Genomic DNA, 72089 nt, shown 5'->3' with positions numbered 1-72089 from the left:
GGACATAACCTGGCCTGAGAGGCTGTTCATGGAAGAAAAAGTGAAGGCAACGGTGTGGGCTTGCAACGGTAATAGAAGTGCAGGACCGGACGATTATTCGTTAGAGTTTTTTAAGAAATGTTGGATGTTTATAAAGAAGGGTGTGATAAGGTTTGTGGAGGATTTTCATAAAGATGCAAAGTTAATCAAAGCGTGTACTTCTTTTTATTAACTCTAATTCCGAAGATCAAAAACCCGCAACAGCTAAGTAAGCACATGCCAATCTGTCTCGTAGGAAGCTTGTACAAGATCTTATCTAAGTTGATGTCCTACAGACTAAATTGAGTGCTGGGAAAACTAGTTTCAAGCTGTCAAAAAGCCTTTGTTCTTGGCAGAAGTATTTAAGATGGGGTGTTGTTGGTAAATGAGGTATTGGATTTGGCCAATAGGGAGAAAAGGAGTTGTATGGCTTTGAAGGTGGACTTCGAAAAAGCTTACGACTGTGTCAGTTGAGATTTTTTTAGGACGATGTTACATTGTTTCGAATTCAGGGACCGATGGATAAGATGGATGGATAGTTGTATTTTAATAGTCATTTTTCCATTCTCATCAATGGAAGTACTACAAAGGATTTTAAGGCGGAAAGAGTTCTTCGACAAGGAGATCCAATTTTTCCTTTCTTATTTGTCTTGGTGGCGGAAGCATTTTCGGGGCTAATGAAGAGGGTAGTAGATACAGGAGAATACATAGGGTTTAAGATTAATGAAGAAGTAGAAGTTAACCTTGTGCAAATTGCGGATGATACTATTGTGGTGGTGGAGGGAAGTGATGACAATCTTTGGTTGATGAAATATATTCTAAGCGGGTTTGAGTTGATGTCAGGATTAAGGATTAACTTTCATGAGAGCAGAATTTATGGTTTCCATGTAAGTGATTGGTTGTTGGAAGCGGCATCCAATTTTTTATCGTGTGACATTGATCATTTAACTTTTAAATACCTTGGAGTTAAAGTAGGGGAGAGTCCTAGAAAGGTGACTATGTGGAAAGATCTTATCAATCAACTGAAATCAACACTGACAGTTTGGAAAGGCAGGTATCTTATTATGGCAGGTCGTGTAGTTTTGATTAATGCGGTGCTAAACGCTATTCCCATTTATATGATATCTTTTTATAAAGCTCCTTCTAACGTGATCAAAGAGATTCGACATATTCAAAGAAACTTCCTATGGCAAGGTCGAGAGGATAGTCATTCTATTCATTGGGTCAGTTGAAATACCGTTTGTTTTCCGAAGGAGTAGGGAGGATTAGGAGTCAAAGACGTAAAGATCTTGAACTTGGCATTTCTTAATAAGTGGAAGTGGAAGATTGTTAATGAGAAAGAGGTGGTTTGGAGCAGCATTCTTAGACTTAGATATGATAATCCGGTATTAAAAGTTTTGGTTGGAGATAATAGTGTGTTGAGTAACAAGGACTCTATATGGTGGCGTGATTTGATTCTGTCTGACAAATCTGTAGGTTCAAATGATCGTTTTGCAGGTGCTATTTTGAGTAAGGTGGCTAACTGTTGGGGAACCTCGTTTTGGCCTTCTAAATGGTTGGGTCATCAATCATTGAAGGATGCTTATCCGGAGGTTTTTTCCGAAGCGTTAAACAAGGGCTGTAGTGTTGAAGATGCATGCCAATGGTAGGGTACTGAATGGCATTGGAACATTACAGGAGTAGTGGAGAATGAAGATCCAGCTGTTCAGAATTTCTGTGAGGAAATAGAAGACTTGTTGGCTTATGCTGTTCTGGATAGGGAAGCCGAAGACATTCATGTTTGGATGAAGCATGAAGAAGGCTTTTTTATAGTTAAATCCTGCAACTCTTTATTCTGTTCGGATTCTGCAGCACCTGTTGTTTCTAATGGTGTCCGCAGTGCCTTGAATTAGTTGTGGAATTATGAAGCGCCGAAAAAATGAAATATTTCGAGTGGAGAATCCTTCTCAACAAGATACCTTCTAAAGATCAACTCTTCAAGCGCGGTATTCTTATGGATACTAATCAACTCAGGTGTGTGTTTTGTTTGGAGGACGAGGCTGTTTTGCATTTGTTTGGATCGTGTTCTTTTGCGGATAATATTTGGAGAAATGTCTTTGGTTGGATCAGATCTCTCGGGGAGTTGAATTTGGAGGAGTTCATGTCATTTTTTTTAACTGTGACAAAGTAAAAGATAAGTTGATGAGGAGAATCGTGTCAGTTATCTGGTTAGTATCTGTTTGGAGTCTGTGGCTATTAAGGAATATCGTTATTTTTAACGACGTCAATCTGAGCTTTGATGAATGTATGTCAGCCATAGTGTATAGATCTTGGATTTGGCTTTCCTCTTTTTGTAAACTTGCTGATTGTAGTAATTTCTTTACTTGGAATACTCTTCCTCTCCGTTGTTTCGAGAGGTAAGAGTTATTTCCGCGTTTGTATGTCCGGTGGAGTAACCCTTTTGCTCCTCTTAATAGATTTCTTGCCTATTAAAAAAAACATGCTGCATCTCTCAAATATTTTTATGTTATGATTCTATTACTTTTCTTAATTCTTAATACAATATTAGTCGGTGGTGGTGAGCTATTTTTTCATCTTTTCATATTATCTCAACTATACTTATTGTTTGTACACAATAATTTATCATTTCATATTTACATTCTTTTTATATTTATTTTATCATAGGAATTGATGAATGTAAAGATGATTGGGATTATCCAGAACCTTGGCTGAAGTTATATAAAAGTAAGTGCATTGATCATGAATAGGCGGAAAATTGGATTTAGAGATGGAGTTTTTATGATAGCTTATTTATTGTACAAATATATTATTAGAAATTGTAAAAGATTTTTGTGAGATATTTTCAAAATTCTTTCAACATTTGCATTAAATACCTTACCCTAAATGGCTTGATGAATTTGAATAGAACCTGTAATATGAGATATATTTACATATTGTTCTTCGATTTTTATACTATCATTTCAATTTGCTAGATATCTAATAGCATGAGGTTTTTCTTCGACTTTTGAGTAAACCTTGAGAGAGAGTTGGTTAGTCAATAGTCATATTCTCATTTACAAATAACTTAAATGTCTCAAATGAGACAAACAAATTGATGGCATCTTCTCTTTACTTTTTCTGTGTTGGCTAAAATATGAGTTAAAATAAATAAAAAACTCATGAAGAACAATTTTAAAATGTTCTTTAGCGGAAAAACTCATTAAAATTTGAGCCACTCCTTATCAATATCTAATTCTTAATCATATATATATATATATATATATATATATATATATATATATATATATATATATATATATATACACACACACACACACTAACCACCTCTCTCTCAACCAGATTTTTAAAAATCTGAACACTTAGAAAAAAAAGAAGCAAATTAGGGACAAATTTGTGAGGTAAGTAAATCCTTCACTAATTGTGATGGATTTAGTGAGGAAAAGTTATATGGATGGTAGATCATAAACGAATAAATATTAGTGATCGGTCACTGTCATACTCTAAATTTGTCCCACCCTTTATCAACTTATTTGTCGTATGCATCTCACTCTCCTCGTATGCATTACCTTTACATTAGGTCATTGTTACACAACATGCATCATTAATTAATAACTTGGCATGGGATCAAGGATCATGGGGAGATTAGAGTTTTTCTCTATGGATTGAGGTTGCTCCTTCACTCAAGTTGATTCAACTGGTTCTTTCATCACTCTTGGTAAGGAACTAGGGTTTTGAATCACAAACATCCTCAATATATTTTTCATCAAGTTTCTTCAAGATCAAGTGCATTAGGGCTGTAACTTGTTGTGCTTAAGGTTCCATCATGATTTTTAACTAATAAGGCATTGGATTATGGTCTATGTCCCTGAGAATTTGAGTCAAGAAGTTCTTCAATTGGTGTGTGCCTCAAGACACGTTGTGATGATCAATCTCAAGGTTTCTCTCCATCAAGGTTTGTACTTTTACATTTGGTGCTCATAGTGAATTAACTTGGACTACAAATCATCATGAAGATCAGGGTTGAGGCATATAGATCTTCACCATGCAAAATAGGGGGATAGTATTCATAACTTCGGATACAAGGTTCACTCAAAGGATCCAATCCATGGAATTAGGGTTTCCATGTGATTTTGTTAAGCAAGAGGCTTATGGTTACTTGAACTTCAAGTCACATGGTCATGGTCCTCATACAAGAGGAGATTCACATGGACTTTATTCACAAATTAGGGTTTGTGGATATCTTGAGACAAACTTTTCCATCTGAATCACTAGGGTTGCTTGCTCATACTCATTGTGGTAAAAGAAAGTTACTGAAGGTTTTAAGTTACGGGGCATTTGGATTAAGTGTTGACTTTTGGTTAGAGTCAACCATGGAAGGTTGGCTTTTTTACCAAATCACTTTCTGACTTTTTTCTACTTAATCCACATCTTCAGGGGATCCTTTTAGTTGGAAGTACATGATTCAAAAGAAGGATCTAAATTCACAATTGAGTTGAAAAATAGAAATTTCATTTACTTGAGAAATAAGTCACATAGTCAAGACTCATGTAATTTCAATCATATTCCTTTTGTGCAAATGTTAAAGTGTTTTTAGCCTAATTTGAAATAATGTTAACAAAAATATTATAACCAATAAAATCACGAATATTTTGATTCCATAATATTTTGGTCTTACTTTTGAATTGAACTATTGCAGCATTGAAGACACTTAAAATAATTGTTATTTAGTCTTTTATTTATGTAAACTTAGTTAAGTATTCGAAGCTTTTCAATAAATTTTCTATAAATTTGATTTGTTGGAGAAAAATAATAAGAATTTTATATAAAAACTAGTACAAGACCCATGCGTCCGTACGAGTAAGTTCATTTATATCTTATACGATTGATAAATATTAGTTGTTATTGATATATAATTGTTATTATAAAATCACTAATAACAGAAAATATTTAAAATTAAATATGTAGCAAATCACCAACCCGGTAAATCTAATATGTCTAATAACTACAAATATTTATAAATCTCACTAATAACTATAAATATTTACCAGGTTTTTGTTTATATATTAAAAAAAAAATTGCGGTGATAGTGACATGTAAAAATAATGAGTTTCAGTGATAAAATTTACCGGAGTTGATAAAATTTGCATAAATCACTCTCATTATTTTCTTAAATTATAATAATAAATTGATAGTTATAATGATAAAATTCACATAAATTACATCTTTCTACTGTTTTTGCATAGATATATGTTATCCAAATAATATTATTGTTTCACCAACATATCCGACTTATCTTATTCTAGGCGTTGTACGCTTCTCTGCAATTGGGTGACTTCTCAAATCTCACCACCAAACTCCAAATGATGTCGTGAGATCGGTTGTGGAATTTGATTAACAGAAAATAGACATACTCCTAATTTAATCCAGGAAAACATAAAAATAAATCATATATATTTTAAATCCATACAAACTGAAATGGTAATTGTTGTTCGCAACAAGCAAATTTATTATTCTTTAATTTGTGTTTATGATAATAAAAATATATCAATCTGAAGTCTGTCAATTGATCATGTTTTCTCATGAATTGATCATTAATGTTAATTCACATTATATATACTAGCGGTCAAACGGGCACTCCCGTGCCCGTTTGTCTGCTTTTCTTAATACACACAGCGGAGAAAAATAAATGTGTGTATATTTTTTATGAGGTTTTTATTGTACGTCGCCGTAAGAATAATATTTTTTAGACACAATTAGCATAATTAAAATCAAGATGATAAATGTATGTTTTAAAAGTATTTTAGTGAATATTTTATATAAAGTAATTATATTATTCTTTGATATTAAACTAATAAAATTCTATTGAGAGAGCACATCTTTTATGATGTTTTTCATATAAGTCTTCTTAAGAAGAATATTATTTGAACACAATATTTAAAAACAAAGTAAGATGCTAAAATATTTACTTTAAATATGTTTTCATAACTTAATACCGAAACCAGAGTAATCAATACTAAGAAAATTGTTCTTGAGACCAATTTAACAAATCTTAAAAATTAAATATTAAATAAAGTCTTCCTCCGCTCTCTCTCCCTCACACTCCCTCCTTCTTCTGCCCCTCTCTCCTTCTCCTCTCTCTCTCTCTCTCTCTCTCTCTCTCTCTCTCTCTCTCTCTCTCTCTCTCTCTCTCTCTCCCTCTCTCTCCATGTCCCTCCCCCCCCCCCTCTATCTCTCTCTCCCCCTCCCTATCCCTCTTGTTCTTTCTCCCTCCCCTCTCCCTCTCCCTCACCATCTCTATCTCTCTCCCTCCCCTCTCTCCCTCTCTTTCTCTCTCTCTCTCCACCCCCTCTCTCTCCCCTTCTCATATCCCTCCCATCTCCCTCTCCCTCTACCTCTCCTTCTCCCTTTCCTCTTCCTATCTCTCCCTCTCCTTCTACCTGTTTATATGTTTTGTAGAAATGTTTGCCACATAATTTTTTAATGGAAACATGACGTCATTGATTAAAACTAAAGGGATGTAGACGAAAACCAAATTCTCAATAAAACATTGTTTATTTTACGATCTCTTACCTACAAAACATACGTATACCAAGGAAAGTAACGTATACAAAGGAAAGTTGAATGATTTAGACTTGATTGAGTGCTTGACACTATTGGTGATTGAGAGAGAAAGTGTGTGTATTTTATTTAATTTCTTGTAGGTGCGGGCTAAAAGAACGGACTAAGGAATATTCAGAAAAATACTTGTTTATATTTTGACATGTGCGCGCAATAAAAAAGCGGACAAACAAACCCTCCGTGGAAATACTTGTTTATATTTCTACTTGAGATGAATCAAATTGTCATCCTTGCCCTCCCCTTCTCTGTTTCTCTCTCAAAATAAAAAATAAAATATAAAATTTATGATAGGTGATAATTTTGATTACAACATAATAATTAATATTTTTACTAATAAAACTATTTTAAATTTAATTAAATAAAACATACTCGTGATGAAAAAATATTTAAATTGAATTAAATAAAAAAAAGGAAAGATATTGATCGTAAGACTATACATAGTAGAAAAATATATCTCAGAATAATTGTCATATTAAATTAGAATTAGAAATATCAATAATTATGAATTTTTGATAAATATATAAATAAATGTAATAATTAAGTATGAATTTTCAATAATTCAATAAATAAATGAATGTAATAATTAATAATGACACGGAGGAAATGAAAGTATCGTGGTAACCCATTAACTTATCAATTTTAACTCATACATAGGAGTACAAAACGTTTCTCTCTTTTTTACTAAATTTAACAAAAGAAAAAAAAATCAATTTCTCGTAAACGTGAATTTGAAAGGAATACTTAAAGTATAGGCAAACAAAGGTTATACTTATGTTGAGAGTGAATTAGAAAAAGTAAAAGAGATGATACGGATAGTTTAGCATTTTTTTTTCTCGATTTTAAATTATGGTAACCAAATGTTTTCCATACTCTAAATCATGTCCATGTTCTAATTTTTGTTTTCTAATTTTCTAAAAACCATTTTACTACATTCTATTTCACTATTGCAATTACACAATTTTTTATTTATTTTTAAATAGTGACATATTTGGAGGTAAAATAATAACCTCCTATATTCCTTGTCCTATATTCCATGCTACAAAAATAATAATAAAGAAACTGTAAAAAATTCATAAGATGTGTTCTTGTATGGCAGTTTTTATTTTAAAACTATATTATTAATTTTTAATTTTAAAACTAAGAAGGGTAGATTTAAAATAAATATAGGTTACACTAAAACAATGTTTTTCGTTTATACATAGTTATAGATCATAAATATAGATTATAGATAAGACAAAGATAGAATTAGTTTATTATTATGGAAGTTGTCTATAAATAATGGTCTTATAAATAAATGAAGAAATTAGTTCTTTAGCAAAGTAAACATAATTGGGTACTGATAAAGAAAACAATTGACAATCAAATTTCATATATATCAACCAAAAATAACCATTCTATTGGCATAACTGAAATTATATTTGAAAATAGAAAAAATAAGGACAGTTTCTTTTGTTGGTTCCATTGTATTTTTTAATCTGTGAAAGAGTATGACATATAATAATAGGCGAGATAGATGTATACGTTGTCACAGGAAGTTTCTTATGATGAATATTGTGATGGTTTTTTTGGCTTTGCAAGTGATTTGCATGAATGTTTATCATAGTAGTTCTGCAGTAAAAGATATCAAAGCAAACCAGATCCAATAAAAATAAATATTCAATTACATACTTACAAAGGAAAACAAAACTCAAAAAAAAAAAAAAAAAAAACTCCTACGATTTCAATATATATACAGGTACCACTTCATGGAGAAAAAAATGGCAGTTTGGAATAGAAAAATTAAAAGTATAAAACTTAACCAAATTCAAAATAATCCAAATAAAAATGACCAACTTTCAAAACAAATAAAAGCAAACTGAATGCAGAAGAAGCATTGGAGACTTTGAGTGTGTTTTTAATTTGAATATATCTGAAAGTAAAAGAGAAAATAAAAAAGATGTTAGACAGCCATGAAAATGAGAGGAAGGGAAAAGGAAGAAATAAATAGGCAATGTTTACCCAGTGCAATGCTTGATAGATGACAATGGCAAAGGCGAAGAGAAATATTTGTTTAATTTCATTGTCTATTCTTGTTAGTGTGTTGATAAGAAGGTACGGGCTTAATGTGTCAATTGGATTAAAACTGCTTTATGTACACGTTTGAGAGAATAACAGTTAATGTTTAAAGGGTAAATAAGAGAAAAAAATAGGTCAGACCAAAAGTTTGTATCCCCTTTATAAGGAAGAGGAGAGTTCTAAACACCTCTTTGATTCGTGCCCCATCACAAGAAACATTTGGAGTAGAGTTGGAGGGTGGTTAGGTAATTCTTGCAATCTATCTATAGAGGAGTTGCCTTCTTTCTTTACTGTTTCTGAGAAAATTAAGGGTGTAGAGGAAAGATTAACTTTAGGAGTGATTTGGTTAGCGGTGTGGAACATTTGGAAGATGAGGAATGCAATTATCTTTAATGGTTGTAGTTTCAATTTCGATGACTGCTATAGCGCTATTGTTTTAGCTTCTTGGAAATGGTTCCGTCTAGTTAACTCTTCTTCTACATCCTGTAATTTTCATTTTTGGAACATTTTACCTCTATTCTGTATAAAGAGGTAATTTGTATGTGTGTTTTCTCCTTTTGTGATTAATACCATTACTTATTGAAAAAAATAATATATATATATATATATATATATATATATATATATATATATATATATATATATATATATAATCCTTAACAGAAATAGTAGCAAGATAGGGAGGGACAGTTTTGCTGTATTATTTCCAGCACTTTTTGAGGAAATTTTGTCTAAAGATGCTACGGTTAACAGTATGGGTTTTTGGAGCGATCAAGGGTGGAAGTGGAATTGTATTTTATGCGAAGAAGTACTGAGTTTGGAGGCCACGATTGAACTCGAGGAGCTACTAGTTCTACTGCAAGGAACTGCCCCAGATGCAAATCAATCTGATTGTGTGGTTTGGCCTTATGACAACAGTAAACGGCTTATGGTGAAGTCCTGTTACGAGGTTATTATGCAAGGTCAGGTTGGGGATGCTCTGAATGATCAGTTGAAGCAAGTACTTAGTATTATATGGGGATCTCGAGTTCCTTCAAAACTGAAGATTTTCGGTTGGAGGCTTGCTCTTAACAGGTTGCCTACAAGGAAGCAGCGACTAAGAAGAGGATTTATCTCTCAAGTTCCGGATGCAAAGTGTGTTTTCTGTCATATGCAGGAGGAGAACCTTAACCATTTGTTGTTGTCTTGTCCGAAGTTACAATTGCTATGGTTGAAAGTTCAAAAGTGGTTGGTTATTGACTTGCTTTTAGTGGTGGAGTGCTGCACCCATCTCTTAAAGTGCATTGAAGTTTTACATGGAAGGATGGCTAGTAACAAGGTTAGTGCAATTTAGATGACAGTTTGTTGGTGCACATGGAAGCATAGAAATGACGTAGTTTTCAATAGAGTCGACTGGGATATCGATGATCTTTATTTCCAGATTTTGTGGTACTCATGGTGGTGATTAGCTATAGATTCTAAGGATAGAATTCGCTGTAATTTTTATGAATGGTTTAAAAACCCATTACTTTGCTCTTGATATCTTTGCTAGATCCAGGTTTTTCTTGTGTTATTTTCTTGTAAGGGTTGGTGTACCGCTTGTACCCACACTTTCTTAATTCAAGAGTTGCTTATAAAAAAAAAAAAAAAATAGTAGCAAGATAATTAACAGTGGATATACGACATGGTATCATTTTTATGATCATGATATAGCATTGGAGTATCATTAAGAGAATAGTATTTAAATAAATAAATAACTTCCCTACTTGTATTGCGGGGAAAGTTATGTTTGGAGAGTTGCAGTGGTCTACTTCTAATATTCCGGATGAAACCGCCAGCTACCTTGATAGAAATTCACCCCGTATGGTATTTTGATTTAGTAACTAATTATTACTTATTGTTACCATTAGGTTAAAAAATAACGCTAGTTACAAGCATATACTAATACCTATGAACAAATAGGCTCAATATTACAGTGCACACCACATGTGGTACTGAAAGTTATGCGATTTGGAACAGGCATTCTACTATACATTATAATAATTTTAATTAATCGGCAATTTAAGCTTTAAGATGAATAAACCATGGAAAGCATAACTTACCTCCGAAACCAATGTAGTCGCTTATCATAGAATGACCCATTGAAACTAATGTAATTAACCGAAAATGACTCATTTGCAACTCTTCAAGAATCAAGACCAATTCTATAAGCATGTCTCTTAGCCGGAGTATTGGTTGAATCGGTATCTAGACTCTAGTTTTGTTGGTTTGACAAAGCTTGGATGGGCAAAGAATGACTGCTCTGCTGATAGGCTATGCTATTTGGAATAAAAGTCAGTTGGAGATTAAGAACTCAACTTAAACATGGGAAATGAGTAAAATCTAAAATCTATCTACATGAGAAATTATTACTTTGATAAGGCTATCATTCCTTGTTAGATTTTTATGCCAATGCAATTGTTAGATTGTCATAGTTTACATGAGATATGATGTTAGATTGTCATAGTTTGAGGAGTGCTAGCAACACTCTCTTTTAAACATTCTCTCAAACACTCACTTTCTTATTAGTTGAAACATGTGTGGGTCCTACTACTTTATGTGGGACCTATTTTTAAAATGAGGGGCCCACACATGTTTCAACCAATGAGTGCTTGAGAGAGTGTTTAAAAGAGAGTGTTGCTAGCACTCCTCATTGTCATGATAGGTAAAAGGCATGTATGATGAATAATGGGAAACTTAAACAGGATAGTAACAGAAAACTTAGAAATTCTTAGATATAGCTTTTATAGTTGGAAGAATGTTGGCTTTTATATTACTATAAGCCAAAAGGTAACAATTAAGGCATCGCTTAGAAAACATTTGGCACAACAATCTATTGGTGATGATCCAGTTGGTTACGAAGACTCTGGCGAGCGCAGGTTGCCTATTCATACGGTATTTGTTACGCTGTCTTTCGATTCCATGTTGTATCTTCTATAGCTATATAGAAATGTGAGTACTAATATCCAATTATGATGTGTAGGTTGAAAGCATAGTTATAAGTATAATATCAATTCTTTCAATCCCTAATATCAGGTCTCCTACTTCAAATTGTTATAGATTTACATTTACTCATATGATTTTTAAAACTTTATTAATACCAAGAAATCATATGAGTAAATGTAAATCTACCTTTCGGTTCTTGAAATTGTAAAGTCAATAATCTACATATATGAACCAAAGATGTAGACCTTTCTTTAAAGTAATATTTTATTAAAGTAGCAGATGAATTTATTAATGAGTTGACCCCTTGTCTACATTGACCACAATGCACACTGTAGCCAGGCTGAAATAAAGTAAAAACTGCACAGCAGAAAAGCACAGATAACATGATAATATGCATAAAAGCACATAAACACAAAAACCGTACCAGGGCTGTTGTGATATAACAAACAAATTTTAAACCTATTCTATGTATTTTATATTGTGGCCTTGTACAACATACTAACTTATATTGTGAGTTCTCAGTATTTTAACTCAAGGATTTAGGGAACATACTTTTCACTTTACATACTTTGTGTCATGTAAATCAACATATGATATGCTTGAGATAGCCGAATAAAAGGACAAATAATTGGACCCCTGAGGTCAAATTACAAAGAATTTGAAAGGATCGTGGAGGAACATAACCATGTAATTTTAGAAACAATACAATGTCACTATGCACGCTAAAATATGATGAATCATAAATGCTAGAAATAAAACTAACAATCTGGCATGAAACATGACCCACACGTGTTGGGAAAATACAATCATGTCGCCCTTCTTCTTTTATAGCATCTTTCTTAGACTATTTACAATAATTTACATATTTAACATTTTTTTCACTTTTTACATTTCACATCACCATCTCTCTCTTCCACCTAATAATTCAATATTCATTCAACTTTTATTCACTATAATGATTTTTGTTTAATAAAATTCAACACCCTATTCCACCATTTTAATTCATATTTTTATTTTCTTTTATGTTTTTGTGATTATATATTAATAGTAATTGTCGATTGAAATTAAATTAAAATATTTAAGACTTAAATATTTTATTTTAATTTTTTAATTTAATAATTTTTTTTAATTTTATATTTTTAATTATTTTTTATTTGCAAGTAATAAAGACGAGATATAGATAATCATTATTAAAACAAATAAAATAAAATAAAAACTTAAAATACAACACAATACACTAAACACACAACACACCTAAAATGAAACATAACTTAATTAGTACAATAGACTCAACTCGCAGACAAGAATTTATTGGAGACTAAATAGAAAAATTAGAGAGAAAAATGGATTTTTTTTCTTTGTCCAAATCAAACGAACCAAAGCTCTATTTATAGACAAAAAATGATGAATTTTGGTGAAAATAAAAATAAATAAAAAATTGATTTTCTATAAAATAATTGACTCCAAATAATTAAAGTGGGATAAAAATATAAACAATCACACCAACCAATAAAATTTTGTAAAGTATTATAAGTGGCTTCCACTCATTTCTCATTCAATATGTTGAATGTTTTAAACACAAATTAATTCAGGTCACTTTCAACACTTCATTCAATCATCTATTGCAAACATTCAACTATTGAAAAATATTTTCAACACCCCATTACAAACTGTCTTAAAGCTTCTTAACGAATCTTACAGCTTTTCCGCTTTCATAATGCTTGTGTTAAAGGTTTTTAATGCATCTACCTCAACATCATTTCTATATTATGTAAACTTAACTATATAAGGGACTCGAATCCATCATCAAACGCACCATATTTTCAAGAATTTTGGCAACAAACATTCATAGTTTCTTAGTTTAGAATTTTAGTTTTTTAAACTTTTTTCTCTATTTTATAATTTTCCGCTGCACTTTTATCTTATACAATCTAGGTTTTGCTAATCATTTATTTACTTATTTTTTTTCTATTACTCACATTTCTTTAACCGTTACTGTATTAGAGCAATCTCCTATCTTGAAATAATGGACACTCTTTAGATAAGCCATATATAAACTATTTTTGTTTCACTATGTTATTGGAAAAATAGCTTAAGATAATTTTATCATTGTAAGTTTGTAATAGAATCATAACAAAAATTGATTTTAAATACTCTCTTGTTTTCTAAGTCATTTTAAATGAAAATATTTAATTATTTAAGTCTATTTTATAATATGCTTGCATGCAAGGTCAAAAACACTTATTTTAAATAAATGTTTACCTTTCATGAACTTAAGTGAATATTAGATCAAGAAAGGTGTGATAATTTGGAGAGGTGTGCTAAAAAAATTATTGTTGTATGTGTTGAGGCTTAAAATAAGGTGTGATATTGACTAAATTGTATGTGAGGATACAAAATCATCAAAATAGTGATAACAAACATCATTTAACACACTTTTTGAACATCTGTATTGGAGAATGTGTTGATATAGAATTACTCAAATCATAATTGTAATCTACTTTAATATATAAAAGTTAATTACTACCAAAATTCCCTAATTACCCTAATCAAAATTAATTTAAGATAGTTTTATATACCCTTGAGAGTAATTACACAACTAAACTTAATTAATTCCAACAACCTAATTAATTAGAATCTTTTATTGGAATATGCAATTTTCTTTTACTTTTTTGCCTTGGAAACTATCACGTGATCTCTAAAATCTATTCTACTTCCAACATATCTTCTAAAATGCAAAGAATAAATTATTGGAAAACCAAAAACAAATCTTTTAAGTTTCTCTTCAATCATCCATATTTTCCCATTTATTTAAGCAAATTGAAGTTATGAGTTATCTCATTCTTCATCTTTTGGTTCCATCTTCCACCATCTGCAACAACAATTTTAAATAAATAGTAACAGCCACAAAATCTTTTCATTCCAAAACAACATAGTGTATTGCAGAGAATTTATAATCTGACAAGGTATGTAGTCACACAATCATTCATCCTTTATCGCTATCATCCTTTTTCTGTGTTGAATCACCTGTAAATAGCAAATGCATTTTCAATATCTTTCTCCATAGAACCAACACTTCCATCAACCTACAACATCAACACACGCGCAACAATGGCGGAATCGAAACACCGACGCTTACGACATTGAACAAATCCAAATCAAACAGAAACAACGTAAAACGCATCAAACAACACCTGCAAATCCAAATCACAAGTGATATGCACAAAAATTGTCATCTCACACTCAACTACAACTCACAACAGGCCCTAAAAGCAGAGGAAGCATAAAAGATCTTACTCAAAAGCAAACATCAGTGGAGCTTTAATCAATTAGAGGCTTCGTCGTTAGATTTTTGCCTTTATTTTCCTTATTGTATATTCCGTTTGTGGTTGTAGTTTGTAAATAGTTTCAAATTGGTGAAATCCGGGTATTGGGATATGGTCGGGAAAAAGGTTCTGATTTGTTTGCTTTTGCTAATCCCTTTATTTATTTATTTTTAACAAAGCAAAAAGATATTAAATTAATAAACCAAGTCAAGGCATAAGGAATGCCAAGACCAAAACTGATACAGAGTTAATTTAAATCCAAAATACCAAGAGCCAAAGCAACTAGAACATGATAGACACCTACAACAGCATCACATACAAACTCCTAAACGCGCACTGTTACACCTATATAATACCAAACTCCAAATGCCAATATATCACAGCAAGCACAACCAGAGGAACCAAATAGACTGGAATTATGCAGGGACCAAATGCACAGCAGTATGCAGGGACCAAATGCACAGCAGTAACATACACCCTATCCAGTATCGAACCGAAATAGCCCACAGAAAAAATTCAAAAACAGTCCCGCTAGATTACATAGAGAAACCGTTCTGCCGCATACGCGGTAACAAGAGTCTGCACGATCAAATAGACTAAACTACCCCTGCACAATAGTCATACACCAATCTTGATCCATCTTGAAATAATTCGTATGACTAACCAGGCCAACCGGGCCAAACAGCCCCGCACTATGCGGCTCCACACTGAGTTCCAGCAACATTGAAAACGCCAAAAAACAACCAAGCTACCTGATAGAAATAGGTCTGTCCGCATCAATTTGACGTCGGTGCTAATGGAAAAAACATGAACGAACATATGCAACACGTCTACGCCGTTACTTCCACCTTAAGCTTCACAAGATACCTTCCCCCACTAACTTTATTATTGTCAGCTCACAACTATTAAGTGTTGGCATCTGTCTTCCGGCTAAGATAGACTGTACGATTGCAGTGCACAGCAACCCAAACGCAATAGCTTCCAGTATGCACCACATACTAGGGCTGCAACTTCACCCGCCGAACCCCAAACATTGCCTTGGACTGATCAGCCATTGGCTGAGAGGGTAGCAGAATCCCGCCGCTTTACTTCTCAACCAATTCCAAGACAAGATTTTGATTTCTTCGACCCAATGCTCAATCGGTCTAACCTTTTCTCGGAATACTTTTTCATTACGCCCTTTCCACATTACCCAAATGCTAGCAAACCAAACTATGCTGATTTTTTCAATTTTATTTCTGCCCGTTCCGCATAATCCTCTGAACTGATGAAAGTTTGACAGAACACAATTGTGCATTGCAGTATATATATTTAACCAACGGAGAATCTCGTACCACACCTGCGTATTTAGTTTACACTAAAAAAATATGAGAAACACTTTCTATCAACCCACATCCAAAGGAACAAACCAATTGATTTTCATTCAGCACCCCTCTTTTGTGTAAATTATCCTTTGTTGGTACTCTATTTTGAAGTAGACGCCACACAAACATTGCTGTCTTCAAAGGAACAAGTTTATTCCAAGCCTCTGCGAATTTCAGCATTTCAATATCAATCGGCTTTTCCATAATTGTATTATAGGCTTCTTTGACAGAATAAGCTCCTAAGCCCCAACTCCAGCTATCCTCCCTCCCTGGATACAGAGACATCATTTGTACCTTTTCTTTCAATTCACTCTCTAGTGCAACCTCTTCATGAGATAGGTCCCTACGCCAATTCACATTCCACTGCCCTGCATCTACTAACAGATCCTTTATTTTTAAGTTTTTATCTTCACAAATTCTGAAAAGGTTTGGAAATCTATCTTTTAGTGGTAAATCCTCACACCAAGGGTCTAGCCAAAAAAACGTGTTCTCCCCATTTCCTATCAATCTTTTGAGCTTTCTAGACATCCATAACGTATCAAATCCCCATGTTCCATTTTCAATACTTTGAATGTCCTTCCACCACAGTGAACAATTTCTCCCTCCCCTGACAATCATATTGTTATCCTCACCATACTTGCTTGCTAGAACCTTATACCATATACTGTTTTGGTCTAAAAGAAGACGCCATTTCCATTTGCCTAATAATGCTAAATTAAATTCTTTTAGGTTTTTAATGCCTAAACCCCCCTTTCCCCTCTCTCGACACACCCTATCCCATTGAACCCAATTAATTTTCCTAGCTTCCTCACTCCCACCCCATAGAAACTTTTTAAATAAAGATTCAAGTTTCGAAACAATACATGACAGTGCTTTAAAGAACGAAAGGAAGTAAACTGGAATTGCGTACAGGACCGATTTTAGGAGGACAACGCGACCACCGATTGATAGGTGTTTGTTATTCCATTTGAACAACCTCCGCCTCACCACATCTAAAACTGGTTTCCACATTCCTACTCTCCTGGGGTTACTACTGATAGGAAGTCCCAGGTATTTAAATGGTAAGCACCCAATTTTACAGTTGAGAACCATAGCTGCATCCTCTAGCCATGTCGGTTGTGTATTAATGCCAACCAGAAGGCTTTTATGAAAGTTTACCTTCTGGCCCAACACCAATTCAAACAGTTGAAGAATTGATTTAATTGCCCACACATTTTTCCAACTCTTTTCTCCAACAACCAGTGTTTTGTCTGCATATTGCAAGTGGGAAATTGACATACCGCCATTGCGAAATTGGTAACCTGCAAACTTACTCAGCTGAACTGCTTTTGACATCATTAAATTCAAACCCTCTGCCGCGATTAAAAAGAGGAACGGCGATAAGAGATCTCCTTGTTTAAGGCCCCTGCCGAGCCTAAACTCTTGAGTAGGACTCCCGTTTACAAGAACAAACATCTGACTTGTACGAAGGCATTCCGAAATCCAACTCCTCCATTTTACATGAAAGCCCATTCTATCCATAACGAAATCGAGATATTGCCAATCCACCTAATCATATGCCTTCTCGAAGTCCACCTTAAACACCAATGCTTCTCTCTTTTTTCTCTTTGCATCATCAACTAGCTCGTTCATAATGAGTACGTTGTCCACCATCTGCCTATTTTCCATGAATGCAAATTGAGAGGCTGCTATTACTTTTTGAATCACCACTTTCAATCTATTTGCAAGTACTTTGGCCAACACCTTATACATGCACCCTATTAAAGATATCGGTCTGAAATCGTTCAATCTCACAGGATTATCTATCTTTGGAATAAGTGCAATGAATGCACTATTAACACCACGAACAAGTCTGCCATTACAGTGAAACTCTGCCATAAATCTCAAAAAGTCGTCTTTGATCAAATCCCAAAATTCTTTGATGAATCCAAAATTAATTCCATCCGGTCCCGGGCTCTTCGAACTCTCACAATCCCAAACTGCTTTTTTAATCTCTTCTTCAGTAAATTCTGCAACTAGGTTCAGACTATCGATTCGAGCTCCCCGATTCTGCTAAAATCAAAAGAATGCAGTAATGGTCGTTGAATGTTTCTCTGTTCAAACACGCCGCTGAAATGACGAAATACCTTCTGTTTTATCTCTTCTACTCCTTCAAGCTTTGAACCATTAACCTCAATGCATCCTATTTCGTTACTCTTTCTTCTATTGAGTAAACATCTGTGAAAAAAATTTGAGTTCGCATCTCCCTCTTTAATCCATCTCATTCGTGATCTTTGCCACATAATACTACAATTTAATCTGGATAGTTTGTGCAACTGTGAAGTCACTTCTCTTTTGGTGTTGATTTCTTCAATTGACGATGCTGCATTTTCTCCTTTTAACTCTAGCTTGTTAATTTCTTCTTTTAATTTCTCAATTTGGATTGGTAAATTTGCGCAGTGAGCCTTATGCCATTCCTTTAGATGCACTTTTAATAATTTCAGTTTCTCCTTAAGAACATATGCGCCCCAACCTTGCACTTCGAAACTCCTCCACTTTTCTTCCACAAATTCACGGTATCCTTCCAGTTCAGACCAGCAGTTGAGCATTCTAAATGGTTTCGGACCCCAATTCAAATCTTTCTCCCCGAGTAAAATGGGACAATGATCAGATGTTTGGTTGCTTGTGTGATGCTTATCATTCTGATTTCAGTTTACCTTTGAATTTGTGATTGCTAGGACTTTGTTACGCCGCTTGGATGATAGATCGAGAGAAAAAGAAGAGAGCTAAAAAGGTTTTAGTTTTCTTAATTTTTCTGCTATGTTGTTTGGACGATAGATCAAAGATGAGAGAGCAATGAAAACGTTGATGAGAGAGAAACATAGGCGGAGAGAGAATATTATTATTTTCCTTTTTTTATTTTTTTTTTGGGAAAATTAAATGTAAAAATAGTGTGGTATTGAAAATTGTTAATTGAGGATTTTTTTTGCCTTTCTAAGAAGAAATTCAAATTCAAGACATCAAATTTTGATGTCTTTCTATTTTATTTATTGATTTAATTTAATTTTGATTTATGTTTCTGCATGACTTGAAAATAAATGAGATTAATTAAAAAATTAATGAAAATTATTATGAACCAAATATAATAATATATTTATTATCATTTCTTTTTATACATGTTTAATTACTATTTAATTTTTTTTAATATTTGAAAACAGTAACAAGATCAAATTTTTTGGGCACCACGTGTTTAAAATAGGTTAATTTCTTGTATAAATAAATTAAAACACAATCATTTTTAAATGATGTTTTATAAAATAAATTTTTAAATATTTTAACCTTTTTGCTATAGGCTATAAATTAATATGAAAAACGTATGAATATAAAGATATTTTAAATAAATTTTTATATAAAACATTTTTAAAATATATCTTTCGAAATAATTATGTTATTTTATCATATAATAAATCAAAATTAATCTTTATATTTTAATTATTTTATTTATCTTAAAGAATCATAAATCAAATTTGATTCTTCAGTTCATATATTTCTATAGCAAATAAAAATACAAACTACATAAAAATAATTATAAATGCATTAAATTTAGTTTATTTTATTTTTATCATAATAAAAAATTAATAAAACTGTTTTTTCATCTTTCTATAAAATATTTTTCATGAAAAACACAATCTAATATAATCAACATCTTTATAATTAATTAATATATAGATATATGTAATCAATTTTATTTATTTATTATTATAACATGATTAATTAAAGTTATAATTATTTTTAATTTATGATAGGATTTTAGTATTATTTTTAATCATTGTCATTTAATATGTTGGATTTACAATTAAAAATGAAATTAAATTAAAGTAGACGATGAAACTAAATTTGTAATATTCTATTTTTTTATTAAGAGTTTATTTCCCCTTTTGTATAAATGATTTATTCTAATTTAAGACTTTTATTTCAAAGCTTTTTTGTTTCAAATTGTTAAATGTTTTTTTTTTTAAATTAATGAGTAAACTATATATATATATAACATTTAATGGACTTATTAATATGTTAATGAAGTTTTTGAAAAATTAATATTTTTGTAAGAAATTATTGAATAATGTATTTTTCGTTTTTGATTGAAAGCAAGATTTATCACTGGAAATTAAAGTTTCAATTTATTTATTTGTGTTTTGTGTGTTTATATAGTATTTTTGTGTTGCTAATTAGTAACAACCATAATAATAATAATAATAATAATAATAATAATAATAATAATAATAATAATAATAATAATAATAATAATAATAATAATAATAGAGTTTAAAGGTAGTGCACTGACAGTGTAAACTAAATTTACACATAAAACTAATCAATATCTTTACACTTGCCCTGTCATATTAATTTTTTTAAATTAAAATTGTGTTTTAATTAGATACATGGTTGTGATTGGTTGACAGTGTAGAAATATTTTACACTGTCAGTGCATATCCTTTTTTCTCATAATAATAATAATATAAATTTTAATATTTATCAAGTTAACTACATATGCATAATATAAAAATTATATAACAAAATTAAAAACCTTAATATTTTTAAATATTTATTTCATTCAGTTTATAATTAAAAATTAAAATATAATAACCAATTAATTTATAAAATAAAATACAAAAATAGTAAATTATTAAAAAAATATAACATTTTCAATAAGTCGAGACTACTTAATTTATATATCTTTATTTTGTTCAACATATTTTATTATAAATTTCATATTTATGAATAAAATGAATCATAATTACATTTATTTAATATTTATAACGATATTATGCGACTTGTGCGAACGCACAGGCAGATGACTATTTAATTATTTCTTTAAATTTTTCTACTAAAAGATATATTTTCAATGGGTCAAGATTACTTAATTTTTATATTCTTTATATATATTTATTAACCATCAGTCTACTATATTTATTTACTATTTATTATGACATTGTGCGACCCATGTGAACACATGGGTAAATCATTACTTAATTATTTCATCATAACAGACATTTTGACGTATCGATACTGTGGTGTCGTTTTCTTTTACCTCCCCGTTTCACTTGGGAGGACGGCACGCTAGACCCTTCACGCGAAATTTGGAAGGAGAAAGCGCCCGTGGCGGGATGAATTTTATTTCAGTTCTTCCTACGATATCACACGAACTTTCTTATTGTCCTACGAGTAGGAAAGGGGAAAAAAGATCTCAACTAAACCCTAGGAGTTTGCTAAGTGTGGGGATTTCACCTAGACTAGAAATTCTGGAGTCCGGGAGGTCGGTTATACATAGGGAAGTGTTTAAACACCCTACATATCTGTAGTACTCTACAGGAACCTTCTCTGTGTCATTGTGATTGTGTTTGCTGCTAATGATTGGGAAAGTTTCTCCTTTGTGTTAGGAGAGAGAATTGAATTGATTTTAAAAGACAGACAGATAGACAGACTGACTATTTTTGGTATTTTATTAGCTCGCTGAGATTCCTTGTGAACCTCATGCCTACATATCCCTAGTGGAAGTCAGAGCTTAATGTAGTTCGGGGAACTAACTAGGGAAAATAATTGTTTTTTTTTTTGGTGCCTTGCTTGAAGCTCAAGGTTGAAGCTTGGGATTAAATCTCTGTTTACAGTAAAGAGACATGAAATCATCTCTACAGAGAAGTATTTGTACTATTCTACCACAAACATTTTGAAAGAGTGACAGAATAACTGAATTCATTTCATTCAAGAGGGGGACCTTACTTGTGTGTGTGCAAGTATGCCAGTCAGATGCCTCTTAAATGAAAGAAAGATGCTCGTCCAAATTAGGGAAAGTGTACAAGTCTGGGGATGTGCCAGAGCATGTCTTTCAGAGTCCTAAATGGGAGACTTTGATTGAAATTGAAATTGAAATGTTTGTTTGTTTGAATGTGGTAGAGTAGTAAAAATATCTCTCTATAGAGATAAGCTATGTCTATCTACTGTATAAAAGATTTGAATTTAACTGGCTTGTATGAGGCCCAAGCTTGAGGCTTTTTGATTGATTAATTAATATTATTGACTCTGGGAGATGACTCCATTGAGGATTAATTACAGGGTATTTTAGTGTTCTGTACAAAGCCCAGAATTGAGGCTGACTCTTATTTGGAGAGTGTTTATTTGATGGATTTTATTTGGTGTTCTGTACAAAGCCCAGAATTGAGGCTGACTCTATTGAGGGAGATTCTATTTATGTGCCTTGTACAAAGCCCAAGGTTGTGGCTGACTCTAGCTATGAAAAACATTATTTTCTGCCTTGTACAAAGCCCAAGGTTGTGGCGGACTCTTAAATAAATGAATTGAGTATGGATGACTATATGGGGAAAGATCCTAAGTGTTAGGAATCTTTGACACATGAAAGTATGGTTTATCTGCCTTGTACAAAGCCCAAGGTTGTGGCTACTGAATGATGAAGAACTCACTGGGGAGACTCTATTATCTGCCTTGTACAATGCCCAAGGTTGAGGCTGACTCTTGACAGGGGAGTTCTATTGTTTGGTGCCTTGTATGAAGCCCAAGGTTGAGGCTAACTGTTTTTGTTGGTTTTAACTCTACTGGAGATTAAAAAGACTGTTTTTCTTTGGAAGCTAACCCTTTCCAGGGATTTTGACTCAGCTGGAGAATTTGTCTGTTAAAAGACTGACTTTATCATGTTTTTTTTTGGAGGCTGACCCTTTCCAGGGGTTTTGACTCTTTTGGGGAAATTATCTCCTAAGAGAAATGAATCTTTATTTTTTTTGACTTTTTATTAATTGACTTTGGAGGCTAACCCTTTCCAGGGGTTTTATTAAAATGAAGGAATGTGTGGAAGCTAACCCTTTCCAGGGATTTTATTTTAGACAGATGTTAGAGGCTAACCCTTCCCAGGGGATTTTATTTTAGACAGATGTTGGAGGCTAACCCTTTCCAGGGGTTTTTTATTAAAATGAATGGCAGAAAGATTACCTAGTGGAGACTTCTTGTTTTAAAGCCCAAGATGAAGGCTGACTCAATGCTGAGGATGATCAAACATGGATCCTAGACTCTGCTAAGGAAGATTGATGAAGATAAGGGTGACAGAGACTATCCATGTCTCTCATTCCAAAAGGTGTACTCAATGCAAAATTGAGACAAACTTAACTTGTTTAAAGTCTGGTTTAAATTGGAAGAAACTCACCAGGGTAAGCTAAAAGGTGACTAAAGACCTGTTCCTATGTTTATAAGAAACCTGATGGGTCCTTGTATACAAGCTCAAGAGGAAGCTGGAAATGCTTTTAAGAAGCCTGTGGGTCCTTGTACAAAGCCCAAGAGGAGGCTAATCGAGGGTCCTTGTTATAGCACAAGAGAAAGCTATGTAGTTTTGAACTTATTTTGGCTCTAAGCAAATGGGTAAGAGGTTTCACCGGGAATAATTCCTCTTTGGGTGGATGTGTCCTATTATTTGGATTCTAAGGTTTTTACCAAGATGTTTCACCGGGAGTTATTGGACTTTTATTTTACTACACACTATTATCACTATGAGTACTATATATGTAGTCCCTTGAGACTTTGAAGAGTATGAAATGAAATGAAAAAGTCTTTTAGTTTCCTTTATTTTATTTAGTCAATTTTATTGTTCTTCCCCTTTTATTTTAGAAACCCTAGTTCTATAGATCTTGGTAGAAATATCTTCCTATCATCTGACAACTATTACAACTTGATAAATTGAATTAATATTTATATCACAATCAACATTGAATTTTTTTTCCTGTTGATATATACACTTTTTAGTCTTTAGTGTTTATGAAATTAAGAAAAGAAAAGATAATTAAATTATTGGGTGCCAATATAATAACAATTACAACTCATAGAATATTCCATCATAAGGTAAATTATACATTTATTTTTCTAGTACAATAACACATTCTCTTGCAAAAATTTGTATTCTTCATAGTCTCGTAAAATCAAGGACTCTTTATAACCCATTTACATTTGTAATCAATGCACTTATGAACATAATACTTAATCCAAGCTTCGAGACAATCGGAGTCAGTTTCACATTGAATAATTTCTGTCATAAAAAATAAAAAATAATGTTACTAAAACATGATAAAGGAATATGTGTACCAACTGCGAAATAAAAATAAGAAATTCCAAAAAATATGAAAAAGTGGCTTACCACCACCAGCTTTGGTTGCAACAATAAATAAGATAAAACATAGAATGATAGCATAAACAAAAATGAGAAATTCCATCATATATATTTTTTTTTATCTTTGCTTAAAAAATAGAAAATGATTCAATCTATTTATAGTTTATAAATATCGTACTATCTTAAAAATAATTAAATTATTTTAAACAACTATAAGGTTTCCTTTAGCACACCTAGTAAGAAAGCTATAACAATTAAGAGAGAATTTTCTTTTTTTAACCTTTCATTACTTCTAATTATTCCTTTTTTAACCTTTCATGACATTAGAGGGATTTTTTTTTTTTTTTTTATCATGGAAAATGCATTTGTTATGTCTTTAATGTTATGTAGAATGTGAGAAAAACTCCATTTAATTTGCAAAGTTTTTCAAGTATTTGGTCATTCATTGGACAACTGTCATCAACCAAATAGTAATAAAGAAACACAAGCTCGAAACAGTACTAAGTAGAAAATTATTTCTAAATATATCCCAAGAAAATAACTCAAAATTCTTTTTATAAGGAAACATTTGAGTTATTTTGATAAAATTATGATAAATAATTTTATAAAATTACTATTCATGAGGTCTTTAGATCTAGCTTAGAATAATAGAGAGAAGATGGCACCAGATTTTTTGACTCCACACAAATTTTCCACTTAGAACATAAAATTAATATTGCCAATCAAAACCCTCACATAATATACACTGATGTCGAAGAAATAACATATGCTACCAAATATCTTGCCAACAAATTTGACATAAGAGAACATGAGGAATGATATATAAATGCATTTTAGAAAGAAAGTCTTACTCAAAATCGACCAGATCTTAAATGCAAATATTTCTCATTATTTGTGCATATTCAAAGAGTGTTGGAGAAACAATATTCAAGTTTTTACTGAGTTTGCTTAATTCCAAATCCAAAAAGAAGACTTCAAAGAGATCAAAGAATGTTTTTGTTTATAATGCCCAATTTAAGGATTGTCCAGATAATTATTAATTGGGTTTAATATGCTTGACCTCCTGCCAATATAGCGAGTTCTGGTTTGACTCCTTGAATGTCTTTTTTTTTTTACGAAACGCCCCTCATAAAACCCAAAATCTGAATTTACCAAACCCTTTTACCACATTTGCTGACTGGGCTTTGACTTAATTGATGATGTGGAAGATTTAATTTTTAAAATCGTTTTCTTTAAAATCCACGTAGATAATTTTATTATTTTATTTTAAATTACATTTATTAACTTTTTTAAAATTACGTTTTCTTTATTTATTTTTAATTTTATTATTTTATTTTAAATTACATTTATTAACTTTTAAAAATTACGTTTTCTTTATTTATTTTTACAAATAATTTTTTAAGAAATTATATTAATCAATTACTTATTAAAATATTTCTTTTGAGATTAATGTACAATATGTCTTTGGAAGGCCCATCAATTGAAGTTTTTATCATTAATGTACAAAGTAGGTTTATATACTCTTTTGTTTAGAGAATTATTTTCAATGTGGGACCCAAGTTGTACTTAGAATCATTTTATCTCTCTCCTTTGTCTTTTAACTGGAGCACCTGTTTCTGTGTACTTCACCACATCCCTTACCATTGTGCTTCCTTCTCATTCATCCCAAATCAGGCAGAGGTATATCCATCTCCAAATACTGCACATTTGCATATAGTGAGGATGGCTTTCTCAGTTTCAAAGTCTGCACTGCCATTGCTTGCTATAGCCTAACCTATGCACCATAAAATCAATCAGAGGTATAATTATTTTTGCGAGCTTGAACAAAGAGGATCGCAGAGTTTTTAGCTGTGCCCTATCAGTTGAAAATTCTCCTATCATTGTTGTTGATTTAACTCGTTCTAAGTGATTGGAAATTGGCGAGGAGAAATATTTGGAAAGTTCCTCATCTGTTACATTTAGTGCTGGTTCTTTTAGGGGGAGGAGTGTGAGGTGAAAACTCTGGCAATTCTGAAAGTTGGACCGTTTGGAACCATAGAGCATCTTGCGAATCCCATTATTCTTAGATGAAGCCATGAATGAGTGATATAAACTGGCAGGATTATTAGCAAAATGGAAGATATGGAAAAGTAATGCAACTGCATGAATAAATAAGAGAAGGTAGAGGTTTCAAAGCAAAGAAGAAATATAAACTCTTATTTGGATAACAAACCAAATGAGTAAACTGTAAAACGAGTCATTGAGCGAGTCATTGAGTCAGAATGAGTCAATTTCTTACCAGCAGGACAAGAAGAGGTTTTCTCCCATTTTGATTTGCAAATTGAAGAATCGTATCCGAGAGACGAAAGTGCTTCCGCAACTATCTTAATCAAATCCTCTTTCCTTTTGTAAACCTTGCTATTCTTCTCAACAATCTTCGCCGCATCGGCTAATAAATTCCTCTCTTCAACAGCTACACAAGGAATCAAGCTCTACAATAATCCAAACACAGAATTAAAATTAAGATAAATTGATGAATTACCAGTGGAAATTGGAGAGTAGAGAATTGTGAATTACCAGTGGAAATTGAGAGGAGATGGAAAGGGAAGTGAGGAGTGGGAGATAGACGATATGAAAGTTTTTTTTAACTTATTCATGAAGCTGATGTTTAAAAAACAGTTAATGCAAGATTCCCTTTGAAATGAATTGTGGTTGGTATGTAGCTTAGTTCCACATCGTTTGCTACAAAACCAGAATTAGTCTTTACATACCAACTAAATATGTGAATATATGAATTAAAAATAACTTGAGGGAAATGGGCAGCTAGCAACTATTGAGGCTCAAATTTAATATTTTGTTAAAAATAATTTATTAAAATGTACAAAAAAGAAAAAAATTAAATAAATTCCATGTCATGAAGTAGTTTGTGCCACATCATCAATTAAGTCAAAGCCTAGTCAGCAAATAAGATAAAAGGGTGTGGTAAATCCAGGTTTTGAGTTTTATAAGGGGCGTTTCGTAAAAAAAAATATTCAAGGGGGCCAAACCAGAACTCGCTATATTGGCAGGGGGTGAAGTATATTAAACCCTTATTAATTTTGTTTGAAATTTTTTTTAACATAAAACAAAATAAAGTAAAATAAGAGTAAGGTAGAAATATAGATTTTTTAGGTTAAGTCAAAATTACTACGATTACATTCATATCAAAATAATCAATTATACACATTTTATCATCATTTTATATTATTACTTATTTCTCGACAAGGTTATCCATTTGTGAAATAACATATGATATCAATCGTACTGTTTATTTGACGGTTTATCAATCTAATAAATAATATGATAACATTAAGTTTCAACAATATATGTGAATATCATGTATAGATCTATCTAAAGATTCTAGATCATGATAGATGGTTACCTATGTATAAATTAAAAAAATATCTTTGTGCATCAAATGGACCCACAAATCATATTATACATGTGGACCTAATGATTTCAAACACAATATCGGTGTTGTAGAAGGTGATATTTAGAAATAAAAAATATTTAAAATTCTCTTATTTAAAAAATATTTTATATCATTCCAATATAAATAAAGCAGCGAAGAAGAGGAGAAGAAGAAATTAGAGAGGAAAGAAGAATAAAGGACAAAAAATAAAGAGATAGAGTTAGAGATATGACACTAGAGATTCATATATGTTCAGCCTACCACTTGGATTACTCATGTCCCCAAAAGTTTCATCTTGAGAGTTCGACTAATAATAACTCTGGATCTTTTAAGGATATGTTCACAAAACTTCTTATAACATATGAGATGATCCCCAAGCCAAACAAAACTTTTAATATGCTAAGCTCACTAATCAAACAAAGGTTTTAATTGGCTAATCTAAAGAACCAAACACATATTTTCACATTCTAATCAAAAGGCCCAAACAAAGATATTTCTCAAAGAAACACGATACTGGTACAACCAAACTCACAAATATTTTTCTCCTTTTTGGCACTAAAGAAACTTTAGTGAAGAATAAGAAAATAGATTAGAAAATGAGACATAAGAGTTTCAACTTCAAAAGTCTAATGTGAAATGAAGTAAGAAGAATACTCCTTTATATAAAGAAAAATCATGTTCAAAAAGAAAATGATCCAAGGTCCAAATTAAATGAATTAATCGATTATATCACCATTTAGTTGATTAAGGCACTCAAAAAGGAAGAAACTTTAAGGTTTAAGAGGTTTCTCTCTCTCTCTCTCTCTCTCTATATATATATATATATATATATATATATATATATATATACATATATATATATCCTTCTCTCTCTATCTCTGTGTGTGTATGTGTGTGATTGCCTTAGTACTTCTTGAATTACTCTAATATCTTATACATCAAACTGATCACCCAAACACGCACGAGGCATAGTACCAGGCGACTTAGCAACTCCCCCTTTGACATTTGTCACCAAGGACTTCATTGAACTTTTTTGACTTAAGGTGTTGTCATCATTAAAACCATTAACATCAATTATCATATGTACTTGCATAACACTTAATTTCTTACAATTCATCAGCTCAAATCTCTTCAACATATGCAATGGACCATTCAGAAATACAGATTTTACATCTAAATGTAACATATGCCAATTCTTATTTGCAGCTATAAAAATCACCAATTTTATTATTTTATTTCTAGCTACAGGTGCAAACACTTCAAAGTATTTTAAACCAATTTTTTGCAGAAATCCTATGACTACTAACCTTGGTTTATGCTTGACAATTGAACCATCTGGATTCATCTTTATCTTGAAAATACATCTCACACTAATGGCTTTATTGTTCTTTAGCAAAATAGTGAACTCCTATATCTTGTTTCTTTCAATTGCCTCAAGTTCTTCCTTCATAGCCTTCACCCACACCTTCTTCTAGAGAGCCTCATCAATGCTGGCGAATTCAACATCTACCATCATGGCACAATGTATGACTTCTACTTCAGAGTCAATCTTCGTATCATGCACCAGCTCAAAATTTACAAGTCTCATTGGTATCTGTCTAATTCTTTGTGGCCTCTAAAACTGCACAAGTTCACCTTCAAAGGCATGGCCAACTACATAAGCCTTTATATGCATGATCACCTTCAAAGGCAGGACCATCTTTAAAGGTTGGATTATGTTTAGAGGTAAGACCCCCTTCAAAGGTTGGATTACCTGCAGAGGCAAGATCACCTTCAGAATTAGGCTCACCTTCAGAAGCAAACTCACCTTTAAGGTCGAAGTCACCTTCAAAGTTAGACTCACTTTCAAAGTCAGACTCACCTTCAGACTCAAAGTCATCTTCAGAGCGTAACACTAGTGTTGACACTACAATAAAGCTATAAGCACATGTATAGTGGTAGCCTATACATGAGTAGCTCTTGGAGGAAATTCTGATGAGAATGACAGTCTTGGTTTCCTTTCATGCATATGTCACATGATTTCTCTGGTGTAATAATATTTGGAATTCCATGTACCAAATTCTTTGAACTGAGATGCTCTAAACTTGTGAAGTTCCGATGTCCTAATCTTTTGTGCCCCATATCACTTTCCCTTTTAATACTTTTTGCAGTAAGGCATTGAGTGTTTATTATTTCAACATTCACCTTGAATGTTTTGTTTCTTCCCAGTGTAGACTGCATGGTCAACTTCTTGTCACAGTCATACAACATCAAGATATTGCCATTCATGGTTATTGAAAAAACTTTTTCAAGCAATTGACCTACACTCATCATATTGCTCTTCGTGCCAGGAACATACCGTACATCCTTAATCAATACAGTTTTTCCATTCTTCAACTTTAATTGGACATTTCTCATTCCTTCAGCATTCAGATACTCGTCATCAGCACATCTGATCTTGGTCATTCTACCAGATTCGAAACCAATTAGACATTGCTTATTTCAAGTTAGGTTATTTGAGCAGCTGGTGTCCATATACCACCAGTCCACCGTTTTTCCACCTTCAATCTCAAATGCCATCAATAGCACAGGTTCATCCTCAGAATCTCCTCGGGATATCTTGGCTTGTTCAACCTTTCTTTCTTTATTTGACCTATAATCAGCAGCAAAATGGCCAAACTTTTTATAATTGTAGAACTGAACTTTTCTCTTATCAAACTTCTCCTTTCCCTTCTCAACATTCTTATGTTTTTTCTCATATTTATTGGAGAATTCTGACTTTTGAGCACCACCACCATTCTTTTTCGTGTTCTCAAGCCATGCTTGTTTCTTTTTCTTCTTGACAAACAAAGCTTTTAGAGCATGTTATGTTTCCCTTTTAGAGTTTCTTTCAGTCAGGTGCAATTCTTGTGCCTCTAAACTACTCTATAGCTCTTCAATTCTCATGGTGTTGGGGTCATTTGAGTGTTCTATGTCTACAACTATGTAATCAAATTGAAGAGAGAGTGATCTTAGTACCTTTTCAATGATTACTTGTTCAGAGAGCGTTTCACCACGAGCCTTCATCTCATTCGTGACCATAATCATTCTGGAGATGTAATGAGGCACCTTTTCATTTTTCTTCATGATGAGAATCTCGTATTGCTTGTGTATGGACTGTAACCTTACTTTCTTCACTGATGCCTTGCCACCGTAGCACCGCACAATTGTATCCCACGCCACTTTCGCCGTCGTCGAGTCAACAATCTTCTCAAATACCTTCGTATCCACACACTGATGGATATAGAATAATTCATTTTTATCCTTCTTCCTCATTTCATGTTGCGCATTTATTTGCTCTTCTATTGCATTTTTTACAACTGGTGCGTAACCATCATTGACGAGCTCAAGAACATCTTGAATGCCAAACAACACGCGCAAAAGACTTACTAATTGGTTTTTCTAGTATCCCATATTGCACACATAATAAAATTATTAATACCATGCCGGCCTCATATTTTAAATTTAGGAATATATGGAGCTCCCATGATGATTGCATCAATGTTGTTAATGATGTTTGGAATAAGACTTCTCACAATTTTTCTATGTATATCTTGCTTAAAAAACTCAAACTCATACTTGAGAATTGGGATAATAATGGCTTTGGTAACATATACCAAAGGGTGTAAGATTCCATTGTATCTTTGGATAACAGTCAGAGCATTATTAATGATATTGAGTTTTGATAAGCACCTTCAATAACAAAAAATATTAACTCAAAATACCTTGATTAACACCCTTAATTTTGAGGAGGAATTAAGGCATAAAAAATATCAAGGTAAATGGTTTACTAATAAATATATTAACCCTTCTTTCTTCCATAAAACTTTCAAAATTAGAGGTGCCGCCAGACATACATGTTTTACCTGCAATTTTTTACTAGTCGAGTTAAGGTTTTAGGCTTTTTACTTTGTTTTCCTCGTGCCCGCCCTGTTTTATTGTGGACTTATATGAGCCTGGACATTAATAGGGGGAATGGTTTTTTGTTACTTTTAATCTTTAAAATTTCTGGTACAGGCATAATACATGCTAACACAATTTGAGGGATTTTGATCCTCACATTGTAACAAACATAATAGAATCGAGTTTCTCCAGAAATGGTGCACAAATGTGAGAGTTCATGTTTAAAGAACTCTGCTCTATAGATGGAGATTGAAATATGGATTAGAGCACTTACAAATGAGCTGTGATGATATGGGAAGCTTTCTTGGACCTTAATGATGCTAACTGAATGCTTAAATAACCTTGAAGTAGTATGAATCCTCTTACCTGAATCAAGTTACAAGAGATTGAATTGAAAATGGAAGTTGGTTTTAGACTTATTATAGATGGGATACGAGTGTTTGGACACATAAATAACTTGAAAATCATAAATCACAAGTTTATGCAAGTTGGAATTTTGGAGCTTTCAAGTGGGGGAGTGACTTTGTTATTTTTTGTATGTTTGATTCAAGAGGCAAGGCCCTCTATTTATAGGGAGGATTTATGTTTTGTGGGGGAAAATCAGACCAAATGGATGTACCAATATCAAATTGTGTTACTTTGCTTCTTTATGAAGAAATGTGAAAGTTATGGTTTCAATGACCTTTGTCGTGCTTTAAACAGAACTTGGGGAGACTCTTCTGCACACTAGGGTGTTGCTTGTTGGGTTTGAGATTCCTTTATGTGTAGAACAAACATTCGAGAGGCTCAAGACAAATTTTTGGTGATTAAATCTCCTTTTCTAAAATGGAAATGGTGCCTTTAGTCTTGAAATGGAATGATTCGTTGGTTAATGGCCAAAACACTTGGACAATGGCTCAAAAGTTTGTGCAATATTCTGATTAGAGGGAGATTTGCAAGCAATTGGATGTGTAACACAAAGATCTTGCAGATTTAAATAAGTTTGCAACTTGGTTCTTCATAAAAATGGACCTATAATTCAAGCATGGATGCCTAACTTCATCTCTTCGATTCACCTTGTTAAAAAATGCTATGGAGGAGTTCTTGTACTCTTTGAAAAACCCTAAACATCCTCTACAACTTTGGTATTTGGAGTTTTCTCAAATTCTCAAGGGATCTTGATGGAAAGTGGCTTCAAAGTTGCTTACTTTTTAGGATTAAATGTGACTTAAAATCCTTAAAATCCATAACTTAACATCCTTAAAATCTGCTTATTTTTCTAAGTGTTTGAAAAAGTTGACAATTTTATGGCTCCATAACTTAAAATCCTTTCACTTTTTGGAGGTTCCTTAATAAGGATAAAGTTGTAGATCATAACTTCCTCTTCAATTCAGCCTTTGGAGCACAAAAAATGGTTACTTATTGAAGAAGCTATGTGCTTTCAAATTTGAGCATTAAACATGTAATTTCTTCCTGAAAAAGTCAAAACCCTAATTTTGACTTTTAAATCCCTTGTTGATTTTCTTGATTAATCTTGATCAAATGACTTTAATAATCTCATATTCATGATTTTAATCTTCAAAAGTCCATGGTTGATCAAATTTCCCAAAAGTCGAAGATGATCTTAGATAGTTAACTTTTTATAGATGAATTGCATTCTTCCAAGTATCAATTAGATCAAGCTTTTTTATCCAAATGAAAGATATAAATGGATTATGATGAGGCATTGTATATCCTCGAATCATGTTTAAAACCATAAGACTTTGCCTTGATCAAAAGTCAACTTTCCAGAGAATTAGGTTTGTTCTTGTGTAAAAACTCAGTATAGGTGGAGCTTGCCCTTAGAGGTAAGGGAAGATATGAAACACGATGATGTTGTGACTGACTTAGGGGATTTGGAAGCATTGTACCATACACTTTGTTCCAAGAATGAGAGTCTTACTTATCCCTCTGGCGGGAGCCCCTTTCATAGCCTTGATTTGGTCCTTAGAACCTCATTAAAAAGGTGTCATTTGGACTTCCATTGCTACGAATGTTTCATGCATCTTTATTATCAAGCCATGAATGGCATATTTAAGTATTCATAATGGTCGAGTAACACATAACATCCAGGTGTTATACACGAGCTATGTCGTGACCCCTCATATGCCTTTAGTACGCGACCCTCACATGTACTCGGCTACATCTTGCCAGCCGACTAGGGTACTCAGACACTACCTAAAAGGTAGTCATCTCCTGGCTTATACAGATGTCTTTCCATCCAGGATTCGATCCAGGCCGCGGCCTCATAAGCATCCCGAGTATGGAACAAGGTCAAAACCCCTAATTATATATCAGATGAATTTTAAAATTGTTAATCTTGATTTAATCCACACATGGACTTGGATATTGATGAGGGAAATCACTTGAGCATATGAGAAAGCTTGAGCCACCTTGTGAGCCACAAAACCCTAATCTGCTTGAACTCCTTGATCAATCACCTATATAGTGATACAAGCAACAAACAAACACAATCTTTTTGTATATTTTTGGTTAGCAAATGATGCATGAATGATTAGGAATGATGATAATGATGATCATACCATTGGAGACTCAATGCAAATGAGGTGATATCTTAGAGTAAAAAATTGGGGTATAACACTCTCATTTCGATCTCATTCTAGATAAATGGAGTTCTTGTTCTATTTTTATGGAGTAGAAGAATCATCTTTTTGGATCCTTTCTATTGAAAAATATTTTAGAGTAAAAAATATTGTGGAGGATAAGGAGAAAATGAAGGCAGCTTCAATGGCAATGAGAGGTTGTGCTTTTAAATGGTGGCTATGGAAGATTCAACCTCATCCATTGATGTCTTGGAATAGTTTCACATAAATATTTCTTTGTCATTTTAAACCCAAATGGAGACACCCTTTTATGAAAATATATGAGGAAATAGAAGAGGAGGAAGAGCCAAATCTAATTATCGAACCAACTCCTACTATTGAAGTAAATCGCAAACAAAATCATTTCATAGAAGATGGCGAAGAGGAAGAAGATGTGGAGCCAGATCTGAAATTAGTGAAATCAATCAAAAAAGTTCATTTCTCGAATATTTTTTTGTCGAAGATGAATCGTTGAAGTCCACAGAGAAAGACTTGAAAGAATCACCAGAGTTGTACCAAGCACGACTACAACAAGAAAATATGATAATGAAACATGATATGGAGAAGAAGAGTCACAACAGAAGCTTTAACTCTTACAGGCGGAAGACCAGGAAGAGGAAAATGCTTCAGGTATGAACAACAAGCTTGCAATTTGGGATAAATCAAAAGAGTCAAAATCACAACAATCAACAAAGCTCATGCATCTTCAAGAGAAATTGTGTGTTTCTTCTCATGAATCATCTTCGATTCATGATTTTCTACCCACATAACCGCTTGCAACCTTCAATTTTACTTGTGTCAATCTCTTTGTAACTACACATACCTATAAAACAACACATTCACCATATTTTTCTTCACCAAGATCTCTTAACAAAAGCCAATTACCATATTTCAATTCTTCGTTATTGCTCAACGTCAAGGCTCCCTTCAACGACAACGAGTTTCACGATGACATCGACTTTGTGATTTCACGATCACATCAGTAAGGTGTTTTTTTGTACTGTAATGAATTGCGGAGACCATTAGAAATTCGACGGCATTTGGTAGTGCTTGTAGAAAACTTTTGTTCATCGAACTTCAATCACAAACTCATATCTTCCCCTAAGCCATCACAAACTCATATCTCCCCCTAAGCCATCAATATTATTTTTGATCCATTCTGTCGAATAACTATTTAGGGTGTCTGCAACCAAAACATACAACCGCTCCCCACCGTCGAATTGCCATCAAATTTCTTTGGATAACTCACAAACATTAAAACTTTTAGAGCTTTCCTCCTGTACAATTACAATATTGTTTAATCCATTGAGTTTTCGTGTTTCGAATCCATTCTCGGTATCAGCTGCAATAGTCTCTCTGATTATTTTTATTTTCAAAAACAACATGAATATACTTACTTTTTTCCACTCATCACACTTGACTCTCCTTCATGTGTTCGGTATCCAAAAACAACAATACAAGGGATGGGTGTCGGATATTATGGAAAGTGTGACAAAGATGCTTGAATTTTGAGAAAAAAAAAAGCGGAGGAAGAGATGAATTTAAAATAGATGTTCACAGAGATCTTTATGATCTTTCAACTGATATTATATCAAGGAACGCTTTTGGTAACAATTTTGAAGAGGGAAAACATACTTTCAAATTACAAGAGCAGCAAATATATCTTTTCTCACAAGCAGTTAGAAGTGTCTATATTCCTGGATTTAAATATTTTCCAACATAGAAGAACCGGGGTAGATGGAGACTAGATAAAGAGACACGTGGATCAGTTTGCAAGTTGATTGAGAACAAGAACAATGCAAGAGAAAATTCCAAAAATGTTCTAAATTCGTTAATGAGTTCCTACAAGAATGAAGTGTAACAAATATTGGCTTTGGTTGGCCCTCTAACTTTCATTTATAAAACACATTTCTTCCTTCATTTCAAAAGTTGTGTGTTGATATCTTGGCTAGTAGCATTACAAAGTATTTCAAATATACAATGTGTTTTATTTTATTTTGGAGACAACAACTTTCTTTGGAATATTCAAAATTGTGCCACATATATTCTTTGATAGCATGTCCTTAAATGTCAAGCAACTATACTAATTGTTAATAGCTTTATTGTAAGTTTAGACACAAAAATGGAGCTAGTTTTGTCAACTAGTAAGGACCCAATCTGTTACAGTATTGAGGAATTTTCAACTTTTCCTCTAATCCTTAGATGGAGTTCTATTATGTGTGTCTTTTATTATTCAAGATTGGTTCAATATTGTGAAAAATGGTTTCAAAGAAAAATTTGAAGGTCTATATTCATGTTGGTTTCTGTTGAAGGTTATGCAAATTTCAAACTCAACTTATAGAAAAAACATTGACATGTATCTTTGGAAAGAAATGTTTTTAGTTTCTCAAGATGTAAAGATTAAACTGTCTTAGTTTAAGAGGTGAGATCCAGGAAGAAGAAAAAAAATTGTGACATTATTGTTACAAGCTTGAGGACAAGATTGATTTTGAAGGGGTGAATAATGATAGAGAGTATTTTATTAGTAATTTAATATATTGTTTAGTATTATATTCTAAAACTTTCTTAATCCTTAAAATTGTGCCACATGGATGGTTATGTTATATTTAGAGTTCTATATATTAAGGTGTAATATGTTACTTCAGAGGAAACAACAAATCAATAAATGTTATTTTATTTCTTATTTAATTTGTTTTCTACTTTAAAACTTTATTGCATTTCTTATAGTTTTGCTAGGGTCTATGTTAGCATTCTAACATAATACCTCTGATCTTAAAGAGAAATTTCACTTTTTATATTCATAAAATAAGTAATGAATTTGGTCAATATATGGATTAGATATATTCATTATTAATAATGAATTAAAAAAATAATTTTGTTTCTTATATCATAAAGTATACCTCTTTAACATCTTAGATTACATAATCATTAATGCAAGATTCTTAAAATTGGGAAAAGAAAATAATATTGGGTCCTAAGATAATAACTAAACCATCATTAATGGTTATTTATCTAAAACCAATGCCTCACCTCCTTACATTTCAGAGCAATGCACTTGTATAAATAAAACTTGTCCAGTGAATGTGGACAATCGCCATCATTGTTACATTTATAATCCTCTATAATGAAAAAACATAATAAGATAATGTTACTATAACATATTTAAAAAAAATTATGAAGTATGATGTAAAGAAGGGAATTTGAAAAAATGACTTACCACCACCATCCTTTACGATAACAAAACATAAGAAAAGTAAGAGATTCATAACATAAACACACTTGAAAAGTTTAGCCATACTATTTATCTTTTCAAATAAGATGCATAATATGATTTCATCTCTTTATAGTTTATAAAGTTCATGATATGATTCGACCACAAATTCATACAATAAAATAACGTTTAGCATTTATGAAATTCTAAACACCATTTTTAAACAAAACTCTTCGTATACATAATAAGAGGAAACATAATATTAAATGGAAAATTTTTAACCTTTCACAATAATAAAGGGGAATTTTTTTGTTTTAACCTTTCATAAGATTAAAGGAGAAACATATGCCATTTTGAGTGAGAAAATGTTTATCCACAGGTATAACGTATTAAAATACAATGTATGTTGTTGATAAATTCTTTCAATAGAAAGTAATACGTATTTAATTAATTTTGTAATTGTGTGATTTTTTTCTATATTATCATCCATTTATATAATTTTTTTCTATATTATCATCCATGTAAATTATATAATTCCTATATTTATTTCAAGGAATATTTAATATTGTTGAGGCATGATTATGATTTACTAACATGACCAAATTCGGGCTCAATAACACATCTACAATCATATGAATTATTAATGGTTAGACTCATTTGAAGAAATATGTTAGGAGAAGTTCTCCTCATATTAGGGGCGGTTCAAGGACTTAGGGGCGATGTCATCCCATAATTCCCACGTTTAGAAAGGACAAGGAGCCCATGAGAAGAGAAGATGGCATGCCAATCTGTCACACTCGAATTGGAGGTTTTCTGAGAGAAATTTTCAAAATATATTTGGAAATTTGCAATGGTTAAAAAGATCTTTTTAGAGAAAATGTGTAATGTTTTACAACTGAAGCAATATAAACATTCATAAAGGAAATCTTTTAAAGGGTTGTTTCCCTTCACCAAATGACATGGGTTTCTCTATAAATAGAGATAATTTGTAGACATAAAAACATACAAAAATAACAAGTTTCAAGTGCCAAAAATTATATCAAAATTATTGTTTTATTTTTCTAGTGCACGAGAATAAATGAGAGAATTATATTGTGTAAAATATCGTTGAACGATAAGCTTAATGTGGATGTGCGATTCATGTTAAGGTTTCCAAAGTATCATGAAGGGGATTCGTCGCTTAACTCATTTGCATCCAATTGCCTGGGCAAATCGTACCTAAAGCTTAGCGTAAACACACGCTTTGGAATTTATTTTGTGCAACTTTCATCATACCCCTTTCATCTTCTTCTTGTCCATGTTTTACTGCAGACCCCCAACACAAGATCTAACAATCTTTAGGTTCGATTTATGATTCATTTGTATTTGATTAACAATTGCAACTTTGATGGAGAAATGAACAATCATTCTTGTTTATTTATGATCACGGGGAAATGTACACATTTTTATTGTATGATTCTATGATATGGTTATGAAATTGTCTGCTTATTCGTGAGTATCAATTATTGTTAAGTGATTGATTTCTATTCAATTGGTTGCATTGTCATGATCATATGCACTTATTGTTTAAGATTATGAATATGTTTAAATGGAGTTTTCTGAAATATGTAAATGTTCACATCTGAACAAATGCTTGGGTACGATTCGTATAGGAAAAACAATTTTTTTAATTTATTTATTTATAGTTTAAAATTATTTTGGGGAATAGAAAATTTGAAAATACATACGTGAGACATGAACCTAATAGAAGTGTCATAACCACTATACAATCTCATAGTACTTGTTTTAATGTCTTTGTTAAAAAAATAATTCGCATGAATATAGTTTTTATTTTGTGCTACTATTTGATGCATGTAACTTAATTGTGGTTGCCATTTTTTTATTATAATATGTGTGTATGTTGACCTTTAAATTATTTTGGTGGTTTCATACTTTGACTCATACATCGAGAGAGTAATCGAAAATGAAAGACAATAATAAAGATAAAATTATGATGATATGCTTAAGCTGATACTTGTCTATGTAAGACTTAACATGTGTTAGATTCATATATACATGATATAAATGTGAATTTTGATAAGCATGATCGATATGTTTATTTTATGATGCATTCATGTGAAACTCGACATTCAATTTTGTTTATTAATATTGATAATTATGAAGTATTGGATTTGCATTTAGTTAAATTATAAGTTACATGAAATAAAAGTTAGTCATGAAAAACTTGTATAATCATGGTTTCGATTGCTATAAATATTAAATGCATTAAATATATTTTGAATATATTTAAGTGAAAGTAAAGCTTCAAAATTAAAAAGGTTTGCAAATGAAGAATGACATAAAATTTGTGTATTTGACAAAATGAAGGACAAAAGTTTCATGATGATAGTTTATCAAAAATATCAAGAATATAGAATATATTTTGCATATGTTAAATGTACTAATATGACAAAAGTGTCATGTATTGACGATAGTTGATAAATCCTATCAAGAGTACATAAGATAACCATATTCTCATATGACTAATTGAGAGATTTGATATTTAAAGTTTATTAAAGTTTGAAAAATCTTGCAATTCTTTGACGAAAACCACGGAAAACGATATCTGAGTGAATATATGCACTAAAGTTGAAAATATCATATCTATAATGAAAATAAAAATATCTATAATGAAAATAAAAAGGGTATGAATACTCGAATAGAAATAGACAATTGAATTCATTATAGGACATATTATTCTTTTAAATTTTTTTTAATATAGGGTAGGATGCCATGCCGCTACTCGGACTCGAACCGAGATTCTCTAGCATTGCTTCCTAACAGCAACGTGTCTACCAATTTCACCATAGCGGCTTACTCAAAATCTAAATAATAAATTCTTTAGTCAATCATCGAGATTGAATAAAGTTCGATTGACAAAGATATGATGTCTTTGGATACATGATCGGCCACCAATTTCACCTTGTTTCTATGTTCTAATCAATGGAAAAACACTTCATCCGGTGGTAATTTAAGTTATTTTAGTCTGGTTATTGTTAGTTTTGCTTAGTTTTATGTTTGAGTTGGTTGTGTTATCTTTTCTAGTTTTTGTTGTTTTTCCTCTTGCTTTTGATCTTGTACTGGTAGTTTTTAAGTATTGCAGGAATATGGCATGATTCAAGTCAAGGAAATGCGATTTTTGGCAAGCCAGAGGTCTGACACGGCCACCCGTGTCATGTGACACGGCCGTGTCACACTGGCTGAAAGGAGACATTGGAAAATCTTGGAAGCATCAAGTTAGAGATCTGACACGGCCACCCGTGTCCCAGGACACGGCTGTGTCAGACATGCTGAAGAGAAAAAGTTGAGAAATCTTGGAACCAAGAAGTCAGGGGTCTGACACGGCCACCCGTGTCCCATGACACGGCCGTGTAAGACATGTGCGCAGAAAAATTCTGATTTTTAACTTATGAAATCTGTCACTTAAGTAAGGGTATGATGGACTTTTCGTATGAGAATATTTGCTGTGAGGTATTTAGTCACTGTTTGGAAAGAAGAAAATCACTTTTTGACGGTCGGAGAACGTGAAAATAGAGATTGAGAGCACTAGGGCTTGGAGCGAAGAAATCTTCAAGAGCATCCGCGATTGAAGATCAATTCCGGTTCAACCAATTGTAATGTCTTCATCTTTAATCATTGTTATCTTGATAATTGCCATGAGTAGCTAAACTCTTTACTTGTTAGGATTGATGTCCCTGAATCATGTGATGTAATGAATATAATTTACCGTTAATTTTCGGATTATCTTTATGAAATTCAGTTTATGATTAAAAGTGCTTATTGCTTCTTTATATTGGAAAATATATGTGTTGATATACGGTTGAGGGTTCGTCGGACAAACTACCTCAACGCCTTTTTAATCATAACACTATAATTAAGAATCACTTAGGAATAAGGGTTTAATGTGTAGCGATCAAATTATCCGGGCTATGTCTTTTAGAATCTTGAGATAAAATTATCTTGTTAAGGAATTGAAAGAGGGTTTTAATCTCAAGAAGTTTTCACTAAGGAATTAGGGAAAATCAATGTTCGGAATCGATAGTGAGAATTTCTAAAGTTAATCAGTTAATTGGTAATTATTTCATTGCAGAGCGATTCATACATCTGTCCTGACTTGTTCCCGCATATTTTCATTAATCAAACTATTTTAACTCTTTTATTGCATAAGTTGTTATTTTAAATTAAACATAAAAACCAAACTCCCCGATGACTTTTTATTCAACTGCACTATTCTGAAACATATAATTCCTACGCAGTCCGCGAGTTCGATACTTGGGAAAATTTATCCACTTATAACTACATCGGTAAAAAAATAGTACACTTGCTATTTTACCGGTCAAGTTTTTGGCGCCGTTGTCGGGGACTGCCAAATTATAAGTTGAAGAATAGTTCAATTGAATTTTTGTTGCTTTGCAACTAAAATTATTTTTCTGTTATTTCATTTGATTATTACTAACAATCGTCTAATCTTTGTATGCGAGGTAACGCCTCAGCAGAATTTATTTTTGACGCAGAGCCAGAACGATCATTGCGAGCGAGACTTCGAAAAGCAAAGCAAGAACGACTGGAAGCGTTAGAAAAATTCTGTCAGCTTCTGAATCTGATAACGAGGAAATCCTCTCCATTCATTCTGAGCATTCAGATTCGGAGGCAGAAACGATGGCGGACCCTGTAGAAAGGTTGTTAGGTGATTATGGTGGAGCAAATGCACCAGCTGGCCGAATGACAATTGTGAATCAACCGGTGGGCGTGGCTCACTTTCAGCTACATCCAGCAACGATTCGACAGCTGGAGAAGAAACCCTTTTCGGGAAGAATAAATGAAGATGCTAACAAGCATTTACAAAGGTTTCTTACCATGACAACTTCTCTGAAGATAGAAGGACACTCTGAAGAAGCAAAGAAGTTGGTTATGTTTCCGTTCACATTAGCGGATGACGCTGAAGAGTGGTTTTACTCATTACCTGCTGGGAGTATTACCACATGGCAACAAATGGAGTCAACCTTCCTAAATGAGTATTTTCCGGCTGCTGTTTATATTCGTAAGAGATATGATATTGTTAACTTTAAACAGAAGGAAGGAGAATCACTCGGAGATGCGTATAAGAGATTCAAGAGGTTATTGGTGGCATGTCCAACTCACAACATGGATGTCACTGAACAGATGCAGAATTTTCTGAATGGTCTTAAAATGAAGACTAAGCAATTGATTGACACAGCAGCTGGTGGTTCATCCAACTTTGCAACAGCCACCGGTGTTAAAAAAATCATAGAAGCTATTGCGGCAAATGAACACTTGGAGTTATATGACCGTAGTGTTAGCCAACCTGAAGGATTAGTGGATATGAAATTGTCAACGCAAGTTGTGAAAATTGAAGATCAGGTAGCTGCGGAAGTTGAGCGGAGATTGAAACAGATGGGTCTTGAAAAACAAACAGTAGCACAAGTTCAACCGGCTCAAGCAAGTCAACCGGTAGGGTGTGAAATATGTGGAGGACCTCATTTTACTATTCAGTGTGTTGCTACAGCTCAGCAAGTGGAGGAAATAAACTTCTAGAAACAAAACAACCCCTACTCAAATACCTACAATCCGGGGTGGAAAAATCATCCGAATTTTTCATGGAAGGACCAATCAGGGAGTGCTCCTAAACAAGGGGTTCTTCCATATCAAGGTCAACAGTCGCAACAACAGTTTAGACCTCCTCAACAACATTATCAACAACCTCAGCAACAAGCCCCCAGGAAAGCAGATTGGGAGATTGCCATCGAAAAAATGGCAGCTCAAAGCTCTCAGTTTCAGGAAGAAACAAGGAGTAATTTCCGGAATACGGGTTCCTCCATTAAAAATCTGGAGATTCAGATGAGTCAAATAGCACAGCAGCTAGCAAACATTCAACAGCCGGGCGCTTTGCCAAGTGCCACAGTTACCAATCCTAAAGATCATAATAATGTGAGTGCTATTGTTACTAGGAGCGGTAAAGGGAAAGGTGTAGTTGAAAATAATGAAGAGGAAGAGGAACCATTGTTGGAGGTGGACTTAGAGATAAGAGAAAATGAGTCAGAAGCTGAGGAAGTGGTGGTGATGGAACCAATTCCAAAAGAGAAGGTGGTTGAACAAAAACAGAAGCCGACAGTAAAACTTCCTTTTCCAGTAAGGAACAAGAAAAAAGGACAACATGAGAAGAATTTTGAAAAATTCTTGGAGATGTTCAAGAAGCTGGAGATTAATATCCCATTCTTGGAGGCATTAGAACAAATGCCTACTTATGCAAAATTTATGAAGGACATCATCTCCAAGAAAAGAACCATCGATCGTGACCCTATTATTCTAACCGAAACGTGTAGTGCTATTTTGCAGGGTATGAAGATTCCGGTGAAGAAGAAAGATCGGGGTTCCGTGACTATTCCTTGTACAATTGGGGATAGGTCATTCAAGAAAGCTCTAAGTGATTTGGGAGCAAGTGTGAGCCTTATGCCGTTGTCGATCTACAAGAGATTGGGGATAGGTAACGTACAAGATACAAGAATGACACTCCAGTTTGCTGACCACTCAGTTAAAAGACCATATGGGATAGTAGAAGATGTGCTTGTGAAAATCGACAAATTCGTGTTTCCAGTGGATTTTGTGATTCTCGAGATGCCGGAAGATGAGGAGATCCCGATCATTTTAGGAAGGCCATTTCTAGAGACGGGACGATGTTTGATAGACATTGAAGAAGGCACAATGACTCTGAAAGTGTATGATGAAGAGCTAAAGATTGATGTGCGCAACACCATGAAGTACAAGGATGATATAGCAACCAGTCAACATATTGAGGTTATTGATCAAATCTGTACTAATGAGAATTCTTTGAAAATACAACAATTACCACTGGAAAGAGTTTTGAGCTCGTCTGTTTGTGATAAAGAGGAAGCTATTGATGAAAAGGAGGTGGAAGTAGTGGCTATGATGGAGGCTAGTCCCATATTCAAAAGTTCTAAACAAAACCGGTGGGAGGATCTTAGACAACCTTTGGTGGAAGGAAAGAAGGAGGAACCTAAGAAAGGGGCCGAATTAAAACAACTCCCGGAGAATTTAAAATATGTCTTCCTTGATGCGGAAAGTAGGTGTCCGGCCATAATAAACTCACACCTGGAGCGGTTGCAGGAACTTAAGCTAGTTGAAGTGTTGAAGAAACATAAAAGTGCTATGGGGTGGTCTATTGAAGATTTAAAAGGGATCAGTCCTACAATGTGCATGCACAAAATCCTCATGGAAGATGATCACAAACCAGTGGTCCAACCTCAGAGACGTCTGAACCTAGCTATGAAAGAGGTTATGAGAAAAGAAGTTGTGAAACTTTTAGATGCTGGGATGATTTACCCGATATCTGATAGTGCTTGGGTAAGCTCGGTTCATGTTGTGCCCAAGAAGGGAGGGACAATCGTAATAAAAAATGAGAAGAATGAGTTAATTCCTACAAGGACTGTTACAGGGTGGAGAGTATGCATTGACTACAGGAGACTAAACCTAGCAACCAGAAAAGATCACTTCCCGCTACCTTTTATTGATCAGATGTTGGAAAGGTTAGCAGGACATGATTACTATTGCTTCCTAGACGGATACTCTGGATATAACCAGATTGCAGTTGCACCAGAAGACCAAGAAAAGACTGCGTTTACATGTCCCTTTGGTGTTTTTGCTTACAGAAGGATGCCATTCGGGTTATGTAACGCTCCGGCCACTTTTCAAAGATGCATGCAAGCGATCTTTGATGATATGCTTGAAAAACACATGGAGGTCTTCATGGATGATTTTTCAGTCTTTGGTAAGTCATTTGACAATTGTTTAACTAACCTTGCTCTTGTTTTAGAAAGATGTCAACAAACCAATTTGATCTTGAATTGGGAAAAATGCCATTTTATGGTCCGTGAAGGAATAGTTCTTGGACACAAGATTTCCTACAAAGGAATCGAAGTGGACCAAGCAAAGGTTGAAGTCATCTCAAAGTTGCCACCTCCGATGAACGAAAAAGGTATCAGAAGTTTCTTAGGACATGCGGGCTTTTACCGTAGGTTCATAAGAGATTTTTCAAAGATTGCAAAACCTTTAACCTCACTTTTGGTTAAGGATAAAAATTTCACTTTTGATGCTGAATGTGCGGTGGCCTTTGAGACAATTAAGAAGAAATTAGTCTCGGCACCCATTGTTGTAGCCCCTGATTGGTCTCTACCTTTTGAGATCATGTGTGACGCGAGTGATATTGCAGTAGGGGCAGTATTAGGACAGCGGAGAGAGAAAATGCTTCATGTTATATATTATGCTAGTCATGTTTTGAACCCCGCACAGATTAATTATGCGACTACCGAGAAAGAGTTGCTAGCTGTTGTTTATGCCTTTGATAAATTCAGGCAATATCTGTTAGGGTCTAGATTCATCGTTTATACTGACCATTCTGCTTTGAAGTATCTCTTTGCTAAACAGGACTCTAAGCCAAGACTTTTGAGGTGGATCTTACTCCTTCAGAAGTTTGATGTTGGAATTCGAGACAAGAAGGGGTGTGAAAACATCGTAGCTGACCACTTATCTCAAATGACACCACTAGACGAAACAGAAGAAAAGCGACCGATCAAGGATGAATTCGCCGATGAACACATCCTAGCAGTGACTGGTGTACCTTGGTTCGCAGATTATGCAAACTATATTGTCGATGGTATCATCCCCGACGATTTTGACTCTAATCGAAGAAAAAAGTTTGTTCATGACTGCAGGTTCTATCTATGGAATGATCCGTTCCTGTATAAAAGAGGAGTCGATGGTTTGATCAGAAGATGTGTACCTGAAAAAGAGCAAGAAGAAGTGTTGAAGGCATGTCATGCTTCAGATTATGGGGGACATTTTAGTGGTGATCGAACAACAGCTAAGATTTTGCAATCAGGGCTATACTGGCCAACAATATTCAAGGATGCTCAAGAGTTTGTGAGACATTGTGACAAGTGCCAAAGGACAGGCAACATATCAAAAAGAAACCAGATGCCTCAAAACTCGATGCTGGAAGTGGAGTTGTTCGATGTTTGGGGTATAGACTTCATGGGACCATTTCCACCTTCATTTGGAAAAAATTATACTCTGGTAGCTGTGGATTATGTGTCCAAATGGGTTGAAGTTGTTGCTCTACCTTCGAACGATGCTAAGGTAGTTGTGAAATTTTTGAAAGAAAACATCTTTGCTAGATTTGGAGGGGTGCAGTTACCGTGCATAGATAAAAATCTATGCACCGTGCATAGATTATTATGGACCATTGGATCATTAGATCAAGTTCTAAACATTAATTGTTATTACTCAATACTCAATACTCATCACTCAAAACTCAATACTCATCACTCAATACTCAATACTCAATACTCAATACTAGATTAAGAACATGATCCAATGGCTTAGATTGACTTATGCATGGTGCATAAGGAAAATCCTTATGCATATTAGCCAATGCCGATTTGGAGTACCAAGAGCTCTAATAAGTGATGAAGGAACGCACTTCTTGAATCATCTCATGGAACGGTTACTCCAAAAATACAATGTGAAACACAAGATAGCCACAACTTATCACCCTCAAACAAGTGGACAGGTTGAAGTTTCAAACAGGCAACTCAAGCAAATTTTGGAAAAGACAGTGAGTGCCTCTCGGAAGGATTGGGCTATCAAGCTGGATGATGCACTGTGGGCATACAGGACCGCTTTCAAAACACCAATTGGTATGTCACCATATCAACTTGTGTATGGGAAAGCATGCCATTTGCCTTTGGAGTTAGAACATAAGGCGTTCTGGGCATCAAAGGTTCTCAATATGGATCTATCTAAAGCGGCAAGTTCTAGACTTCTTCAACTCCATGAGTTAGAAGAATTCCGCAACCAAGCTTATGAAAACGCTAAGATCTACAAAGAGAAAACAAAAAGGTGGCATGATGGGAAGATCCAGCATAAGGAGTTCTGGGAAGGACAACTAGTTCTCTTATACAATTCAAGGCTAAGACTCTTCCCAGAAAAGTTGAAATCAAAGTGGTCGGGACCGTTTATGGTTCACAAAGTTTTTCCTCATGGAGCTATAGAGATAAAAAATCAAGCGAATGGGGATATTTTCAAGGTGAATGGGCACAGGCTCAAACCATATTACCAAGGTCAACCGAGCGGAAGGATTGAAGTTGTTTGTTTCGAAGGATGAAATGAATAGCCGTCGAGCCATGCGGCGTTAAACGAAGCGCTTCGTGGGAGGCAACCCACGGGATTTATTTTTAACTGTTTTATGTGTTTTTCTTTCTTTAATTACATAGGTACAAACAATGTGTTTCACGTGGTGAAATCAGGATGGAGAAAAAACAGGAATTGAGGAAACCAGTGGTGTGACACGGGCACCCGTGTCATGTGACACGGCCGTGTCACAGGCCCTGGGTAAAGGAATATGAAAAAGTGGATTGGAAGAAAACAGAGTTGTGACACGGGCACCCGTGTCCTGTGACACGGCCGTGTCACAAGGCCTGGAGAAAAATTTTGAAAAAAATAAAGTTTGCAAGGTCCAGAGTTCTGACACGGGCACCCGTGTCCTGTGACACGGCCGTGTCAGATCAAAACGCAAATTTTTTTCAAAATTTTCGTTTTCACTTGGTGGGCCCCTCTTGTTTTAAATTTTTTTCTCTTAAACCACCCAATTCCACATCATATTTTTATCTCTTTCTCCACTATTCTTCATCTCTCTCATTCACTTTTCCTTCATCTTCTTCATCTCCAACCCTAGCCTCTATTAAACCCACACACAAAATCTCCTTGTTCTCCCTCAAATCTTCATCAATTCGCAATCCGTCTTCACGAAAGTTCATCCTCTCATCATCCAAATCACTAATCTCTAATTTATTTTTGCTTTCACCGTAGGTTTTCGTTTTTGAATTTTTTGTAGGTTGCAAGGATGCCTCCAAGGAAAGCTGTACCAAGAAGGGACACTGCTGGGACATCAAGACCCGCACAAAGAGCGCGAAGAGAGGGGAACAACCATGGAATCACTTTCCAGTTGGACACTCAAAGAGAGAAGTATAATGCTCTTCTTCGTAGGAAGATTTTGCCGACAAGGTATGTTTGCGACATAACTACTGAAAGTTTAGGCATAAGAACTGAGATCCATCGTATGTTCCATGCTTTAGGTTTATTAAGATTGATTCAGTTTGAGGCTCCTACGTTTGAACGACTAACATATGAATTTCTGAGCACTCTTGAATTTGAGATGAAATTGAGAACGAACAGGTTAGAACCCGAGCATTACGGGACGCTCAAATTTCGTATGTTTGACATTGATCACGAGTTGAGCTTGGATGATTTTGGGCAGGCATTAAGAATACCAAGTTCAGGTGCGGGGCGAGCACCGAACTCTTTTAACCCCGAAACATTCTGGATAGCTATAACAGGTAGAGAGTCGTATTGTCCTAAAGGGGAAAAAGCAACAAGCATCCAAAACCCGTGCTTCCGCTATGCCCAGAAGGCTCTGGCATACACGCTCTTTGGTAGAGGAGATAGCCCGGGTGTAGCTTCCATTCGGGAGTTATATTTCTTATACTGTATGGTTGAACAAACTCCGCCAAATGCGGCCGCCTTTATAGCAGATCATTTGAAGAAGGTGAGTAGGGCTAAAATAGGTGCTATTTCTGTTGGTGGCATTATTACCGCTTTAGCGGACGATTTGGGTTATGGTGCTGAGCTGCGGAATCTTCCAGAGGTAAATCCGCGTACTTTAAAAATTGATATGGCAGCTTTAATTAAGCAAGGTATGATCTCTGTGCAGCCCCAGACTTACTCTTTAATGATTCATGGGGCTCACATTTTAGAATTGCCAAATCCTAGCCGTGTATCTGTTTATGATCGAACTAACTGGTTGTATACTAGCACCACCCCTATGGGGGAAGGTGACATGGAATTGGAATTTTTGGATGCAGGTGATGAAGAGGATGATCAGCAGTACCATGAGGAACCTGAACAAACAGGTCCACCCCCTAGCGGATTTAATGAGGGAACATCTCAAATGCCACAGGACAATTGGGGATGGATGCATTCTGAAATAGAGTACCTGAGGGCGGAACAAACCCGACAGGGCGAGGAGTTATTAAGGCAATGCTTAGAGCAAACTCGCCAAGGAGAGGAGCAGACCCGACAAGGGGCTGCCATTTATAACATTCAGGAAATGATGCAACGCATGATGTTGCAATTTCCATATCCTCCACCGCCGCCTCAGTGAGCTTTGTGAGTTTTCCCTCATGCTTGTGTATCCATTGAGGACAATGTCAAATCCAAGTGTGGGGGGAAAGTTCTTTTATGTTATTTCTGTTTTTGTTATTTCTATTCTATTTTCTTGTTTTATGTGTGTTTTGAGTTTTTATTAACCAGGATGAGTGTAATTCCAAAGAAAAGAATTGTGAGAATATAGTTGAAAAAGGAGGAAGACGCACCTTATATTGGCTTTCAGGGCACCTATGGAAGTTGGCACAACTGAAAAAAAATGCGAGACACAACTTGATGGTGCCGAGTGAAGGAGTCTAGAGCAACCTGAACCGGACAAGAAGCTGTACAAGATGGAGACCATTTTTGAACCTGTATGCAATGCCAAACCTGTGAGGATATATAAAGCCAAACACTTCAATCCATCATGAGAGAGCATCGGGTATGGCATTATCGCTCTAATTTTGCATTTGTTCTTCATATAGTACACACATCGATCACACACACTGAGGCATTTATTTTTTTCTTTAACCCTGAGCCTTTCGCACCCAACCTTGTTGTTTATCATCCTTTGTAACCATCTTAAACCATCATCCATGTTTTTCTTTTTCTTATTCATAATCCCTTTTTGTTTCCTTTATTTTCGGTGTTAACTATAAGTCCGTGTCCGATAGTAAAAGTTAAGTTTGGGGTAACCAAGTCCGGTGACAAAAGAATGAGGCAAGTGTGAAAAAGAAAAGAAAAAAAAAGAAGAGAACACATGAAAAGAGATATGTTGTAAAAAAGAAAAAAAAAAAGAAAAAAGAATGATTTCGATACACACTTGCCATAATGTAAAGAAGTTAAGAGTCCGGAAAGCGGAAAAATCGCTAAACACCCCAAACACGATGTAATGTGCAAAATGATATCGGACTAATTAGTTAATACCGAGCCATAAACCATAGTACCCTTTTTCTTTGTTTATCCTACCTAACCTAAGCCCTGTTACAACCCTTAAGCCCTCTAAACGTGTTTGTTGTTGATATTGTGGAATTATGTTAGAATGTTTACAAAACAAAGAGTAGATATGTATGCTTTGATGAGCGAGTGAAACACTTAACCCCGAGAGAAGTTGTGAGAGTGTGATTGAGCTTGCAGGTAAAAGAATGAGTCAAAATTGAAGTACAACGGAAAAGTTCGGGGAGGGGGATCGAACACTTTGACACGAAGTAATTATCAAGTGTGGAAGCATCAGTTGTGTTGTGGAGAATAAGAAAGATTCATAGGTGCCCGCTTGTTTTTCTCGTCCATCACTTGAGGACAAGTAATGAGCTAAGTTTGGGGTTGTGATCGGCCACCAATTTCACCTTGTTTCTATGTTCTAATCAATGGAAAAACACTTCATCCGGTGGTAATTTAAGTTATTTTAGTCTGGTTATTGTTAGTTTTGCTTAGTTTTATGTTTGAGTTGGTTGTGTTATCTTTTCTAGTTTTTGTTGTTTTTCCTCTTGCTTTTGATCTTGTACTGGTAGTTTTTAAGTATTGCAGGAATAGGGCATGATTCAAGTCAAGGAAATGCGATTTTTGGCAAGCCAGAGGTCTGACACGGCCACCCGTGTCATGTGACACGGCCGTGTCACACTGGCTGAAAGGAGACATTGGAAAATCTTGGAAGCATCAAGTCAGAGATCTGACACGGCCACCCGTGTCCCAGGACACGGCCGTGTCAGACATGCTGAAGAGAAAAAGTTGAGAAATCTTGGAACCAAGAAGTCAGGGGTCTGACACGGCCACCCGTGTCCCATGACACGGCCGTGTCAGACATGTGCGCAGAAAAATTCTGATTTTTAACTTATGAAATCTGTCACTTAAGTAAGGGTATGATGGACTTTTCGTATGAGAATATTTGCTGTGAGGTATTTAGTCACTGTTTGGAAAGAAGAAAATCACTTTTTGACGGTCGGAGAACGTGAAAATAGAGATTGAGAGCACTAGGGCTTGGAGCGAAGAAATCTTCAAGAGCATCCGCGATTGAAGATCAATTCCGGTTCAACCAATTGTAATGTCTTCATCTTTAATCATTGTTATCTTGATAATTGCCATGAGTAGCTAAACTCTTTACTTGTTAGGATTGATGTCCCTGAATCATGTGATGTAATGAATAAAATTTACCGTTAATTTTCGGATTATCTTTATGAAATTCAGTTTATGATTAAAAGTGCTTATTGCTTCTTTATATTGGAAAATATATGTGTTGATATACGGTTGAGGGTTCGTCGGACAAACTACCTCAACGCCTTTTTAATCATAACGCTATAATTAAGAATCACTTAGGAATAAGGGTTTAATGTGTAGCGATCAAATTATCCGGGCTATGTCTTTTAGAATCTTGAGATAAAATTATCTTTTTAAGGAATTGAAAGAGGGTTTTAATCTCAAGAAGTTTTCACTAAGGAATTAGGGAAAATCAATGTTCGGTGTCGATAGTGAGAATTTCTAAAGTTAATCTGTTAATTGGTAATTATTTCATTGCAGAGCGATTCATACATCTGTCCTGACTTGTTCCCGCATATTTTCATTAATCAAACAATTTTAACTCTTTCATTGCATAAGTTGTTATTTTAAATTAAACATAAAAACCAAACTCCCCGATGACTTTTTATTCAACTGCACTATTCTGAAACATATAATTCCCACGCAGTCCGCGAGTTCGATACTTGGGAAAATTTATCCACTTATAACTACATCTGTAAAAAAATAGTACACTTGCTATTTTACCGGTCAATACAATTGAATACAATAAAGACATCATTAGGGATATGGAACAAGCCCATATCTAATTAATCCTCAATAGTGAAAACTCAACTCACACTTGATTAACATTAAGTCTTGAGTTCAATGATTAAAGTACACTATTAGAGTGATTGAAGTACTTGACAATAGATACATCCCAAGAGATAAAATTACTTGGACCATAAGAATAAATATAGTAGGATGATGTTTTCCTCTTAATAGACATATAGCATATGTTTGCTAGAATGCATAATTATGGATGCATTTCTGATATAGTCTACCTATATGAGAATGAAGTGGTGCCACTTCATAGAGTTCAAGGGCTTGACTCTTAAATTCTTATGAAAAGGATATGAGACACAAGGCCTTATTTAATGTGTCATATTGATAATTCGATAAATGATACTGAGATTTCATGTGTGAGTTATGCACACTTGTTCTAATGAATAATGGGTTCAAAGCTTATCTACCAATCTATTCGGGGATGAGTGAAAACTTAACTTAATAAGTAATGGTTCAAATCGTAAGATACATTTATCTGAAACCATGAAGGTTCCTGAATAATGGATTTAGATATATTTTGAAAATGGTGGGGGAATCTTAGAGAAATTTCCAAAATATATTTGGAACGTTGCAATGGTTAAAAAATACCTTTTAGAGAAAAGGTTAGATGCTTTACAATTGAAGCAATGTAACCATTCATGAATAAAATCTTTCAAAGGGTTGTTTCTCTTCACCAAGTGACATGAATTTCTCTATAAATAGAGATAATTTATAGGCATAAAAAACATACAAGAATAATATGTTTCAAGTGCAAAAAATTATATCAAAATCATTCTTTTATTTTTCAAGTGCACAAGAATAAATGAGAGAACTTTATTCTGTAAAATATCGTTGATCGATATGCTTAATGTGAATGTGCGATTCATGTTAAGGTCTCCAAAGTATCTTGAAGGGGATTCGTCGCTTAATCCATTTTCATCCAATTTCCTAAATTTGAGGGGGCAAATGGAACCTAAAGCTTAGTGTAAACACACTCTTTGGAATTTATTTTGTGCAACTTTCATCATACCATTTTCATTTTCTTCTTGTCCATGTTTTACAGCAGACCCCTAACACAAGATATAACAGGTTTTTCAAACGATGAGATTCTAAATCCTTTCTCAAATGATATTCACGCAAAGTCATGGCAGTATTAAACTTTCCTACTAAGTCCAAGGTGGACTTAGAGGATGAGTTATATCCCAAATTCTTTTTTCCTTGAAAATACGACACATAATTCCTCCCACCACAATAATGACCTAGTGGTCATAAAAATGTTGTTTGATAAATGGGAGATCAAGAAAGTGTTGATCGGCGTCCTATATTAGGAGACCTCATACTAGATTTAGTTGGACTCAAACAAAACTTCATCCTTCGAGGGGCACTTTGGTGAATTTATTTGGGTAACAAGTCCCTATTAAAGGCTACAAAACTCTCAATATGATGTTTGAGCTTAAGAAGAATACTAAGATGTTCAAATTTAGGTATCTTATAGTAGATTCCCCTTCATTGTAAAACATGATTATTGCACAACATTCATCCTTTCAACCTTCAATGGGGGCTCTTTGTTATTTTTATACTTAAGAATGAAGTACCCACTACTGAATGGACGTATTGGCAGGATCCACTGGGATTAACTAACAACCATAATATGTTATTGAAAAAGTGACAGGGTCATTAGGGAATTATGGTTGCAGTCTTTGTGCCACATTAAAACATTAATGGTTTTAATTTTGTAGATTCCGAGCCCATAATAGAGTTTGAAAAAGAGAGGCTCACACTTATAGATGATACGAAAGAGGTATAAATTGGCCCCCAAAAATACCATACCATCAAACTGAGCACATCTATTATGGAAGTAAAGGAGGAACACCTGATTTCCCTATTCATAAAAAACCTTGACCCATTTTCCTAGGCCCTTTCTTGAAAGCTCTAGATAGATACACCAGGATTGTGTGTCACCGCCTCGCCATCAATCCCACAACGAAACTTATTATGGAGAGAAATTGTGTAAGGAGGATAAGGAAAAATAGGTGGTAAAAGACTAAGAGGTAAGGAAACTGAAGGAAGCATATTTCATTATAGAGATCAATTATCTGACCTGTTTAGAAAATGTGGCGTGGGTTCAAAAATCATCCAAAAAGTGGCAAATGTGTGTAGATTTCGCCAATCTAAATCTCATGTGTTCTAAGGATCCCTATCTCTTGCAAAACATCAACAAATTGATTGATGGATCCTTAATATACATAACTCTGAACTTCATGGATGCCTATTATAGATATGACTAGATAAAGATGGATCTCGTGGACGCGCCTAAGATGGCCTTCATGTTAAACAATTCTAGTTACTACAACAACTTTATTCCATTTTGATTGAAGAACACGTGTTACACCTATCATAGACTAATAGATATTATATTTTATAAAGATGTTCGTGGGCCGATTTGATTCGGTTTTAAAAGAATTCGATACCCAAACCGATTAAAATTAAATGGATTGGTTTGGATTGGATTTGCAAATATTTGTGATAAAGCTCAAACCGAGCCCAACCAAAAAACAACATGTTGGTTTGGCTTGGATTAATCATGTAGATAAAAAAATGCAAAAATATTTGAAAAAAATAACTTATTTACGAAAATTAATTTTTCATAATCATATAAAAAATATAGTATTTACAGTGTTCAATTGTAAATATTAGACTAGCAATTTTTCTCTAATAGATTCCAAAATTATCTAACAAGAAAATATCTAACATAAAGGCTTTTGAATCTATAACTAGTCACTTGAGTTAGTATGATAATGAATGTGGGTCATAGTTTTATGCTCAGTTACCACATTACACTAACAATTTTTTAATAACAAATTAAAATAGTATAACTTATCCACATACGATTTTTCACTTTTTTCTTCTTGAAGTTGAATGTTTGATAGTAATTTTCATGATAATTAATTATGGTTGGTTTAGATTGGGTTTACGGGTAGAAAATTGAAAATTCGATACCCGAATCAATTGTCATTGGATTCATTGATTTGGTTCGGTTCTTGCCCGAGCTTAAAAAATGTTTAACCCAAATACTATGGTTTGATTCAGATTCTAGTTTGGTTCGGATTTACTCGAACAAATGAACACCTCTAATATTTTACAATCAAATAGGGTGCACCCTACTATGGTTGCAAAGACCCCAAAAGAAGAAAATCATTGCACTAGTATTCAAAGATGGGACCTAAGATACTATAACAAATCGAGACTAGCATTGGAGAATGTTATATTGGTGAGAAAGTTAAGACACCACTTTCTAGGGGCATAAGCTCAGTCTACAAGTGATGTAGAGAGTCACAATCTAGAAATAACATAAATTAAAAAATATGTAACAACAAAGTACACATGGTATGTCACATTTTCAATGGCACAAAAAAAATCACAATTAACTTTAAAAATTAGACTTTACATGAGGACGATAGCCATCTTAGGCCACAATATGCATATTGTTGTGAAAAGGATGTCTCTAACAGAGTATAATATGGAACACAATGGAAAACAAAGATGATAAACAAGAAGAACAATAAGGATTGGTTATAACTGCTATTCTCCCCTTTTTCTTTCAATCAAGATTACAAGTTACAAGAATAACAAATAACTCTCTCACCCTAAATTAGGATTTGCAGTATGCAGTGATGAGAGTCTAGTATGCTATTTATAAAACCTAACATACTAAACCAATGAGTTTTCTCACAAATACCTATTACAAGCCAACTTAAGATACAAGTTAACTTAAACAGTTGAACATAACAAACAGACCCAATTCGAAATACTAACAACCTTGGCATTTCAACACTCACATACTAGAAAACACATTGACTATAGTATGTAGGTGTTCGACACAATCTCTGTCGAACCAGAAGCTACACTTCGACACACTAGAATTTGATCCAATTCTAAAAAATCTCCATCTTGGAACAAACTCTATAACATTAAAGAACAAACTAGCTTTCTTCGTACGAATTTATCAACTGCATACAGTGGAAAAAACTTGCAACTTTCTCTCCACCAAGCAGATTTTGTTTCCCTAATTCGACCAGACCCCTTTCACTGACATGGCCAAATATCATGTGCCAAATTTCTGTCTTAAACAAAGGTTTTGTGGATGCAACATTTGTCGAACCACTTACAACTTCAGCCTCAAGGGTATACAAGCCTTATTTCTTCACGCCTCTCAAGATTTCCTTCGACCCCTTCATGACTCTTAGGATATCTTTCTCTCCTTGGAAAACATATCCTTTCTTCTTGATTTCACCAAGAGAAATCAAGTTTCTCTTCAAATCAGGAACATACCTGGCTTCAGTCAACAACCTTATTGACTCATCATGGAGCTTGAATCTCACAGATCTAACACATGCAATCTTGCAAACGTTGTTGTTTCCCAGCAATACAGATCCACCATCTTGATCACATAATTCCTCGAAAAAGTCTTTGTTTGGAGTCATGTGCCAAGTGCAACCTGAATCCATAATCCACTCCTTACTAGAGTCACCACTTGAAACCACAAGAACATCAGATGATTCGAAATCATCTTGAACAATGGCTACATATCCATTATCTTTACCTCGATGATCTTTCAGGCGTTCAGGGCACACCTTTCTTGTGTGACCCTCCTTCTTGCAATGATAGCATCGAATGCCAGATGCTTCGCAACTGTAAGACTTCTGCTGACTTTTTCCCTTCTTCTAGTCGAACTTACTATCCTTTCGCAAGAATTTTCCCTTAACGGCCAAACCTTCACCAAAAGTCAAAGGTTTATACTCCTTTTGTTCGTTCAAGTCCATAGAATATAGGGTTGATTGAACTTCTTCAAAGGTCAGGGACTCCCTTCCATATAGGAGAGTTTCTTTGAAGTGAGCATGTGTTTGAGGAAAAGCACACAACATTAACAGCGCTTGATCTTCATCATCGATCTTCACATCAATCTTTTCAAGATTAAGAACCAGCTTGTTGAACATATACAACTACTCAGCCAGTACTTTGTCTTCAATCATCTTGAATGAATACAAAGCTTTCTTCAGGTAGAATCGATTCACCAGCGATTTGGTCATGTTCAAACTTTCAAGTTTCACTCATAACCCTGATGCCGTCGTCTCCTTTGATACCTGTCGAAGAACCTTATCAACAAGGCTCAACAGAATTGCACTGTGGGCTTTCTTTGTCATGGACGTCTTTTCTTTTTTAGTTAACGCAACATCCATAGTTGCCGCTCCCTTCAATGTTTCCAAATAACCTTGCTGAACCAGTAGGGCTTTCATCTTCAAGTGCCACAGACTAAAACTGTTCACTCCGGCGAACTTTTCAATCTCATGCTTTATTGAAGGCATCTTCTCCATGCTCACTGCACCAATTTGTTGTGAAAAGGATGTCTCTAATAGAGTATAATAGGGAACACAATGGAAAACAAAGATGATAAACAAGAAGAACAACAATGATTAGTTATAACTGCTATTCTTTCCTTTCTCTTTTGAAATTCTGGTTCAATAGACTCAGATGTCCTAAAGGATGCCGAGACATTAGGTATGTCATAGAAAACACAGGCAAGATATAAATGATTTCGCACAGTACTAAAAAGTAAAGAACACAATCAATTGTTGACCCAATTCGGTGACAAACACACTTACTCTGGGGGCTACCAAGCCAGGAATGAAGTCCACTATCAGCATTATTAATTCAAAGCTAAACTCCCCCGTTTACAACTCTTAACTTAATCCCTACTTAATGATCCTTCTACCTAGATCCTCTCAAGATATGAGAAACCCATCTCACTCCCAACCATCACAATGGTGTTGTACAATTTTCCAATCCCAGGATCTATAACAACGGCCCAATTACCAACATTCTGATCACACGGACAAACAGTTTTGGAAGACACACTTCCATGAAAATACCTAGTCAAGACTCTTGACTAAGAATAACAACAATAACTTGGAGTTACTTCAAAGCATCCTCCAAGAACATACGTACTTCTCTTGCCTACAGGCTTCGAGGATTACGGTGACCTTCCCACAATCCGGGAGGTTCACTTAACCTAGCCCTAATGATTACATCTTGCTATACTTCGGCTGGCTTATTTTTCTAGGTTACAAACTCTTCTATTTATAACCTATACCTAACTGGATTTGGGCCTTCAAACATAGATAATTTGCTGTTACAAATAAGCAGTTACTTCTACTACAATTAAGGTCTTCAATTAAATCTTCCTAATAAATCTCCAAAATTAGAAAGTCTTCATTCAAACATATTCTAATTTGATTCTTCTGGATCTTTCATGCGCCACCTATGATTGCATAATATTGGTTAGTAATATTCTGCATTGCTGTTAATTGTTGAGTCAGATTCAATCAATAGCAGTTCTGATTCAGGCGCGATGTCGAATGGCTTGCATATGACACCTTCTTTGACATGTTGTCTAGATGTTGAAACAAATCAACTCCACGTGTTTCTTTGTGAAATAGAACTTTCACCTGCTTTCTCTTACAAGTTCTATATCCTATTTAACTAATTGCTGCGATATTAGTTTTACCAAACATAATGCCAATTAAAATTATAGAGAAATAACATCTTTCAATCAAGATTACAAGTTACAAGAATAACAAATAACCCTCTCATCCTAAATTAGGATTTGCAGTATGCAATGATGTGAGACTAGTATGCTATTTATAATAAAACCTAACATACTAAACTAATGGACTTTTTCACAAATACCCATTACAAGTCAATTTAGGGTACAAGTTAACTTAAACAATTGGACATAACAAACAGGTCCAATTTAAAATACTAACAACCCTAACATTTCAACACCTACATACTAGAACACACTTCGACTATAGTATGTAGGTCTTCGACACAATCTCTGTTGAAGCAGAAGCTACCCTTCGACACACTAGAGTTTGATCCAATTCTCACACATATATATATATATATATATATATATATATATATATATATATATATATATATATATATATATAATTAACCACTACACATAATGATAATGGTTTATTTATTAATATATTTAAAAAAAAAAATTGTTTTTAGAATAATAATAAAGAGGGTATCAATTCGATTATATATATTAATGATCAATATGATACTTTGTATCATTTCACTAACAAGACAAGTTCTTGTAGTATTTGTTCTACTTTAAATCTTGCAACTTAAGTTGTAGATTGAAGTTATAGGTTTTACACATGAAGTTACTAAGAAATGATACTAACAAGGAATTATGACAAGTTAAATAGCGAGGATGAGGAATTGTTCTATTTGTCTAGGTAATTATCTTTATAGCTTACATCACAGATGAACCTTTGATAGTATTATTTGATGAGAAATGTTATGTTTATACTTAATGTTACACACACAGTAAAATAATATGGTTTGAGTTTTATTAAATCTTTAATAATTATTTTTTATTTTTTCTATAACAAACAATCGTATGAGCCATGCTGTATTTTGATACGGTGTAGATATACCGTGTTAAATTTTGGTATACATATAGCAACCGTCTTATTTGATTCATGTTTAGAGTTATTAAGTTACTTTTGTGTGAATTTTTTATGTATTTATTAATATTAATTAATTTACATGAACAACAACTCTTAGAATAAGACCAAGGACAATTATTCAACATATATCCGCCTAAGACATATTGAGTTATCTGTGTGATTATAATACTAATGTACATTCAAACTTTTAATAAAATTAATTTTCCTAACATATTAGGCAAAAATGTCAGAAAAAATGAGGTGTTGAGCCAACACTAAAACTTTTAATAAAATTAATTTTCCTAACATATTAGGCAAAAATGTCAGAAAAATGAGGTGTTGAGCCAACACTAAAACTTTTAATAAAATTAATTTTCCTAAGACATTAGATAATAATGTCAGAAAAATGGAGTGTTTAGCCATGATATTGTACTTAGCTTACTTTTATAAAAAAATTAATTACAGATGAGTAATTATAGGAATTAGATTGCAATTAGCAAATAGTAATATATAGGGATTCAAATGGTATAGTCTTATTTATTTAGTGTAGTGATCGAATTAGCCATCAAAATTTAATATTTACGAGCAAATTTTAAGAGATCACTAAATCAGTCATTAAAATAAATCAGCACCGATTTAGAGACTAAAATTTTGTGACTGAAATTTCGGTCACTGTAGTGACCGAATTAGCTATTAAAATTTAATAATAATGAGCCAATTTTAAGAGACACTAAATCGGGCACGAAAAAAATACTTTTATATATAATATAATTTAATTTATATATAAAAATTAGAGAACGAAAATTCGATCACTAATATTTTTTGTTTTTTTTCTTCTATTTTAATCCTTTTTATTTATGTTACTATTTGCTTTTCTTTTTGTTTTTAAGTTTTTAATTTTTTTTCAATTTTTAATTTTATTAATATTTTATTTTTTTTATTGTTTTAACATATAATATATTTATATAAAACTATATGTATATATATATATGTTTAAATTTATAATATAATAATAAATGTTAGGTGGTGTAGTGACAAGTTCTTATTAAAATACGCAAAAGTCACGAGTTCGATTTTTAGGTATTGCAATAATATTTTTTGTATTTCTAAAACTGGAAAAAACATCACTTTTCTCTCAGATGTAAAAGGTGGAATTTTATCATAGTTGGGAGTTCCAACCGGAAAAAAATGTCTTGTTTTTTTTAATATAAACTCTTGAAATTTTACATAATTTTTTTAACCTGGATTTTTTTAAACAAAACATGTATATACATGTTTTGTGAAAAAAAAAAAAAACTAATGACATTTTGTTAAATGACACGTATACATTTTTTTATAACAACACTAAAATATATATACAAATTGGTTAATCAATTAACAAGGCAAAACCAAGAGAAATTAGTGTGCTTGTAAAAAAAAAAACTCTATGAACCAACATCATTTATATCTTCTCGTGTAAATGTTATCTGATAGTTAAGCACTTATAATTTTATTAAAATTTAAATTTGGATAACACAATAACAACAATATTAAATATTCAATCTCCACAACAACAATAACAACATTAACCTGATATAAATCCTTTACTAGCTAACAACTACAACATTAACTTAACAACAAACATAAATAAATTACATGCGTATGAATAATGTGATTAGCTTAGCCCATGAATCACTAATTCCTCTAGAGACAATATTCTACCTATATTTCATAACATAATATCCACACTCACATCTTTTTGGGTTTAACTGCATCTACAAATAATTTTTATATAGTGATTAATACACACAAAAAACACAAGTAATACATCCGCAAAAATAAAAAAAATTAACAAATAATACCACTTAATTTTGAGAAAATAAATCTAGGCTTTTTATTTTTTAAACCACAAGACATAAGATTGTATTTCTCTGCAACTCTATATATTGTAAAAAATTAAACATAAATAAAAATAATTAAAAATAAAATTAATTCAAAATTATAACGAACATTTTAGTATTATAAATAATGTCACTTACACGCTAATAATGTCTTTTATATTTGAATTAAATTGATTTCCTAAAGAAAATATCATAATTAGATTTTTCTGCTTATGACAAATAATTGTTAATTGCCAAGAATCACTGTACTTTATCATTTTATCAACATTTTATCATTGTTCAACAATTACATATTACGATTATTATCTTAAAAGATTAAAATAATTAAGTAAATGATAGGTGTATTGAAAAGTTTGTTCAATGGTGAAATTTATGGAATCACAGGAATGATATTTTGTTCAATAGTGAAATTTGCAATACTTCGAACTTGATTTGATCGATTAAATTGAAATTTTGAATGTGATCACTTATAGGAAATATTCTCAAATCCAACATTAACTTTTACAAATTTTGTAAGAATCTCACCTTTTACAAATTTCGGAATATAGCGGATGTTTTCTTTGTAATTGGACAAATACCCATAGTACTCTTTTAATATAATATTAACTTTTAAAAATGAAAAGTTGTATTGAAAGGTTAAAATATATAAATTTCTCTTTAAAATCGTGAAAGGTTAAGAAAATTTCCCTTTATCTCATGTGACCTCCTTAAATGTATTGAGGAAGAGCAATCTGCTTTTGTGGAGGGGAGGTCTATTCTTGATTACGCTATGATAGCGTTTGAAGTTATCCATGCCCTTAAGAGAAGGACGTCCGGAAACAATGCACAACTAGATCTAAAGATTGACATAAGTAAAGCTTACGACAGGGTTGATTGGGGTTTTTTGCGGGGTATGTTAGTACGGATGGGTTTTTCGGATATTTGGATTCGATGGATGATGATGTGTGTATCGTCGGTAAATTATACTGTTCTTGTGAACACAGATAGTATTGGACCAATTCAGCCAGGAAGAGGATTGAGGCAGGGGGATCCTCTATCTCCTTACCTTTTTATTATGATTACGGAAGGTCTCTCGGCTCTTATCAGAGGAGCTGTTGTTAGAACAAGATTTGTTCTGATCAATTATCTTAGTTTTGATGATAACAATAATATGAATTTTGCTTAAGATAATATGGTACTCTAATCCAATGCAATTTCCCTTTCAGGAAATATATAAAGAGTACGCATAATTCAGCGCTCAGAAGCTTTGTCTCAAAGGGTTCAGCATGCAACATCAGAACATGGTCTGGCAAGACATCAGAAGATGGTCGAAGCAGAATCAGAACATGGGTCTATGGAAGCATCAGAAGAACATGAGATCAGAAGCACTGAAGTTCAGAAGATGGTATCACGCTCAGAAGCACTTCAAGGTCAGAAGATCAGAAGATGCTATGCACCAAGCTGTTTGACTCTGATGATATTCAAACGTTGTATTCATAAACATCAGATCAGAAGGAAGTACAAGTGGCAAGCTACGCTGACTGACAAAAGGAACGTTAAAAGCTATTAAAGGCTACGTCAGTAGACACAGCGTGAACAAGGCTCGAGGTAGTTGACAAAAGCGTATAACATTAAATGCGATGCTGTACGGAACACGCAAAGCATTAAATGCATTCAACGGTCATCTTCTCCAACGCCTATAAATATGAAGTTCTGATGAGAAGCAAGGTTAACGATCCTGAACAATATAATTCAAATTAACTTGCTGAAACGCTGTTCAAATCTAAACTCAGAATCTTCATCTTCATCAAAGCTCACTACATTGCTTTTGTAATATTTTAGTGAGATTAAGCTTAAACGTTAAGAGAAATATCACAGTTGTGATTATCGCTTTTAAGAAGCATTTGTAATACTCTTGAATTGATTACATTAAGTTGTAAGGAACTAGAGTGATCGTGTGGATCAGAATACTCTAGGAAGTCTTAGGAGTGAACTAAGCAGATTGTAACTAGAGTGATCGTGTTGATCAGTAGACTCTAGAAAAGTCTTAGAGGGTATCTAAGCAGTTGTTCCTGGAGTGATCAGTGTGTGATCAGAAGACTCTGGAAGACTTAGTTGCGGACTAAGTGGAAAACCATTGTAATCCGTGCGATTAGTGGATTAAATCCTCAGTTGAGGTAAATCATCTCTGCGGGGGTGGACTGGAGTAGTTTAGTTAACAACGAACCAGGATAAAAATAACTGTGCAATTTATTTTTATCTGTCAAGTTTTTAAAGCTACACTTATTCAAACCCCCCCTTTCTAAGTGTTTTTCTATCCTTCAATTGGCATCAGAGCGCCGGTTCTAAGGTGCAAGCACTTAACCGTGTTTAGAAAAGATTCAGGAAGAGAAAAACGCTTCAGTAAAAGATGGTTGATGAAAGTGAAAAGTCTACACCTACACCTGCATCTACATCTGGCTCTGCTGAGCAATACAACGGTAACAATGGTTATACTAGACCGCCGGTATTTGATGGTGAAAACTTTGAATACTGTAAAGATAAACTGGAAAGTTACTTTCTGGGTCTAGATGGTGATCTATGGGATCTTCTGATGGATGGTTACAAACATCCAGTAAATGCCAGTGGCGTAAAGCTGTCTAGGCAAGAAATGAATGATGATCAGAAGAAGCTTTTCAGGAATCATCATAAATGCAGAACTGTTTTGCTGAATGCTATCTCTCATGCTGAGTATGAGAAGATATCTAACAGGGAAACGGCCTATGACATATATGAGTCCTTGAAAATGACTCATGAAGGAAACGCTCAAGTCAAGGAGACCAAAGCTCTAGCTTTAATCCAGAAGTATGAAGCCTTCAAGATGGAGGATGATGAAGACATTGAAAAGATGTTTTCAAGATTTCAAACTCTTACTGCTGGATTGAGAGTTCTTGACAAGGGATACACCAAGGCTGATCACGTAAAGAAGATCATCAGAAGCTTACCCAGAAGATGGGGTCCTATGGTGACTGCATTCAAGATTGCGAAGAATCTGAATGAAGTTTCTCTGGAAGAGCTTATCAGTGCCTTGAGAAGTCATGAAATAGAGCTGGACGCAAATGAGCCTCAAAAGAAAGGTAAGTCTATTGCATTAAAATCTAATATCAAGAAATGCACTAACGCTTTTCAGGCTAGAGAAGAAGATCCTGAAGAATCAGAATCTGAAGAAGAAGATGAACTGTCCTTAATCTCCAGAAGGCTAAATCAACTCTGGAAGACCAAGCAAAGGAAGTTCAGAGGCTTCAGAAGTTCAAAGAAATTTGAACGTGGAGAATCTTCTGATGACAGAAGATTTGACAAGAAGAAAGTCATGTGCTATGAATGCAATGAGCCTGGACACTACAAGAACGAATGTCCAAATCTTCAGAAGGAAAGTCCCAAGAAAAAGTTTCATAAGAAGAAAGGTCTTATGGCAACCTGGGATGAGTCAGAAGATGACTCAGAAGATGAGCAGGCTAACTGTGCGCTGATGGCGACAGAAGATGACGGATCAGAATCTACATCAGAATCAGATTCTGAAGAGGTATTTTCTGAACTTACTAGAGATGAGTTAGTTTCCGGTCTAACTGAACTACTGGAACTCAAGTCTCAGATTAGTCTCAAATACAAAAAGCTGAAAAAGCAATTTGAATTTGAAACAAAGAAGCTTGAGTTGGAGAATTCTGAATTAAAAGAAAAACTTTTAAAATTATCCAATAATGTTGGATCCCCTTCTGATTCAGAAAAATCCACTCCTAGTCTAAACCATATTCTGAAAGAATATGATTTAAGTTTCAGGAAGTTCTTATCTAGAAGTATTGGCAGAAGTCAGCTAGCTTCTATGATATATGCTGTGTCTGGAAACAAAAGAGTCGGCATTGGTTTTGAGGGTGAAACCCCATACAAACTTGAACCTGTTGATGAAATGAAAATCACATACAAGCCATTGTATGATCAGTTCAAGTATGGCCACTCCCATGATATTAGACACACTTCACATGCTCAAAGCTTTCACATAACACACACCAAAAAGCATGTGACACAACCTAGGAAATATCATGAAACTCACATTAAAAATTATCATGCTGTTCCTCCTATTGCTTACAATGTTAAACCCAAGTTCAATCAGAACTTGAGAAAATCTAACAAGAAAGGACCCAAGAAAATGTGGGTACCTAAGGATAAGATTATTCCTATTGCAGATATCCTTGACTGCAAAAAGGACAAAGCACAACATGTCATGGTACCTGGACTCTGGATGCTCGCGACACATGACAGGAAGAAGGTCTATGTTCCAAGACCTGGTGCTTAAGTCTGGAGGAGAAGTCAAGTTTGGAGGAGATCAGAAGGGCAAGATAATTGGCTCTGGAACTATAAAGTCTGGTAACTCTCCTTCCATTTCTAATGTACTTCTTGTAGAAGGATTAACACATAACCTCTTATCTATCAGTCAATTAAGTGACAATGGTTATGATATAATCTTTAATCAAGAGTCTTGCAAGGCTGTAAATCAGAAGGATGGCTCAATCCTATTTACAGGCAAGAGGAAGAACAACATTTATAAGACATATCTGCAAGATCTTATGAGTCAGAAGGTGACTTGTCTTATGTCTGTTTCTGAAGAGCAGTGGGTCTGGCACAGAAGATTAGGTCATGCTAGTTTGAGAAAGATTTCTCAGATTAACAAACTGAATCTGGTCAGAGGACTCCCTAATCTGAAATTCAAATCAGACGCTCTTTGTGAAGCATGTCAGAAGGGCAAGTTCTCCAAACCTGCATTCAAGTCCAAGAATGTTGTTTCTACCTCAAGGCCATTAGAACTCTTGCACATTGATCTGTTTGGCCCAGTCAAAACAGCATCTGTCAGAGGGAAGAAATATGGATTAGTCATCGTAGATGATTATAGCCGCTGGACATGGGTAAAATTCTTGAAACACAAGGATGAGACTCATTCAGTGTTCTTTGATTTCTGCATTCAGATTCAATCTAAAAAAGAGTGTAAAATCATAAAGGTCAGAAGTGATCATGGTGGTGAATTTGAGAACAGATCCTTTGAAGAGTTCTTCAAAGAAAATGGTATTGCCCATGATTTCTCTTGTCCTAGAACTCCACAGCAAAATGGGGTTGTAGAACGAAAGAATAGGACTCTGCAAGAAATGGCCAGAACCATGATCAATGAAACCAATATGGCTAAGCATTTCTGGGCAGAAGCAATAAACACTGCATGCTATATTCAGAATAGAATCTCTATCAGACCTATTCTAAATAAGACTCCCTATGAATTGTGGAAGAATAGAAAGCCCAACATTTCATATTTCCATCCTTTTGGATGTGTATGCTTTATTCTGAACACTAAAGATCATCTTGGTAAGTTTGATTCCAAAGCTCAAAAATGTTTCCTTCTTGGATATTCTGATCGCTCAAAAGGCTACAGAGTATACAATACTGAAACATTGATTGTAGAAGAATCAATCAATATCAGGTTTGATGATAAGCTTGGTTCTGAAAAACCAAAGCAGTTTGATAATTTTGCAGATTGTGATATTGATATATCAGAAGTTGTTGAGCCAAGAAGCAACGCATCAGAAGCAGAGCTTCTCAGAAGCAAAGAATCTGAAGATCAAGTATCAGCTTCTCTGGAGGATCTAAGTATTTCTGAAGAACCATCTGTCAGAAGATCATCCAGACTCCTCTCTGGTCATTCAGAAGATGTCATTCTTGGAAAGAAGGATGATCCAATCAGAACAAGAGCATTCCTTAAGAACAATGCAGATTGTCAATTAGGTCTTGTATCTTTGATCGAGCCAACTTCTGTTGATCATGCTCTAGAAGATCCAGACTGGATAATTGCTATGCAAGAAGAACTGAATCAGTTTACAAGGAATGATGTTTGGAATCTTGTTCCTAGACCAGATGGATTCAATATAATCGGCACAAATTGGGTCTTCAGAAACAAGCTCAGAATGAGAAGATGAGAAATTCTTACATATGAGTATCCTTTGATATGAAATTTTTTAAGAAGTTCTGATAGAAATCAATTAGAAATTATGATTCAGTTATTACTAACGTTTCAGTGTCTAAGTTGATTCAGAATCTCTATTAAAGCAAAACAGCTGTAACTGGCTATCCAGATGGTAAACACGTGTTCACTATTCCTGGACAAGCGTGCGTGCAGTTGAGGGGACGTCTACTTAGGTAACTGTGCAAATCACGTCTTTTGTCATTATTATCTCTCCTCATGTCACGTAACATTAAATGCTTTTCATCATTTACTCTCTTTCAGTTTTCTTTTTATACTCGTCAAACGTTTCTTTTCCCTCTCATATTTCTCTCTCTCTGCATTCGGTTTCTTTTTCGTCTCTCTCTCTCTTCATATCATAAACCCTAGCAGTTTCCAATATCTGAAAACTTATCATGAATCCATCGTCAAGCTCTGGGAATCAAGACAATGATAGGAAACAAAAGAGAAAGGCATCTGCTGAACCAGAAACCAAACCTAAAAGAGTTAGGATCTCCTATGACCCTCTCAAAGTGTATCAACCCCTTGACGGTTCCCCTCAATCACCCCCCTCTTCAAAGACCTCCACCACCTCTTCCTCCTCATTCATCCTCTCGGAACCACCTTCTTCACCATCAGATATCTCCTCTCCTTCAACCCTTCCATCAGATATTTCTTCATCTCTCTCATACCCTTTTCCCACAAGAACACCTAATCCCTATAGTGTTGTTCTTCCCGACTCAAGGTTCACTGTCAACCCTCCAACCCCTACCACTCAAACATATCTGGAGCTTTTACATGCTGATGTAAATGGCTGGTTGGAGATTCTGGGTGCTGCTCACCTTCATCATCTGGATGAGTATGCCACAAACAACCTTTGGAATACCTTTCGTCAGGATTTTCTGGCTAAGGCTACAGACACTCAGAGAAGGATTATGTCTGAAGCTCCTGGTATTCGTGGTTTTCGGTTGGAAGTTGGTGAAAGCAGCCATCACCATCTCATCAGGAACAGAAATGTTCTTGAAAGGAAGATACCAACAGATGAGTTGGAAGAAGAAAATCTCTGCAGAGACATCGTGGTGTGGAGACCATGGTTTCCTGTGCTGACTGGAGATTTTCAGTGGCTGTTCAACTGGTTCAGAATGAACCCTTCTGATAAAGCACCTCACATGGTCTTTCCAGTAGTGGTTTATCGTGCTGAAGTTGCTGGTCCTACTCCTCCAATAAACCTAGCAGCTATTCTTCAAGCATTGGAAGATGGAACTTCTGAGCTGCCTGAACCAGAATATGCTAAGGCTCCTTCTGAGTCAGACTCAGATGAGGAAATGGAAGATGCACAAGCTGAAGATCTTCCAGAAGATCACCCTGCTGAGATTGTTGTCCCTCTGGGCAGAAATACTGGTGCTTCTTCTTCTGGTGAAACCTCAGCTCTGATGGAGACCTTGGAAACTCTTCATCAGAATCAAGCTATGCTGGCTTCTCGTTTGGACGCGCAAGAAGCAGCCAATGCTGAGTTTCGTTCCTTCATGACAAGGCAAGCTACAAGCACTGACGGGATTCATGATGTTCTGGCGCGGATTTTGCGTAGGCTAGGATCTTAGTCTTTTGGTCTTTGTAGTTTCCTTTCCTTGTTGCATCTGTTTTCCTGCATTCCTTTCTTGTAATCCTTTTTAGTTATCAATGAAAAAGTTTCTTTGCTTTTACATTGCAGTGACTCCATTTGTCGTTTTATGCATCTAAATCTTTTGAAATATTCTTTTTGATGTTATGACAAAAAGGGGGAGAAGATAAATGATAAATGATTTGATTAATCTATCAGTTGCTGGGTAAAGCTCCCACACATTCACTAACAAGAACTGCAAGTTCTATATGGTTTAAGTGTTTTGCAGGTATAAAGAAGTGAAGAAAGCAAAACCATGGAAACTGAAGCAAGCTGAGTGATGTCAAGCTTCAGAGATCAGAAGCAAGAAAGAAGAATGAATCAGAAGCACTGATAATAGAATTTGATCTATATTTGTCTATTTATTTTGACAAAATTCTATTTGCTCTGATACATATAATGTTATGGCTCTGATACATTATTTGCTCTGATACATTATTTCAGCCTATATGGCTCTGATACATATAATGTGTTCAAACATACATCTTATGTTCTAACTCGTTCATGCTGACTTTTGTCGTTTAGTTTTTGTTCTGTAACATTTCAGGATGTAGAGATGCTCAGATGATGCTCTGGTACATTCAACAATGTTCTGATACAAATCTAGCATGAAGTGATGTTGGTAGAAATTCAAAGTTCTGAAGCTATCCGAGGGAAGCAGAAATCAGAAGCTGCGAATGTTCTAAAGATCCAGAAAACTCAAGTTCTGAAGCTGTCCTAAATGGAAGCAGAAATCAGAAGCTGTGAATGTTCAGAAGATCGAAGAAATTCAAGTTCTGAAGCTGTCCTGAATGGAAGCAGAAATCAGAAGCTGTGAATGTTCAGAAGATCAAAGAAATTCAAGTTCTGAAGCTGTCCTGAATGGAAGCAGAAATCAGAAGCTGTGAATGTTCAGAAGATCAAAGAAATTCAAGTTCTGAAGCTGTCCTAGATGGAAGCAGGAATCAGAAGCTGTGAGTGTTATAAGGATCTAAGGAAATTCTAGTTCTGAAGCTGTCCTATGGAAGCAGAAGTCAGAAGCTATGAATTCTCTGAAGACAAGAAGCTTATATGATCGTCTCTACCGAAATAATCAGGGAAGTCTTTTATTAAAGTTCTTCGAGTATTTATTTCAGGGGGAGATTATTTATCTCAGGGGGAGATTGTTAATCTCAGGGGGAGACATATTCATATGCTTATGCTATAGCTGTGTAATTTGTCTTTTGCCAACTGTTCTTTCTGATCGCAAATTCATATCATTTATATATGTTTTTGTCATCATCAAAAAGGGGGAGATTGTTAGAACAAGATTTGTTCTGATCAATTATCTTAGTTTTGATGATAACAATAATATGAATTTTGCTTAAGATAATATGGTACTCTAATCCAATGCAATTTCCCTTTCAGGAAATATATAAAGAGTACGCATAATTCAGCGCTCAGAAGCTTTGTCTCAAAGGGTTCAGCATGCAACATCAGAACATGGTCTGGCAAGACATCAGAAGATGGTCGAAGCAGAATCAGAACATGGGTCTATGGAAGCATCAGAAGAACATGAGATCAGAAGCACTGAAGTTCAGAAGATGGTATCACGCTCAGAAGCACTTCAAGGTCAGAAGATCAGAAGATGCTATGCACCAAGCTGTTTGACTCTGATGATATTCAAACGTTGTATTCATAAACATCAGATCAGAAGGAAGTACAAGTGGCAAGCTACGCTGACTGACAAAAGGAACGTTAAAAGCTATTAAAGGCTACGTCAGTAGACACAGCGTGAACAAGGCTCGAGGTAGTTGACAAAAGCGTATAACATTAAATGCGATGCTGTACGGAACACGCAAAGCATTAAATGCATTCAACGGTCATCTTCTCCAACGCCTATAAATATGAAGTTCTGATGAGAAGCAAGGTTAACGATCCTGAACAATATAATTCAAATTAACTTGCTGAAACGCTGTTCAAATCTAAACTCAGAATCTTCATCTTCATCAAAGCTCACTACATTGCTTTTGTAATATTTTAGTGAGATTAAGCTTAAACGTTAAGAGAAATATCACAGTTGTGATTATCGCTTTTAAGAAGCATTTGTAATACTCTTGAATTGATTACATTAAGTTGTAAGGAACTAGAGTGATCGTGTGGATCAGAATACTCTAGGAAGTCTTAGGAGTGAACTAAGCAGATTGTAACTAGAGTGATCGTGTTGATCAGTAGACTCTAGAAAAGTCTTAGAGGGTATCTAAGCAGTTGTTCCTGGAGTGATCAGTGTGTGATCAGAAGACTCTGGA

At 34.2% G+C, this 72089-nt stretch overlaps 1 protein-coding gene and 2 long non-coding RNA genes across 3 annotated transcripts; all 3 read right to left on the bottom strand.

The window, feature by feature from the left end:
• Nucleotides 1-24145: 24145 nt before the first annotated feature.
• Nucleotides 24146-24711, bottom strand: LOC131617262 (uncharacterized). The gene is made up of 2 exons (XR_009288512.1): nucleotides 24516-24711; nucleotides 24146-24407 (listed from the first exon to the last, which is right to left on the bottom strand). It is a non-coding gene; the product is annotated as an uncharacterized LOC131617262 (long non-coding RNA).
• A 5688-nt stretch (nucleotides 24712-30399) lies between these two features.
• Nucleotides 30400-31212, bottom strand: LOC131619139 (uncharacterized). Its single transcript, XM_058890277.1, has 2 exons — nucleotides 30916-31212; nucleotides 30400-30732 (listed from the first exon to the last, which is right to left on the bottom strand). Exons 1-2 carry the CDS (start codon nucleotides 31210-31212, stop codon nucleotides 30400-30402), a joined length of 630 nt encoding a protein of 209 aa, XP_058746260.1.
• A 6065-nt stretch (nucleotides 31213-37277) lies between these two features.
• On the bottom strand, nucleotides 37278-37895 carry LOC131620618 (uncharacterized). The gene is made up of 2 exons (XR_009289206.1): nucleotides 37678-37895; nucleotides 37278-37579 (listed from the first exon to the last, which is right to left on the bottom strand). It is a non-coding gene; the product is annotated as an uncharacterized LOC131620618 (long non-coding RNA).
• Between the last annotated feature and the right edge of the window lie 34194 nt (nucleotides 37896-72089).

This window comes from Vicia villosa, linkage group LG7 (assembly GCF_029867415.1).
Source record: "Vicia villosa cultivar HV-30 ecotype Madison, WI linkage group LG7, Vvil1.0, whole genome shotgun sequence".
NCBI classification, from domain to species: domain Eukaryota; kingdom Viridiplantae; phylum Streptophyta; class Magnoliopsida; order Fabales; family Fabaceae; genus Vicia; species Vicia villosa.
The sequence above is the reverse complement of the archived record's forward strand: the minus strand, read 5'-3'. Positions and strand labels throughout refer to the sequence as shown.

What these genes read in the sequence shown, in the direction of transcription:
- LOC131619139 (XM_058890277.1), bottom strand. Translation starts at nt 31,212, where the DNA reads ATGAGGAAGAAGGATAAAAATGAATTATTCTATATCCATCAGTGTGTG. An exon ending in AACAAGTAATCATTGAAAAG is followed by an intron (nt 30,733 to 30,915) that starts GTACTAAGATCA and finishes TTTGTCAAGAAG; the next exon opens with AAAAAGAAACAAGCATGGCT.